The 72,089-nt window shown below is 40.1% G+C and overlaps 3 protein-coding genes and 2 non-coding genes across 5 annotated transcripts; 1 reads left to right on the plus strand and 4 right to left on the minus strand.

The window, feature by feature from the left end:
- Positions 1–4,079: 4,079 nt before the first annotated feature.
- LOC141620394 (uncharacterized) lies at positions 4,080–4,727 on the minus strand. The gene has a single exon (XM_074437277.1). It carries the CDS (start codon positions 4,725–4,727, stop codon positions 4,080–4,082), a length of 648 nt encoding a protein of 215 aa, XP_074293378.1.
- A 4,506-nt stretch (positions 4,728–9,233) lies between these two features.
- Positions 9,234–10,331, minus strand: LOC141620396 (uncharacterized). Its single transcript, XM_074437278.1, has one exon. It carries the CDS (start codon positions 10,329–10,331, stop codon positions 9,234–9,236), a length of 1,098 nt encoding a protein of 365 aa, XP_074293379.1.
- A 6,550-nt stretch (positions 10,332–16,881) lies between these two features.
- On the minus strand, positions 16,882–16,952 carry TRNAG-CCC (transfer RNA glycine (anticodon CCC)). The gene has a single exon. It is a non-coding gene; the product is annotated as a tRNA-Gly (tRNA).
- Positions 16,953–17,481: 529 nt separating this feature from the next.
- Positions 17,482–24,001, minus strand: LOC141617201 (electron transfer flavoprotein subunit alpha, mitochondrial-like). Its single transcript, XM_074434384.1, has 8 exons — positions 23,742–24,001; positions 22,352–22,534; positions 20,090–20,301; positions 19,567–19,721; positions 19,046–19,204; positions 18,622–18,674; positions 17,919–18,059; positions 17,482–17,678 (listed from the first exon to the last, which is right to left on the minus strand). The coding sequence occupies exons 1-8, from the start codon at positions 23,820–23,822 to the stop codon at positions 17,601–17,603; spliced, it is 1,062 nt and encodes a 353-aa protein (XP_074290485.1). The 5' UTR covers positions 23,823–24,001; the 3' UTR covers positions 17,482–17,600.
- A 22,380-nt stretch (positions 24,002–46,381) lies between these two features.
- On the plus strand, positions 46,382–46,488 carry LOC141624733 (small nucleolar RNA R71). The gene has a single exon (XR_012534538.1). It is a non-coding gene; the product is annotated as a small nucleolar RNA R71 (small nucleolar RNA).
- The last annotated feature ends 25,601 nt before the right edge of the window (positions 46,489–72,089 follow it).

A 72,089-nucleotide genomic window follows, 5' to 3' on the forward strand; every position in this document is an offset into this window, starting at 1 on the left:
CTGTGGATCTTAGTAAGATTGAAGCCGTAATCAAGTGGGAATCACCGAAGAATGTTGCTGAGATTCGGAGTTTCTTAGGCCTTGCTAGTTACTACAGGAGATTCGTGAAAGATTTCTCTACCATAGCACGGCCCATGACATCTTTGATGAGGAAAGAGACCAGATTTGTTTGGGACGAGAGTTGTGAGACGGCGTTTCAGACCTTAAAGGAACGCTTGACCACAGCTCATATCCTAGCTTTGCCAGAGGGATGTGAGAACTTTGAGGTATATACTGATGCTTCGAAGAATGGTCTTGGTTGTGTTTTAATGCAGGCAAGGAAAGTCATCGCTTATGCTTCGAGGCAGCTGAAGCCATATGAGGAGAACTACCCTACTCATGATCTGGAGCTGGGTGCAGTTGTTTTCGCTCTCAAGATTTGGAGGCACTATCTTTATGGAGCAACCTTTAAGGTGTTTTCTGATCATAAGAGCTTAAAGTATATCTATACTCAAAAGGAGCTTAACATGCGACAGAGACGGTGGATGGAGCTTATCGGAGACTATGACATGGAGATCATCTACCACGAGGGTAAGGCTAATGTTGTTGCAGATGCTCTGAGTAGGAAGAGCGTTCATTCGCTATGTACAGCCATGTCCTTGTTAAAGCTGAGGGATGAGATGTCTAGGATGGGGATCTTTATGATAAGGAAGGGAGATACCATCGGGGATTTGACGATCGAGCCAGAGTTGTATGAGAACATCAAGAGGAAGCAGGAGCTTGATCCTAAGATTCAAGAGTGGAAGTCAAGAGTAGAGAGTGGGACGGTTTCCAGGTTTTCTATCCATACAGATGGGAGTGTTCATTTTGATGGGAGATGGTGTGTTCCTGAGGATGCAAAGTTGAGGAGAGTGATCTTGACGGAGGCTCACTGTACTCCGTATTCAGTTCACCCGGGTGGTGACAAGCTTTACAAAGATCTTAAGAAGACTTTCTGGTGGCCAAACATAAAGAAAGATGTAGCTGAGTTTGTGGCCAGATGTTTGACATGTCAAAGGGTCAAGGGTGAACAAAGGAGACCACAAGGTAAGATACAATCTTTGGAAGTACCTGGGTGGAAATGGGAGTCGATCTCTATGGACTTCATTGTGGGGTTGCCTAGGTCACAGCAAGGTAACAACATGATCTGGGTAATTGTTGATCGGTTAACCAAGTCAGCTCACTTTGTTCCTATGAAAGATACTTGGTCTAAGATGCAGCTGGCACTGGGTTACAGGAGGCATGTGGTTCGGTTATATGGTATACCTAAAGATATCGTTTCTGATCGTGATGCGAGGTTCATATCCAAGTTTTGGCAAGAACTGCAGGAGTTGATGGGCACAACCTTGAAGATGAGTACAGCCTTTCATCCAGTAACTGATGGTCAGACGGAACGAACCATCAAGACCTTAGAGGACATGTTGAGGGCATGCTTTATAGATTTTGGGGGCAGCTAGGAAGACAGGCTTGATCTGATCGAGTTTTCATACAACAACAGTTATCATACAAGCATCGGGATGGCACCTTTTGAGGCTTTGTATGGCCGAAAGTGCCAAAGTCCAGTTTGTTGGGATGATAGTTCTGAGACAGTGGTTTTAGGGCCACAGCTGGTACAGGATATGGTTGAGCAAGTCCAGTTAATTCGGCAAAAGATGAGAGCAGCTCAAGATCGTCAGAAGAGCTATGCCGATTTACACCGCAGGGACATTGAGTTCGCAGTAGGTGACAAGGTCCTTTTGAAAGTGTCACCTATGCGAGGTGTGATGAGATTTGGGAAGAGAGGTAAGCTAAGCCAAAAGTTCATAGGTCCTTATGAGATTTTGGACCGTATAGGCGAGGTAGCCTACAGATTAGCTTTGCCACTAGCTTTGGATAAAGTCCACAATGTTTTCCATGTTTCTCAGCTTCGGAAATATGTGAGTGATCCATCGCATATCCTTGAGATGGAGAACATAGAGTTTGATGAATCCTTGTCCTACGCCGAGATTCCTAAAGAGATTCTTGTTCGCAAGGTTCGTAAGACAAGAAATGGCGAGACGGTCTTACTCAAAGTCCTTTGGTCTAATCATAATGTGGAAGAGGCCACATGGGAACCCGAGGAAGCCATGCGAGAACGTTTTCCTAGTCTTTTTGATTAGGTATGTTTGGTTACGGGGAAGTAACCGTTGTTTTTTTAGGGGGGTAGGATATGGTCGCGGTTGTGTCAGTTGTGTTTTGTCTTAATTTCTTTTGAGTCGGGTTAGTGAGTTTTGTGGTGTCTTGTGTGGTTCTTTGGCGTTGGTAAATGTTTGTTAGTGTAGTCTTTTGCATTTTGTAGTGTCTTATTTTGGGGTGGAGTGTGAACTTCGGGACGAAGTTCTTTTTAAGGGGGGAAGACTGTAATACTACGGATTTTCTTAAGTGACTACTCGACCGAGTAGAGCCTACTCGGCCAAGTAGTGCTATTGGTATGGGCTGTTTCGATTCTGCCGAGGAATACTCGGCCGAGTATAGTGGATACTCGACCGAGTAGAGGATACTCGGCCGAATATACACTTTACTCGACCGAGTATCCGGTCTGGCGAAGCGTATTTTGACGGTTTGATTAAGGAATGTTTAAGGTTACTTTATATCCCGCGTCAGTTTCTAAAACCTCATTTCAAACTTCATCATTTCTACGTTTACCCTAATCACTCCCTAATCACTTCCTAATCATCCCATAGCATTGTTGTGTGTGTAATCTTCGTGGTTCGTGCATATAATTCCTCACTCTACTGTTGGTAAGTTCTATCTCTATGTTATTTGTATTCTTTGGGGTTACTGTATACATATATGGAATTGGGAATATGGGGGATTGTGCAATGTGTAATTGTGTTATGTGATTATTGTATAGGAGAAGACTTCGTAGAGGAGCCTTTCTGATTGTCCGAGTTTCATTCTACTGTTGATTTCTAAGGTAGGGTTTCCCTACTCAGTTTACTGTTCATTGTTAAGACATGTTGTTTTGTAAATATTGTTATCTGCTGATCATCGAAGTATGAGGGTTGTGGTGACGGTGTTGATGTGGGGGGATGTTGTGACGGCTGTGATGTTGTGTGATTGTGATTGTGGTGGAGTCACTTGCGGGAGTGGCTTCACACCCTAGTTCGTCCTCCGTGGAACCCGCCACGGGAGGGGATGTGCACATTAAGGGACAGGGATTGTTAGTCACTCGTTGATGAGCTGGACTAGGTGGGAGCGGCTGCGGTCACCCACTGGCGGCGAGTATTACCTGTTGCGATGGGTAATCTGGCAGGGCTACACACTTTGGTGTGTAGTCGGTTACTATGTGAGATCGGGAGATTGGAGTTGGAGGATGATCAGCTGGGTATCTCGTCTGTTTGTCTTATATTGTTTGAGTAATACTGACCCCGTTATTGTTGTGGAATCTGCGGTGATCCATTTGGGGATGGTGAGCAGACTTGACAGGTATTGCTAGTGGTGAGCCTGGGGCAGTCATGGGAGCGTTGTCATCACCAATCATAGCATCATCGTTCGAGTCTTAGTCTTGATTTTATTAGTTGTCAGACATTGGAGTTATATTTGTTGAATTAGTTTTTGGATTTTGGTTGATGTAAACTTTAACCCTTTATGGCATTTAATAAATGTGCTCAGTTCAGACGCTTTTGATATGTACTAACCTCGGGAAACCGAGATGGTAACACACTTTCATGGTAGGGTGGTCCTAGTAAGGCACCTTGGTATGAGGGGGTGTTACAGTTATCAGCATAATTCGTCTAAAAATTTTCATGCTCAGCAGCAAAATTTGCTTCTATATTCTTCCCTTTATTATTTTTCTGAGACTGCTTGTAAAGATCAACAAGGTGTTGCGGTGTACGACAAGTATTAATCCAATGTCCTGTACTACCACAACGGTGACATGGATTTTCACCAGTTTTCTTTATCTTATCATGTGGACGATCTTTTGGTTCCCCCTTTCGGTGAGAATACAATCTTTTAAATTTTCCACCTCTACCACCACGAAAATTCTTTCGTCCTCTTCCACGTCCAGGTCCAGGGCCACTACCTCTAGTGTGACTCGATTATTTATTTGTCGCATTCACAGTAGGGAATGGACCAGAAACTGTCGCATTCACTCCTAGGAATGGATCAGTGCCAGTAGGACGGGACTGGTGGTTTTTTAACAGGATTTGATTATTTTGCTCAGCCACCAATAAGCATGATACTAGTTCAGAGTATTTTTTAAATCCTCTCTGAAGATATTGCTGTGAAAGTAGCAATTGTGAACTATGAAAAGTCTGATATATTTTTTCCAACATATCTGCATCAGATATCTTTTCTCCACACAAAGTTAACTGTGAAGCGATTCTGTGCATGGCTGAGTTATACTCAATAACGGATTTGAAATCCTGTAACCTTTGGTGAATCCAGTCAAATTTTGCTTTAGGAAGAATTACTGTTGTAAGATGGTCATACCTTTCTTTCAGATTTTGCCATAAGATCAAAGGATCTTTCACAGTCAAATACTCAAATTTGAGTCCCTCATGGAGATGACGACGAAGTAATATCATGGCCTTAGCCTTATTTTGTTCGGATGTTGTATTCCCCACTTTAATAGCATCACCAAGGGCATAAGACTTAAGATGCATCTCGACATCTAATACCCATTCAGAATAATTACTTCCAGAAATATCCAAGGCCGCAAAATCAAGTTTGGACAAATTCGACATGATTAACTATCAAGAAAATAAAACAAGTTAATTATAATACATGAATTAGAAGAACAAATACTTACACTAAATAAAGATAATTTACGTCAATTTAGCCGTAGTAAATTTTTTTTTTTTTTTTGTACAGAAACATGCAATGAACAAAGTAATAATGGTAGGTTTAGAGGGTTAATTAACAAACAAAAGATAAAAACATGGACAACGCATACACGTGTTATGGTGCATGTAATTGTGCACCAAGTGAGAACACGCATTTGAGATTATGAAGTATATGATTAACATGCTGTGGATTTTTATTTTTATTTTCACGGCTAATAGACAAGGAGACATACCTGCACAACAGCTTAAGAGTATTTGTTGATTATAAAAAAATTAGGTTTAGAGACTCGTGCTGATAACGTGTTATGAATAAAACAGAGTTGTGAGAGAATAGAGAGAGCAGAGAGGTATTCAGCTTTATTCATATGAAGGGTATATATAGTACAAGAGTATATCTTATAATATGGTAATAGAATATATCCTAAAGATACGGTAATATATGGACATCCATATAATATCTCTAGATATTTCGTAACAGTACTCCCCCTTGGATGTCCATCATCGGAGAAAATGCCTCGTTAAAACCTCTACTAGAAAAACCCTATGGGACAAAAATCTAATAAAGGAAGAAGAGTACAATAATCTCCGTAATATGCACTAAGTGTTGCCTCGTTAAAAACCTTGCCTGGAAAACCCAGTGGGACAAAACCATGGCTAAGGGAAAAAGAGTGCATCGCGTATTTACTCCCCCTCATTAAAACATCGCTTGACATCCTTGAGACGACGTAGCCCAAGTTGATTGATTAGCTTCTCAAATGTCTTGCTCGGAAGTGCCTTGGTAAAAATGTCTGCGAGATTTTCACTAGAGCGGATTTGTTGAACACTAATGACACCATCTTTTTGAAGATCATGAGTAAAAAAGAATTTCGGCAAAATGTGCTTCGTTCTATCACCCTTGATGAATGCTGCCTTGAGTTGAGCGATGCACGCAGTATTATCTTCATGTAAAATAGTTGGTGGCTTATTTCTTGGAGATAGATCGCATGATCCTTCAATATGATGAATAACTGATCTCAACCATATACATTCTCGACTAGCTTCATGAATTGCTAACAACTCGGCATGATTTGAAGAAGTGGCGGCAATAGTTTGCTTCACGGAGCGCCATGAGATAGGATTATTACCATATGTAAAGACATAGCCAGTTTGCGAGCGACCATTATGTGGGTCAGAAATATAACCTGCATCTGCAAAACCAACTAACTCTGTTTTGTATTTATTAGAATAATATAAACCCATATCAGACGTACCTCGAAGATAACGGAGTAAATGTTTGACTCCATTCCAATACCTTTGAGTTGGAGAAGAGCTATATCTTGCTAAGAGATTTACTGAAAAGATATGTCGGGTCGAGTATGACTAGCAAGATACATCAATGCTCCAATTGCACTCAAGTATGGTACTTCAGGACCAAGGACTTTCTCATTTGCTTCACGAGGTCGAAACGGGTCATTCTTCACATCAAGTGTTCTTACAACCATAGGAGTATTCAACGGATGTGATTTATCCATTTTAAACTGTTTTAGCACTTTATCAATATAGGTCCCTTGATGTAACAAAATTCCATTGTCAAGATGTTCAATTTGCAGACCAAGACAAAATTTTGTCTTTCCTAAATCTTTCATCTCAAATTCTTTCTTCAAACATTCGACGGCTTTTTTAATTTCTTCAGAAGTTCCAACAATATTAAGATCATCAACATAAACAGCAATAATCACAAATCCGGATTTTGACCTCTTTATGAATAGACACGGACAAATAGGGTCATTTTTATAATCTTCTTTTAACAAATATTCACTAAGACGGTTATACCACATACGCCCGGACTGTTTCAAACCATACAAAGATTTGTTTAGCTTGATTGAATATTGCTCTCTTGGACTTGATTTTAATGTGTCGGGAAGCTTAAAACCTTCAGGGAGTTTCATGTATATATCATTATCAAGTGAGCCATATAAATAAGTCAGAACAACGTCCATAAGACGTAAATCAAGTCCTTCCCTTATAGCCAGACTAATCAGATATCGAAAAGTAGTTACATCCATTACAGGAGAATATGTCTCTTCATAATCAATACCAGGTCTTTGTGAAAAACCTTGTGCAACTAAACGAGCCTTATATCTGACTATCTCGCCTTTTTCATTTCTTTTTCGCACACACCCATTTGTAGCCTACTCGGCTTTACTCCACTGGTGTGCGAATTCATCGCCCAAACACTTCTCGTTTAGCCAGTGATTTTAATTCTGCTTCAATAGCATCTTTCCATTTAGGCCAATCAATTCTATGTCTGCACTGATCAACAGAATTTGGTTCATGATCCTCATTTTCATGCATTATATCAAGCGCTACAATAAATGCAAAACATCATCATCGACGTCGATTTTGTTTCGGTTCCATGTTTTTCTAGACATGACATAATTTATCGAGATCTCTTCACAATTTTTATTTTCAGGTACCTGAATCTCTTCTAGATTAATATTATCAGTCATGTCTCCAAACTTTTCAAGGGGCTTTTCAAAAGCTATCTTATCCTCAACATTGCCATTATCAACTTTTGCTCCTTTTTGTTTTCGAGGATTTTTATCTTTGGAACCAATTGGTCTACCACGCTTCATGCGTGCTTTAGACTCATTTGCAATTGAAAGTCCTTCAGGGACATTAATTTTAGCTGGAGCATTTACAGCTGATATATGAGATTTTATCACTCCTTTTGGATCAGTGAAGGCATTTGGCAGTTGGTTTGCTAACCGTTGTAAATGAATTATCCTTTGAACTTCAATTTCACATTCTTTAGTACGAGGATCTAAATGAGATAATGATAATTCATGCCAACTTATCTCTTTTACCAGTTGCTTATTTTCTCCCCCTAACGTTGGGAAAAGTGATTCATCAAAATGACAATCAGCAAAACGGGCCGTAAATAAATCTCCTGTAGATGGCTCTAAAAATTTAATAATTGATGGAGATTCGAACCCAACATATATTCCCAACCTTCTTTGAGGTCACATCTTTGTACGTTGTGGTGGACTAATTGGAACATATACACCACAACCAAAAATTTTTAGATGAGAAACATTTGGTTCGTGACCAGAAACCAACTTTAGGGGAGATGATTTATGATAACTTGTTGGCCAGATGCGAATTAGTGCTGCTGCATGTAAAACAGCATGCCCCCATGCCGAAATAGGCAATTTAGACCTCATAAGCATTGGTCTCGCAATTAATTGAATGCGTTTTATTAATGACTCAGCAAGACCATTTTGAGTGTGAACATGTGCTACAGGATGTTCAACACTTATCCCAATAGACATACAATAATCATCAAAAGTTTGTGAACTAAATTCACCAGCGTTGTCAAAACGGATAGTCTTAATGGGATAATCTGGATAATGAGCTCTTAATCTTATCAATTGAGCTAGTAATCTTGCAAACGCTAGGTTGCGAGTTGATAACAAGGATACGTGTGACCATCTAGTTGATGCATCAATTAATACCATAAAGTATCGAAACGGTCCACTTGGTGGATGTATAGTTCCACAAATATCACCTTGTAGCCTTTCCAGAAATGTAAGGGATTCATTCCCTATCTTTGTAGGTGATGGCCTAATAATCAATTTGCCTTGTGAACAAGCGGCGCATAAAAACTCACTAGTTTGAAGAATCTTATGATTCTCTAATAAATGTCCACGTGAATTTTCAATGATTTTTCGCATCATTAATGATCCGGAATGGCCAAACCGGTCATGCCAAACAATAAACTTGTTTTTATCTGTAAACTTTTGGTTTACTAGTGCATGAGATTCAACTGCACAAATTTTCATATAATACAAGCCAGAAGATAACGCTTGTAGTTTTTCCAACACACTTTTCTTGTTCAAATTTGAACGTGTGATATATAGGTATTCAACCCCATTTTCATTTGTTGTCTCAACATGAAATCCATTTCTACGGATATGATTAAAACTCAGCAAATTTCTTTTTGACTTAGGAGAGTACAAAGCCTCCTGTATTTCAATATTTGTTCCATTAGGCAACAAAATATTAGCTCTTTCGGAGCCTTCAATTAATTTTGTACTACCAACAATTGTACAAACATTTGTCTTTTCCTCTTTGAGACAAATAAAATACTTCTTATTTTTAAGAATTGTGTGCGTTGTTTCACTATCCGCGAGACATACATCTTCATGTGTAGCTCCCATAATAATCTTCATAAAATAAATTATATATAATAAGTTACATTTTCCTACAATAAATAGTTAAATTCAGAATTCATTTATTATAAATAAAATTATTGGTAATATCCATTAAATAAACTTAACACTCATGCTTGATAATAAAATTCGAAAACAAAGTACGACTAGTAGCTAAATTGAATGAAAATAAATAACTTAAGTAATACAAATAAATTTAGTCCAATTTCGGGACACTTCCATCGCCAATCAAAGGGCCAACTTCTCCATTAGGATCAAAGGTCATGAAATCTGAGATGTCCAAATCTATAAATTTGCCAGATACGAAAGGTAGATTGTTATCACCATCAGCATAATTCGTCTCAAACTTTTCATGCTCAGCAGCAAAATTTGCTTCTATATTCTTCCCTTTATTATTTTTCTGAGACTGCTTGTAAAGATCAACAAGATGTTGCGGCGTACGACAAGTATTAATCCAATTTCCTATACTACCACAACTGTGACATGGATTTTCACCAGTTTTCTTTATCTTATCATGTGGACGATCTTTTGGTTCCCCCTTTCGGTGAGAATACGGTCTTTTAAATTTTCCACCTCTACCACCACGAAAATTGTTTCGTCCTCTTCCACGTCCACGTCCAGGGCCACTACCTCTAGTATGGCTCGAATATTTATTTGTCGCATTCACTGTAGGGAATGGACCAGAAACTGTCGCATTCACTTCTGGGAATGGATCAGTGTCAGTAGGACGGGATTGGTGGTTTTTTAACAGGATTTGATTATTTTGCTCAGCCACCAATAAGCATGAGACTAGTTCAGAGTATTTTTTAAATCCTCTCTGACGATATTGCTGTGAAAGTAGCAATTGTGAAATATGAAAAGTCTGATATGTTTTTTCTAACATATCTGCATCAGATATCTCTTCTCCACACAAAGTTAACTGTGAAGCGATTCTGTGCATGGCTGAGTTATACTCAATAACGGATTTGAAATCCTGTAACCTTAGGTGAATCCAGTCAAATTTTGCTTTAGGAAGAATTACTGTTGTAAGATGGTCATACCTTTCTTTCAGATTTTGCCATAAGATCAAAGGATCTTTCACAGTCAAATACTCAAATTTGAGTCCCTCATGGAGATGACGACGAAGTAATATCATGGCCTTAGCCTTATTTTGTTCGGATGTTGTATTCCCCACTTTAATAGCATCACCAAGGGCATAAGACTTAAGATGCATCTCGGCATCTAATACCCATTCAGAATAATTACTTCCAGAAATATCCAAGGCCGCAAAATCAAGTTTGGACAAATTCGACATGATTAACTATCAAGAAAATAAAACAAGTTAATTATAATACATGAATTAGAAGAACAAATACGTACACTAAATAAAGATAATTTACGTCAATTTAGCCGTAGTAATTTTTTTTTTTTTTTTTTGTATAGAAACATGCAATGAACAAAGTAATAATGGTAGGTTTAGAGGGTTAATTAACAAACAAAAGATAAAAACATGGACAACGCATACACGTGTTATGGTGCATGTAATTGTGCACCAAGTGAGAACACGCATTTGAGATTATGAAGTATATGATTAACATGCTGTGGATTTTTATTTTTATTTTCACGGCTAATAGACAAGGAGACATACCTACACAACAGGTTAAGAGTATTTGTTGATTATAAAAAATTTAGGTTTAGAGACTCGTGCTGATAACGTGTTATGAATAAAAGAGAGTTGTGAGAGAATAGAGAGAGCAGAGAGAGCAGAGAGAGCATAGAGGTATTCAACTTTATTCATATGAAGGGTATATATAGTACAAGAGTATATCTTATAATATGGTAATAGAATATATCCTAAAGATACAGTAATATATGGACATCCATATAATATCTCTAGATATTTCGTAACAGTACTCCCCCTTGGATGTCCATCATCGGAGAAAATGCCTCGTTAAAACCTCTACTAGAAAAACCCTATGGGACAAAAATCTAATACAGGAAGAAGATTACAATAATCTCCGTAATACGCAGTAAGTGTTGCCTCGTTAAAAACCTTGCCTGGAAAATCCAGTGGGACAAAACCATGGCTAAGGGAAAAAGAGTGCAACGCGTATTTACTCCTCCTCATTAAAACATCGCTTGACATCCTTGAGACGACGTAGACCAAGTTGATTGATTAGCTTCTCAAATGTCTTGCTCGGAAGTGCCTTGGTAAAAATGTCTGCGAGATTTTCACTAGAGCGGATTTGTTGAACACTAATGACACCATCTTTTTTAAGATCATGAGTAAAAAAGAATTTCGGCAAAATGTGCTTCGTTCTATCACCCTTGATGAATGCTGCCTTGAGTTGAGCGATGCACGCAGTATTATCTTCATGTAAAATAGTTGGTGGCTTATTTCTTGGAGATAGATCGCATGATCCTTCAATATGATGAATAACTGATCTCAACCATATACATTCTCGACTAGCTTCATGAATTGCTAACAACTCGGCATGATTTGAAGAAGTGGCGGCTATAGTTTGCTTCACGGAGCGCCATGAGATAGGAGTATTACCATATGTAAACACATAGCCAGTTTGCGAGTGAACATTATGTGGGTCAGAAATATAACCTGCATCTGCAAAACCAACTAACTCTGTTTTGTATTTATTAGAATAATATAAACCCATATCAGACGTACCTCGAAGATAACGAAGTAAATGTTTGACTCCATTCCAATGCCTTTGAGTTGGAGAAGAGCTATATCTTGCTAAGAGATTTACTGAAAAGATATGTCGGGTCGAGTATGACTAGCAAGATACATCAAAGCTCCAATTGCACTCAAGTATGGTACTTCAGGACCAAGGACTTTCTCATTTGCTTCACGAGGTCAAAACGGGTCATTCTTCACATCAAGTGTTCTTACAACCATAGGAGTATTCAACGGATGTGCTTTATCCATTTTAAACTATTTTAGCACTTTATCAATATAGGTCCCTTGATGTAACAAAATTCCATTGTCAAGATGTTCAATTTGCAGACCAAGACAAAATTTTGTCTTTCCTAAATCTTTCATCTGAAATTTTTTCTTCAAACATTCGACGGCTTTTGTAATTTCTTCAGAAGTTCCAACAATATTAAGATCATCAACATAAACAGCAATAATCACAAATCCGGATTTTGACCTCTTTATGAATAGACACGGACAAATAGGGTCATTTTTATAACCTTCTTTTAACAAATATTCACTAAGACGGTTATACCACATACGCCCTGACTGTTTCAAACCATACAAAGATTTGTTTAGCTTGATTGAATATTGCTCTCTTGGACTTGATTTTAATGTGTCGGGAAGCTTAAAACCTTCAGGGAGTTTCATGTATATATCATCAAGTGAGCCATATAAATAAGTTGTAACAACGTCCATAAGACGTAAATCAAGTCCTTCCCTTATAGCCAGACTAATCAGATATCAAAAAGTAGTTGCATCCATTATAGGAGAATATGTCTCTTCATAATCAATACCAGGTCTTTGTGAAAAACCTTGTGCAACTAAACGAACCTTATATCTGACTATCTCGCCTTTTTCATTTCTTTTTCGCACAAACACCCATTTGTAGCCTACTGGCTTTACTCCACTGGGTGTGCGAACTACTGGCCCAAACACTTCTCGTTTAGCCAGTGATTTTAATTCTGCTTCAATAGAATCTTTCCATTTAGGCCAATCAATTCTATGTCTGCACTGATCAACAGACTTTGGTTCATGATCCTCATTTTCATGTATTATATCAAGCGCTACATTAAATGCAAAAACATCATCATCGACGACGATTTTGTTTCGGTTCCATGTTTTTCTAGACATGACATAATTTATCGAGATCTCTTCACAATTTTTATTTTCAGGTACCTGAATCTCTTCTAGATTAATATTATCAGTCATGTCTCCAAGCTTTTCAAGGGGTTTTTCAAAAGCTATCTTATCCTGAACATTGCCATTATCAACATTTGCTCCTTTTTGTTTTCGAGGATTTTTATCTTTGGAACCAATTGGTCTACCACGCTTCATGCGTGCTTTAGACTCATTTGCAATTGAAAGTCCTTCAGGGACATTAATTTTAGCTGGAGCATTTACAGCTGATATATGAGATTTTATCACTCCTTTTGGATCAGTGAAGGCATTTGGCAGTTGGTTTGCTAACCATTGTAAATGAATTATCCTTTGAACTTCAAGTTCACATTCTTTAGTACGAGGATCTAAATGAGATAATGATAATTCATGCCAACTTATCTCTTTTACCAGTTGCTTATTTTCTCCCCCTAACGTTGGGAAAAGTGATTCATCAAAATGACAATCAGCAAAACGGGCCGTAAATAAATCACCTGTAGATGGCTCTAAAAATTTAATAATTGATGGAGATTCGAACCCAACATATATTCCCAACCTTCTTTGAGGTCCCATTTTTGTACGTTGTGGTGGACTAATTGGAACATATACACCACAACCAAAAATTCTTAGATGAGAAACTTTTGGTTCGTGACCAGAAACCAACTTTAGGGGAGATGATTTATGATAACTTGTTGGCCTGATGCGAATTAGTGCTGCTGCATGTAAAACAACATGCCCCCATGCCGAAATAGGCAATTTAGACCTCATAAGCATTGGTCTCGCAATTAATTGAATGCGTTTTATTAATGACTCAGCAAGACCATTTTGAGTGGGAACATGTGCTACAGGATGTTCAACACTTATCCCAATAGACATACAATAATCATCAAAAGTTTGTGAACTAAATTCACCAGCGTTGTCAAAACGGATAGTCTTAATGGGATAATCTGGATAGTGAGCTCTTAATCTTATCAATTGAGCTAGTAATCTTGCAAACGCTAGGTTGCGAGTTGATAACAAGGATACGTGTGACCATCTAGTTGATGCATCAATTAATACCATAAAGTATCGAAATGGTCCACTTGGTGGATGTATAGGTCCACAAATATCACCTTGTATCCTTTCCAGAAATGTAAGGGATTCATTCCATATCTTTGTAGGTGATGGCCTAATAATCAATTTGCCTTGTGAACAAGCGGCGCATGAAAACTCACTAGTTTGAAGAATCTTATGATTCTTTAATAAATGTCCACATGAATTTTCAATGATTTTTCGCATCATTAATGATCCGGGATGGCCAAACTGGTCATGCCAAACAATAAACTTGTTTTTATCTGTAAACTTTTGGTTTACTAGTGCATGAGATTCAACTACACAAATTTTCTTATAATACAAGCCAGAAGATATGCTTGTAGTTTTTCCAACACACTTTTCTTGTTCAAATTTGAACGTGTGATATATAGGTATTCAACCCCATTTTTATTTGCTGTCTCAACATGAAATTCATTTCTACGGATATCATTAAAACTCAGCAAATTTCTTTTTGACTTAGGAGAGTACAATGCCTCCTGTATTTCAATATTTGTTCCATTAGGCAACAAAATATTAGCTCTTTCGGAGCCGTCAATTAATTTTGTACTACCAGCAATTGTACAAACATTTGTCTTTTGCTCTTTCAGACAAATAAAGTACTTCTTATTTTTAAGAATTGTGTGCGTAGTTGTACTATCCGCGAGGCATACATCTTCATGTGTTGCTCCCATAATAATCTTCATAAGATAAATTACATGTAATAAGGTACATGTCTAAAAAATAAAAATAAAAATAATAGTGTTCATTCAATGTGTAGTATCCATTACTAGAAAGGGAATGCAAAGGTAATTCAACATGTATTAGTGTTCATTCATATGCATGAAATACATTATCAAAAAATTTGTAACAAATACGTATGTAACAAAAGTGGTATTCATTGCTAAGGATAAGGTCTGATAATTGTATGGCTTGCTAACGTTAATTGTGAATATAGACTTGTCATCTCAATAATATACGCATACAGACTCGTGCTAACTGTGGAGAGAATATACACATAAAGACTCGTTTTAACTGTGGAGACTTGTCATTAAAAAAAATACGTAGTACGTAGCTAATCAAGGTACAACTTAAGTTGTTAATCATACAGGAGGAAAGATAGTGCGTGGTACGTAATTAATATAATTGTGATTACAAATAGTACGTAAAGCAAACATTATAATTAAATTCAGAATTCATTTATTATAAATAAAATTATTGGTAATATCCATTAAATAAACTTAACACTCATGCTTGATAATAAAATTCGAAAACAAAGTACGACTAGTAGCTAAATTGAATGAAAATAAATAACTTGAGTAATACAAATAAATTTAGTCCAATTTCGGGACACTTCCATCGCCAATCAAAGGGCCAACTTCTCCATTAGGATCAAAGGTCATGAAATCTGAGATGTCCAAATCCATAAATTTGCCAGATACGAAAGGCAGATTGTTATCAGCATCAGCATAATTCGTCTCAAAATTTTCATGCTCAGCAGCAAAATTTGCTTCTATATTCTTCCCTTTATTATTTTTCTGAGACTGCTTGTAAAGATCAACAAGATGTTGTGGCGTACGACAAGTATTAATCCAATGTCATGTACTACCACAACGGTGACATGGATTTTCACCAGTTTTCTTTATCTTATCATGTGGACGATCTTTTGGTTCCCCCTTTCGGTGAGAATACGATCTTTTAAATTTTCCACCTCTACCACCACGAAAATTGTTTCGTCCTCTTCCACGTCCACGTCCAGGGCCACTACCTCTAGTGTGACCCGATATTTATTTGTCGCATTCACTGTAGGGAATGGACCAGAAACTGTCGCATTCACTTCTGGGAATGGATCAGTGCCAGTAGGACGGGACTGGTGGTATTTTAACAGGATTTGATTATTTTGCTCAGCCACCAATAAGCATGAGACTAGTTCAGAGTATTTTTTAAATCCTCTCTGACGATATTGCTGTGAAAGTAGCAATTGTGAACTATGAAAAGTCTGATATGTTTTTTCCAACATATCTGCATCAGATATCTTTTCTCCACACAAAGTTAATCGTGAAGCGATTCGTGCATGGTGAGTTATACTCAATAACGGATTTGAAATCTGTAACCTTAGGTGAATCCAGTCAAATTTTGCTTTAGGAAGAATTTCTTTGTTGTAAGATGGTCATACCTTTCTTTGATTTTGTCATAAGATCAAAGGATCTTTCACGAGTCAAATACTCAAATTTGAGTCCCTCATGGAGATGACGATTTAAGTAATATCATGGCCTTAGCCTTATTTTGTTCGGATGTTGTATTCCCCACTTTAATAGCATCACCAAGGGCATAAGACTTAAGATGCATCTCGGCATCTAATACCCATTCAGAATAATTACTTCCAGAAATATCCAAGGCCGCAAAATCAAGTTTGGACAAATTCGACATGATTAACTATCAAGAAAATAAAACAAGTTAATTATAATACATGAATTAGAAGAACAAATACGTACACTAAATAAAGATAATTTACGTCAATTTAGCCGTAGTAATTTTTTTTTTTTTTTTTTTTTGTATAGAAACATGCAATGAACAAAGTAATAATGGTAGGTTTAGAGGGTTAATTAACAAACAAAAGATAAAAACATGGACAACGCATACACGTGTTATGGTGCATGTAATTGTGCACCAAGTGAGAACACGCATTTTGAGATTATGAAGTATATGATTAACATGCTGTGGATTTAGAGACTATTCATATAAAGGGTATATATAGTACAAGAGTATATCTTATAATATGGTAATAGAATATATTTTAAAGATACGGTAATATATGGACATCCATATAATATCTCTAGATATTTCGTAACATAATTCCGTTTTAGTATAATGGGGATGGGAGTTGAATCAAAAATTCAAACTTGTTAGTTAAAAAGGAAAAGTTAAATGCGCATCCGGGGAATCGAACCCCGGTCAGTACCGTGGGAGGGTACTATGATACCACTACACTAGATGCGCTTGGTTGACTAAGATTCCTCAATTTCTTTGTAATTATAAAAAGAATAGTAGGAATTCTCTTACAGGCTCCCTCTTCATTTATGATTTAAATGATACGATAGACATTTATGATCCGACTAATCTGGTTTCTCAATCCCACGCCCCATGGTATATAATTATTTTTCGCAAGTTCCTTCGAGAGTTTGAAAATATATAGCAGAAAAGGTTTTACCGCAGTAATCATGTAAACGATAAGCCGCATTTATGAAGGTTTTACCCCAGTAATCATGTGAATAATAAGCCACATTTACGAAACCACTGTTACTTTTGTATTATACTAGTGTGAATGTCTTGTTTGTCCTAATACGCCTAAGAAAAGAATTCAAAGATGAGAGGATTTCGAGATTTGTTATGTTGGTAAACCCTGTTGAATAACAAATATTCTGCATGTGTGAAGAATTTAGATTTGATATGAAAAATCAAGCATCCGGCACTGTGTAGCTCTCAGTCTCTCACTAATGTAACATACAATGCTACAGCAATTCTGCAATTGTTAAACAAAGGGTACACAGCTTGTCATCTTTTCATTAATTTCACTTTGCAATAACATTATTCAGGATTAATCATATACAATGAGAGACCAAGTTATCATGTCCATTATGTTATTGTTCATTTTTTCTCAGGAAGCTTCTCCAGCAACTCTGGTATGATCTCAAAAAGGTCCCCAACCAGTCCGTAATCGGCCACCTGCAATATCAGCAAACAAATGCCAAAGTTATTATTCCATCTAACTGTTATTGTCCAGCAACTCTGATACACTCTGATATCTATTGGGAATTAGGGGTTCAATGGTTTAACGAATCGATATTTCTCAAAAGCAGGGGAGTGTTGTTAATTTGTCATCTAGGAAGAAGGGTCATACACATATTTGCTTTTACTATACCCTGTGCGGAAAAACGGACGCAAATTTGGGGCAGAAGGCATTACCTGAAAGATAGGCGCATCTGCATCCTTATTTACAGCAACAATGACTTTGGAATCTCTCATGCCTGCTATGTGTTGTATTGCTCCGGAGACACCAAAAGCCATATATAATTCTGGCGCAACGATCTTTCCTGTTTGCCCAACCTGATAGAAAAATGACAGAAATAGAGCCTAAAGATGACCTGTAGATAGCTTACAATAGGCCAAAAACTGTATAATGACTATAATCTAAAAAGGAAACATTGATGTGCAAGTGATCTGAGCTTCTAAAGCCGTTGAGGGGTCAGGGGTTGTACATCACACACATTACTCATGACGTAATTTTGAACCTCATTGGCAAAAGAAACTGCCCTTTTGGCTCCCTTTGAACCGGAAAAAGAAACAGAAATTTTGATGTTATATTTTGAACATCTCCATCAGAACCGAGTCAAAATGCTACATCGAAATACTGACTTATATCTTGCTTCACTGCATATAGGAAAATAAGTGGTTGCAAATGAAGTTAAAGGATCACAGACAAAGCTAGTGGTAACTCTGAAGTACTTCAATTTCTATTGGTGGTAAGGTTTTGAGGTCTACAACTAAGTGGATGCTACCGTGTTAGCTTTGCCACTCTTCGCATACACAACACCATTCAATAGGTAGAGATATCACATGATACCACATGCTCCTATTATAAAGTAATATAATAGACACATCATCTAACCTGTAATTCGTTGGGAATGAATCCAGCATCAACAGCAGCACGTGTTGCTCCAACTATGTAAAAGCAAAAAAGGAACGTGTTATATTACGAACTCAGAAGGAATTAATAGAATATGAATAATATTCACATTCTATTAGAAATATCAACAGTGGATAAGTGCAACATGAGGCATTCAGTGCTACAAGAAACACAACGTCCACTTCCACTGGTATTTTCTTAAACAATAAAGTGTTAAAAATATGATAACTTACAAAAAAGTAGTTTAAATAAATAAAAAATGACAAATTTACACGATATCTCAGATCTCTACATATATTAGGAGAAATTAATTGTCAAAATTGAAAATGATTGACCAACAAAGTTGACTGCGGATAATGAATTTGGAATGATGGTAGTATAATTATGCAAAAACATAGAAAGGCACCTGCTGCACCAAGTTTCTCAGCAAGCACCTCTATCATTTTAAAATTCTCAGCACTTTTCAGACCCCGTCCTCCAGTCACTACAATGCGGGCATTTCCAAGATCTGGGCGCTCCGTATCTTGGGAGCTTTGCTTGACATATCGTGATTTATCTAAAACATCTGCAAATGAGGCACTAAACTAACTGTTATGGCAAATAAGAGCTCACAGAAAGTACAATCTGGATGTTAAAACTATTGACTTCATTGCTGGGGAAAAAATAATAACAATGAAGAATTTGAATATGCTGAATTGCTGGCTACTTGGCTTGGTGCTTACAGAAAGCATAGTCAGAAGGCTAGACATGCTGACTTTATGCCTGAAAAATGTAGATAAACACTGCAAGTTTGCTCCTTGCTATAAGTAAAAGTCTTCTAATGCACATATAGAAATATACTATAGTCTATAATCGGCCAGACGGACACATCGTCATACTTTAGGCAGAGGGCTGGACATACACTATATAGCATGAAAATGCACATACCTTCACTAAAGGTTGAGAGATCGACCTGATGAATGGGAGCAGCATTAGCCCTCGCTCCTGATGTAATAGGAAAGGAGGTAGAACGGACCGTCAACATGCATGGAGACTCCCCAGTGTATCTCACTGTACAAAGAGCATTTCCAGCGTAAATAGGCCTGCACAAGAATGCTTATATAAAACAAATATGCTTTGTGATGACAATTTACCACTCTGTCAGACAAGGATTACCTATTTTTATACAAATACATAATAATCAATACGCTATATGCACTTAACAGAACATTATACATAGATTTAAGCAAACACCATGATACAAGTAACCGCAAAGTGATCCACGATTTGCTGAGGGGTTGAGCGAAAACGGTAACCCGGTCAAGGCAAAAGGCAGCAACATCTACTACTAAACAGATTAGGCAACCAAATTTGATGCGCATATTTGGTAGACCACTGAAGAAGCCAAAACCTGAATCTTATTCTCTAATTGTGAGGGATGGGTGGAAATGAGAGGAAGAAGGAGAAGCACCTCACAAATTGATGAGACCCAGATATCGCAGTTACATCTGTGATAGGAGACACATCTAAAAGTGCAGCCGCACGTGGCAATAAATTCTTCCCAAATGAACCCGAAGCAGCAAGAATATGTGAGTATCCACCTGTCTTCTGAACTGATTCAAGTAGTTTTGCCCAAGCTTCAGCCAATGGATATTTTAATTTATCTGATTCAGCCACAAGTACCTGAAAGAAGTATGACATTAGCGGCACGATATGGGGCATACACATTTTTCTTCACTCACGCCCCACCCCCTTTCTTTTCCAATAAGCTTGAAGAGAACATCCTGAATGAACTAAGAGTATTCATGCCCAGCAAGTAGTCAAATAAATTATCTGCTAGAGTGCTAGTTGCTTGGTTTCAAAAACTTTAAAACCTGACAGCACCATAGCTGACAATAATTATACTATAGTGATAATGATAATACCACTATAAGAAATTCATATAGCATCCATATAAAATTCTAACGTTGTGGATACTACTACCTAGGACATAGGAAGGCAGAATATTCTTCTTTTTTTCAAGATCTTAGGTTAAGGATAAGGGAAGTTAAATCATCAAATCAGTGGCGGACCTTGAGAAAGAATTTAAGATGCGCTGAACAAATTTTTAAGAAATTGAAAGTAAGTCAACATAAATATTAGTTTCTCTATTTCATATTGTCATTTATACATTAACATAAATAACTTGATCGCTGAAAAGAGATATGAAAGATTGCACCCGCGATGAGATGTTTGAGAAGAAATTACATTGGACGGTATCACGGTAAGTCGTCCGAGCTCAGCCGTTTTAATGTTATACAAAAATTAGTGTCAATAATTCAATATACACAACACCAATATTATATATCATATAGACAGAGTCAAATAATTTTATGTAAATACAAATCAATATCGCAGTACATACTTGTTTAGAAAATTTTCTTGAATATCAACATCATAAAAAACACTTCTTTAAAACATTAACAATCCTACATGGTTCAAGTAAATAGTAACAATAACAAGACCATAATCAAAAAAAATATTTTTTGATATTCTCCAATGGAAAAATGGGATTCAAGAGCAACATATCATATTTGTTTAGGTCCATTATTTCCTTCTTCACTACAGAGTAAAACCAAAGAAAAAGATCACCCCCAGGAATCCAGCCTCAGCAGATAGCCAAACAGGGAGTATACTTGGATGTTTTTGACAGGTCAAGGGGACTAGACATTAATAAAAACGGACCTTTTTTTTAGGAGTAAGATACTCCGTATATAATATTAAAGGGACACCAAGGGGTGACAGTGTGACACCCATGTACAAAAGATATCAAGGAGATGGCTCCCCTCTACAAAAAGACCGAACGGCCATATACAAAATGACACCTTAAATGTGACTCCCTTATACAAAATGAGAGGTGGATAATTACTCACAAAGACACAAACTACAGAATTTGGAGGTTAAGGCATGGGGACAGGGGGTCCGGCCCGGCCCGGCCCGGGCAAAGGGAAATCTGACATTGCTTCAAAACAGGTTATTTGACGAATATATTAGATTGAAATTTTAATTCAAATAAGCCCGTGGCTCTTCTAACCAACATCAAGTCTACAAAAAGTTCCTAATGTATGTCATTTTTGTAAATGTACCAAAAGTGAAGTAGCAAGTTGCAGAGACTGGTCAGCCAAAAAACTGCTAAACCCCTGAAAGAAAGATTTTGGTGAAGTGTGTGTAGTAACCGCTAACACTGATAATAGACACTAGTTTCCTTAAAAAGGAAAGTCGACCTTAAGGGCTTGAACTACAGCGTCCCAGGCAACATCAAGCTAACTGTGCATTTACATAGACGGAACTCATAAACATATGAGTTCAACCAAACCCTGGAAAAGTTATTCAAAGAAACAGCAACCTTTCAGAAATCAGTAAGGGACTTTCCAATAAATACACCAAGGAAGATGACAATTCAAAATATGTTCTCTCTCAAATCTCTGTCAATTCCTTTGAATCGATTTTTCCATCTTGTATTTGTATATGCAATTTTTACACTAGAATTACCCGAACACAAATGTCTTACAGCAGAAATACTTTTTTAGAGACAAGTGTACAACTATTAAACAAAAAGCAAACTTATAAAATAGATTTCACTCTGGAAACAAAAAAAAGCAAAAGACAATAAAGTCTTCATTGGATACAGTAGATTACTATCTACATCACAGATGCAGACATAATCAAAGCAGTGAACTAAATTTGTGAATACCTGACTAACGGAAGGATGACATGAGGCAGCGTGTGTAGCAGCTTCTTGAAGAGAAGGGCCAGACCCAGCCAACAACACCGAGATTGTATTATCCTCACTTAATGACTTTGCAGCCTCTACTGAACTAATAGATGATGACTTTATGTGACCGCTTTCATGTTCCGCCAAGACCAGTGTGCTAATCTATTTTGTATAGAGAAGATTATAGTCAACAACGGTGTCTAAGCAAAGTATATATTGAAATAAGGATTTATTGGACTTGGATATAGAGCATTTATTTCATCTCGTAAACTACGGGAAATCTCCACATATAAATTTGACCACATTAGGTCAGAAAGTACAGAGAAATCAGAGATGAAAGCATGACTTGGGCACTTGAGCTCTTGCAATAAATTAGTATAGCATTATTACAATAAATCTGTACAGCATAGGAATGGGGAAAAAAAAGTTATTGAAATAAATAGTTAGTGCGAGGATACTACATTTAAGACAAGAAGCAAAAATGGGGCAGAGATAGAGGAGGCTGGCATCACTCAATTGCATTAGAGGCAAACATTCCACTGATTCCAGCCTAAAAGCTGACTGATACACAGAAGAGTGTTACAAGCCGCAATAAAGAGCCGTGTTCATCAGACTCATTAGTGATCATTACAAAAGTGTGATAAACCTGATTTATGAAGAAACTTTAAAAATACAATGACTGTCACATATGAAAAAGAACCAGCTATCCATAATCCATCCTAGCATGGCCAAAATGTCGATTGTTCATATTGATTTCCATTTCCAATTTTCCCATGTCCAAGACACATAGTATATGTAACATCATTGAACAAAAATATTTTAATTCACTTCCCTCTCAATCAGCAGTCAAAATGTCGTTATTTTACTCAGCCAAACTCTATTCATATTTCCCCAACCAGATTTCAAGTCTAACAAACCCGGTAGCTTCAAATTAAAGTAGTAATGTAAGTCTGTAACATTTTACTCACAAGTGAAAAACAGAAATTCATAAGACCCAAAATGTAACTCACTACCAACCAAACTTGTAATTCTTTGGACACAATTTTCCACGGCTCCTTGCCGATCTTAATTGAGAACGATGCCATCACAATACATTCAATTCGAGGTTAGAAGCTTGGAACATGCATTTCTACAACCTTACAACTTAATAGCATAAATGTATACAAAAAAGACAGCCCGTTTCTTGTCCAAGAGAGATCAACAAGGGCAGTGATACAGATGAACTAGAGAAACGGTTGGATTGAAAACAGCAAAGACGACAACAAACGATAGAGTAATTAAGAAAATGAGTAATTAAGAATCAGAAAAGCAGGATTAAGTAGCAAAGATTGGGGTGCAATAACTAATAATCATAATGATAAATACTTACAAATCGTGAAGTAGAAATGTGATGGAGAGAAAACCAAGGTTTGTGAGGTTGGATATTTCTAAAGATGGCACCCATTGCCATGGTTTTCCAGAAGAGAATGCGTTGCTAATTGCTACGGAAATCGGGAGATTTAAGAAACAAAGGAAATAGAGCAGTAGATTTGGTAGTTTCAGTTGATCACGCATATGGAGTATGATCTCAATTCTCACACGATTAATTTGTAGTTAGCCGTGAGCTAAGTAAACACCATGTCATTAACCTTATCTTGTGTTTTAGGCAAAATCTTGTTTAAGACGGAATTATCCGTTTAACTTTAAGACAATCAAATAGTATGCTAAATGAGCGGGTGTTTGGTAAACGCATTTTGTCCGATTTTTAGCATATTCAAGGGTTTTATCATGTTTGACCAATCAATATGCTAATTTTAGTGTTCGGTAAAAAGCATATTGAAACAACATATTTGGGGTCAATATGCTATTTGTAGATACCCGTATCCTCGATATTGGAATTTACAGAAATCCCGCCACACCCGATGATGATAGGACGACATGTATTCACTAGTTGTCATTGCCATTATTTGGAGTTCGTTTTACGATATAGAATGGGCGTCGTCGATGAAGTGTTTTATTAATGATATTTAATTTAAACGTTTTAATTCTTATTTAATTTAAATGATGTTTAAATTAAAAGTTTTAACTCATTTTATTTATTTAATTTGAATTTATTTTCTCAAGTTTATATTATTGAAAATAAAATAAATAGTTGATTTGAAAAATCATTTTATGAGTGTTTTTGATTTGAAAAATCATTTATTTTAATGTGTTGTTTGATTTGAAAAAATGATTTCGAAAATTGAAAACTCGTTTTGATCACACGTTTTGGAGCTCGATTATAGCTCGGTTTTTGAGCCCGTTATCTTTACGAATTAGCACGAATCTCGAGTATGCTAACCAACCTAGGCTTCAACCCATCCAATCCCAGTTCGAACCCCCATACCTACGTCCCTAATTCCCATCCAAAAAACAACTCACACAAACACCCCAACCCGTGTTAGCTCCTTCCCTCTTCCAACCCGTTTTGTGTGCTTCAAGCTTGACCCAAACCCGCCACAACCAACCCAATTCCTGCTCCACATTATCCACAACAACCCAGCACCTAGCCCACCATGAAACCCTTCCACAAACCCGTCCCAAACACTCCACAAACAACCCGCAAATAACACGGTCTCAGCCCCTGTTTTGCGTGCTCAACCCCGAGTCCAAAACCCGCTTCAAACACCACTTAAACCCGTGCCCATTAACTCTAACTCATACCCTTGTATCCTACCCATATTACCCTAGCTTAACCACCAAGCAAACCCCTCATACAAACCCTAAAACCCCACGAAATAGTTGATGGACAGCAGCTATGCCAAATAGAACCCGTCTGCCTCTCCCCCCTTAAACCCTACTTTAACTCCCTATAAATACCTCCTCTCTACCATAAATCCATTGCTCTAAGCTCTCCACATATCCTAATACCATTAACAAGCATCAAACTCCATAAACAAACCCTAGTTGCCCCTCAAAACTCTCGACAAAACCGAGACAACCAAACTGAGAAACAGTTTGTGTCTCTCTCGAAATACCATTCGTTCTCCCTTCAAATCTCCATTAAAACTCGAGTTTCTTGCTCCTAATTAAATATATAACATCCATATACATCTTAGACAAAGATTCACGAGCCAAGTCGACTTCGAGAGCACACAAATCCCCTCGAAAGACAGAGTGTCATACACTCTATTTTCGCGGCTTTTCTTGTCTGTCCAGTTCTGTTTGTGCTCGTTTTCGTGCCCAACACCTCAGAACGAGCGTGGTTTGTTTTAATATCTATGTCCTAATCTCTTTCTAGTTTTCAAAACATCTTTCAAATCAAATTTTCATTGAAAAACGAGTGAGAAATTGCAGGTTGAAAACCTTGTTCAGATTTACCAAAAAAACGTGTTGTTGTTTTGTTGCTTCGTCGACGACGGCCCCTCGAGATAAAATATATGATCGATTACAACCCAAGACAGTATCAATGATACATGTAGGTTGAAGGTGCAATAAAATCTCTCCTTTCTCCCTTTTAATTCCGTCTTTTAATTATGTTTATTACATCGTATTATTATCGTATAAATTGTTAATTATGAAATAATTAGTATAGATACGAGTATGAGTTAAAGTGCCAATTTGAATACCCGTGTTGACTTGAGTTGGGGAAATAAAGCCGCTAGATTGGTCAGTCGTTTCCCCTTCTCATATACATATCCTCGTATTCGGATTCGGACAGAACTAAATCAACTAATTTGTGTTAATAAACGATGTTTATTGTATCTTGTTGTTGTTGAATGAAGGAGAACGAGATTAGTAGTGTGGATGTGCCGATAGAGGCCTTTGTGTGTTGGATTTGTCTTCTGTTAGGATAAGAATTATTCTATGTTCATCGCGTGACGAATTTAACATGTTTAATTGATTTAATTGATTTAATCTTGTTTAAATTAGATTGATTTGAGCATGATGATTGAATTTATGAATTACACTGTCTTAATTTGTTAAAGCTTATGTCTTTGATTATTAAAGCATGTTAATTTGATTATCTTAGCATGTTTTATTTAATTAATTCACATGTTTGTTGATTATTAACATGTTTTGTCGTAATTATGAAATAATTATATCAAGAATTGATTGTTTGTGTAATCCCTTCACATGTTTTGAACTTATGACTAGAATAGTTGCTTTAATATTTATTCATATGTCTTATTCACATGCTAGTTTAATTAATTAGAATTCAATTGATTAGGCTTGTTTAAATCGCATGAATTAGAACTATTTGTGTTGATTTGCATTGATATGTGTGCCATGAGCCTAGGATGAGTGGCACGGCTTTCTAGATCTGGAATTGGTCTATTATTGTTTTGTTTAGTATGTTTCACATGTTAGATTTGCATGTTTAGTTTAATTGTTTTGGTTCAAGAATTAATTGAGCTATTAGCATGTTTAATCAAGCATTGGCATGTTTATTTGATTTATCGATTTGTGCTATGAATAATATGAGAATCATGATTATTGAAGGCTGCTTTGATATGAATTTTAGTCTCTTTTGTTTGTTCTAATCGTATTCTAATTGTTTATGACATATTCAATTAAACTGATTGCTTGTTTGCTTTGTTCCACATCATATGATTTTGATTACTGCATCTCACTTGAATGAAACCCGACTTGACCTAGATTAGGCCTTGTATGACCCATATTCGACCGTGACTAGCCGTGAGATGCCTCGGCCTTCGTGCCATATATTGTTGTTTGGACCGTGTGTGTATCACGTGTGTGTCGTGTGTCGGGGCTTGTTTGTTTGGTTTTGTTGCAATTGTTTTGTAATCTAACGACTAATGTTCGCTATTCTATCTTATGCTAAGAGTAAGATACTTCTTTCCATTATCCCTTTGTTTGTTTTCTTGCTAGAACAGCTAAATGAACTTCATATGCTAAAACAACTTTGACAAAGTTAGTTTAATTCATGCATTAAACGACATAGAAATTGTTGTCACATGCTAGGATTTATAAAACGATGTTTGCATATCTTATATCGTAGTAGCTACGACCTTGTTTGAAATCTGATACTTGACTTAGTAGAGGCCGTCATTGACGGGCGGGGTTAGGTGTCCTTATGGGCTTCCTAACACGTACTCTCACTCCTTACTCAAGATCTATGGTTTGTGGATCCGTCTAAATACCATTGGATTACGAGAGTCATTCAAATCGAGTGATATATGGTACAAGTCTTTATCTTTAATCACTCGTAGTCGATTGGCTTTATGCTTTTTGATGAAAGGTGTAAAGTTGACTTGAACGATTCCAAGTTCCCATAAAACTTGGTGGCGACTCTAATTTGTCTTAGTTCGATTCGAAAGAACCTCGAGTCGATAATGAGGGGTAATATCCGTATAAGACCCTTTAAATTTAGGACTATAACGTAAATTTAACATGTGAAATATGGTCATAAACGAAATACAACAATGAAACGATAAAGATTAAGAATCAACCTCGGGTCCTTTGATGCACGGCGTAAAGAACAGAAATCAACAGAGATTTCCTCCTAATTGTTGCACCCAAGACCGTCTGAGACTATGCCCTTGTGCTAGAAATGCTTTCTAATTGACTTGTAATATAGAGAAAGCTCTTGTGAGGTTTTACGATGTGAGATCTAGGAATTTCAGAGAAAGTTGCACTGAAACCCTAATTGTTTTTCACTAATGATTATTAGGTTAAGCAAGAGGAGAAGCTCTCCTTTTGTTCTCCTAATCTCGGCAAAACCGAGAGGGGCCTTGGGAAGTGGGCTTCCACTTCCTTTTAGAATTAGCTCATGGTCCGGTTCGTAAATCGCTAAAATGTATATGACGCGGTTTTGTTATAAATCGTCATCGGTTATCGGTTATTAAAGCATCAACTAATAACACGGATTAGTTGAAACATTAATACATGTCCGACAAAGACGATATTGTATAATTATATTCAATATACATTTAATTAAATATAAAACGCTTATATTCAATTTACGAATTAATCGCTTAATTCGCCTTAGCCATTATTATTTAATCCGTATTAAATAACATATCTCAACATCACATTTTGACTTATTATTAGTCAAATAACTCGGACTAATTGGTTAGTCAATTTTGGCATCTACATGACAGTATTTTCATACCGTCACATCTCTCAAACGTATCCTATAGGTGTGACTTTTAGGGACCGTTGATCACCGCCATCAGTATGACAATAACGTCAAACTTATCTAGCAAGCCAACCGTTATTGATAAACGTGGATCAACCGATAATAATACCAAAAGTATGCCCTTTGATCCTTTTAGAGGTTTATAAGTCCTTGCACTAATTGTTAAGGACACCAACCCCAACAAGCTCCCACTTGTCCGTACAAGTGTATGTGCAATGACGTTATCCGCACTAAGTGGAGGACACAAGCTCCAACAAACTCCCACTTGTCCGTACAAGTGTATGTGCGATAACCGATTCTCATATTCATTTAAAATTTCTCCCACTCAATGTAAAACAATTTGCAGATCTGGATCCACAAAGGTCGTATTTTACAATCGATCCGTATCTAGAGTGGTTTCCCCGACTAGAGAGTAACTTAACCGATAAAACGAATCCGTATCCGAGCATGGCCATGCATTTCGATTCTGACTCCTCGAGTGGCCCCGAGAAATATCGAGTACGATAAAGGCTGAATATTTCCTTCAACTCGAACTCCTTCCGATCTAAGCACAAAGCATGAAATGACCGAGAAAAAAATCTACTTGGCCCCCTGTTACGGATGACCGTGAGAAAGAAACCAAAGTCACCCAAAATCTGCCTTAGTCTCAAGAGACAGTCGATAGTCAAAAGAATCGACTCTTAGGATCACCATGGAAGTCCTATCCACGACCGGGCACCGAATGTTATAAAACATTTAGGACTCCACGTCGATGTCACAATTGTGTCCTACGAAATATCCGTATAAATCGCCCTCGTGATTGGTCAACCTTTTGACTCATGGCTCGTTGAACCCACCATCAACCAACGTCACAAAATAATTGTCAGAGTTATCAGCTCATGTGGGCAATTAAGGACTGAAAAATATAATGTTCGTTCAGTTCACTTTGTGGTGTTCAAAAATTGTCGTACAATTCCACATGAAAAACAAAATATATAAATATCAAAACGATGATGTTGTATAGAGTAAAAAGGGAATGAATCTGATCCATAAAGGAGTACTACAACTTAGGAACACGTTTAATTCCCATGGAATTGACGTGCCCTTCATGCTTATCTTGTCGTAGTGGTTTAGTGAGAGGATCTGCTATGTTATCATCTGTAGCAATCTTTTCTATCACTACTTCCTTTTGCTCCACGTAATCCCGGATTAGATGAGCTTTCCGTTGTACATGTCTAGACTTGTTGCTAGACTTTGGCTCCTTAGCTTGGAAGATGGCACCACTATTGTCGCAATAGATGGTGATCGGGTCATTCGAACTAGGCACTACAGATAGCCCATGTAAGAATTGACGCATCCATATCGCTTCCTTTGTAGCTTCAGACGCGGCATAGTACTCGAACTCGTCGTAGAATCTCTGTAACAGTTTGTTTCGAACTCTTCCGGTGATTGCAGCGCCATTAAGAGTAAAAACGAATCCAGACCGAGATTTCGAGTCATCTCGATCCGTTTGGAAGCTAGCATCTGCGAACCGGTTGCGCATAGCTTTTGTTCGCCTCCATAAGTCAATGCCCAATCTTTAGTCCTCCGTAGGTACTTAAGAATGTTCTTGACATCCAGCCAATGTGGTTCACCCGGATCTTTGTTGGAATCGACTTGTCATACTCAATGCATATGCCACGTCTGGACGTGTGCATATCATGGCATACATGATTGATCCTATAGCCGAGGCATAAGGAATCCGTGTCATGCGCTCTTTCTCTTCCGGTGTCTCTGGTGACTGAGACTTGCTCAAATGCACCCCTGGAGCCATGGGAAGAAACCCCTTCTTGGAGTTAGTCATCTTTGAATCTCTCTAGGACTTTGTCTATGTAAGACTCTCGATCGAGAGATAGCATCCGTCGTGATCTATCTCGATAGATACGGATGCCCAGAATTCTTTGTGCCTCTCCCAGATCTTTCATCTGGAAATGGTTTTTCAACCATACTTTCACCGAAGTTAAGAGAGGTATGTCATTCCTAATCAGGAGTATGTCATCGACATACAATATTAGGAAGACAATCTTGCTCCCACTCGACTTGATATAAAGACATGGTTCCTCGACCGATCGAGTAAATCCATTTTCTTTAATCACTTGGTCGAAGCGATGATTCCAACTCCGAGATGCTTGCTTAAGTCCATAAATGGAACGCTTAAGTTTGCATACTTTATTAGGATGTTGTGGATCGATGAAACCTTCGGGTTGTACCATGTACAACTCTTCCTCCAAAAAACCGTTTAAGAAGGCGGTTTTCACATCCATTTGCCAAATTTCATAGTCATGAAAAGCGGCGATCGCTAAGATAATCCGAATGGAACGCAGCATGACTACGGGTGCAAAAATTTCATCGTAGTGCAAACCTGGCACTTGGGTGAAACCTTTAGCAACTAGTCGTGCTTTATAGATATCTTGTTGACCTTCCACAGAATGCTTTATCTTGTAAAGCCATTTGCATTGAAGGGGACGAACCTTAGCAGGTAAGTCAACAAGATCCCATACGTTGTTCTCATACATAGAGTCCATCTCGGATTGCATGGCCTCAAACCATAGCTTCGAGTCAGAACTGGTCATGGCACCTTTATAGGTTGCGGGTTCACTACTCGTTAAGAGTAGAACGTCATCTATGTCATGTTCCTCGACCATACCAATGTATCTGTCCGGAGGAATAGAGACTCTTCCCGACCTCCTAGGTTCCTCAGGAATGTTAACGCAAGGGATTGAAGGAATAGGTTCCTCCAATAGTTGCTCGGTACTTGGTTCTGGAATCTCCGACAGTTCGAAGGTTCTATCACTCTTTGCATTCTCGAGAAATTCCTTCTCTAAGAATGTCGCACTAGCCGCAACAAAAACACGTTGTTCGGTTGGCGAATAAAAGTAATGACCAAGCGTTCCTTTAGGATAACCTATAAAGTACGTCTTGACCGCTCGCGGGCCGAGCTTATCCTCGTGTCTCCACTTGACATAAGCCTCGCAGCCCCAAACCCGTATAAAGGACAAGTTAGGGACCGTTCCCTTCCATAGTTCATATGAAGTCTTGTCATGACTTTAGACGGACTTGGTTAAGTATTAGAGCAAATGTGACGAAGAGCGTAACCCCACAATGAGTCGGGCAACACGGTGTGACTCATCATGGATCGAACCATGTCAAGTAGTGTTCGATTTCTCCGTTCGGACACACCATTCAACTGAGGTGTTCAGGTGGAGTTAAGCGTAAGGCAATCCCACAGTCTTTAAGGTGTTGATCAAACTCGTGAGAAAGATACTCGCCACCACGATCCGAACGTAGTGTTTTAATCTTTCTGCCCAATAGGTTTTGTACCCTATTCTGGTATTCTTTGAATTTCTCAAAGGATTCACTTTTATGTTTCATTAAGTAGACATAGCCATATCTACTTAAATCATCCGTGAAAGTGATGAAATACCTATAGCCTTCTCGTGCGGTGATTGACATAGGACCACATACATCCGTGTGTATGAGTCCTAATAGGTCAGCCGCGCGCATTCCAACACCTTTGAAGGAAATCCGAGTCATCTTACCGATGAGACATGATTCACACGTGCCATATGATTGAAAATCAAAGGCCGAGATAGCTCCATTCTTGATGAGCTGTTTAACGCGTTTCTCATTAATGTGTCCCATACGGCAGTGCCATAGATACGTTTGATCTTTGTCACCAACCTTTAACTTTTTATTCATTACGTGTAATATTTCGGTGTTCTGATCTAAAACATAAATTCCGTTCATGGAGACTGCCTTGCCATAAATCATATCGTGTAAAGAGAAAATGCAAGTATTATTCTCTATTACAAATGAAAATCCAAGTTTGTCAAGTGCAGAAACTGAAATAATGTTCTTAGAAAGACTGGGTACATAATAGCAGTCATATAATGACAACTCAAATCCGCTAGGAAGCTGGATCACATATGTCCCCTTTGAGACGGCAGCCACTCGTGCTCCATTCCCGACACGCAGGTCCACCTCACCCTTTACGAGGGGTTCGATGTTTCGGAGCCCCGGCACATGATTACACAGATGAGAACCACAACCAGTATCAAGTACCCAAGTTCCGTAACTTGCGTGGTTAATCTCAATCATATGAATAAAAGTAGAAGAGGATGAAGACATACCAACAGGTTTAACACGACCTGCCTTTAAGTCCTCATGATAAACAGGACATGTACGCCTCCAATGCCCAGTCTTGTGGCAATGATGGCACTCCATGTTTTCATTCTTGCTCTTTGTCGTGCCTGATGAGGTGCTCGACTCACCAGGCCCACTCTTACCTGAACCCGACTTCTTGAACTTGAACCGGTTTACCTCGCTAGGTTTGCTCGAGCTTTGCCCTTACCTTTCCCCTTGTTTGTCACAACGAGAACATCCTGTTTCAGCTCCCACTTTGAACTTCATGTCCTTCTCGGTCTGTACGAGAAGGGAGTGGGAGTTCATGGGGGTTTTCTTCAAATCATTCATATAGTAATTCGCTCTAAATTGCGAAAAACCATCGTGGAGTGAATGAAGCATGCGGTCGATAACAATGTTCTCGCTGATGTTACAATCAAAGGTCTCCAGCTTCTCGACATTCTCAATCATGCTGAGAATGTGTGGGCTAACAGGTTGGCCCTTCTGGAGTCTCGCATCAAAGAAGCGAGTGGTATGCTCATAGGTCACGATTTTCGGTGCTTTCGAGAATTCCTTGGTGAGCGTGGTGAAAATCTTGTTCGCACCATGGGCTATGAAGCGTTTATGCAAATTGGGTTCCATTGCAAAAATGAGTACGTTTTTAATCGTACCCGCTTCCCATACTGAAGTCATTAAACTTGGTGATTTCAAAGCAGCTCTAGCCGTGGGACCTGGGGTTTGCGGGATGGGCTCTAATAGATATTTGAGCTTCCCGTCGCCAGCGGGCAGCATTCCGTAATGCCGCCTCCCGGTCCGCGAAGTTTGATCCATCATTCTTGATCGAGTAGACCGATTCATCCGATTCATGAAGATCCGGCCGGGACTCACGGTCCAATGTGGCACTTGGCATTGGGTTATCAGTAGAACCAGCCATTTGTTATTAGCAGTTTAAAAGTTCGTGATCTACACTGAAAAAGAAAGAAAACCAAAAACGAAATAAGCAACTCATCGAGGTGATTTAAGTCTATTTAAAAAAAATATTTTAACGTGTAGACTCGCACACTTGCATAATTGATCTCCCTCAAGAAAGATACAAGTGATCCCAAGACTCAATTTCTGTAAATTGATAAGCCAACTGTTTAGCTAATTCTTCCGGAAGAACTCTTGGTCGATAGATTTCCGTAAATCCTATCTATAGTCCACCATAGTCACAGGATCGTACGAGTGACCATAGTGTTGAGATAAAATAGGTCAATCGGTTCCAACTTACCCGACGTAGAAGGGGTCATATTATGCCTACCGACGAAGAAGGGACTCATTGGAGTTTGACCTATAAAGACCGTTCTCAATTTTTGTTTATACGAGGAAGATCCCATCAACTAAATTATAATTCATATTAAGTGAACGAATAACTAGCTTCTGCGTGAATGAATTAATTTAGGTGATGGCTTAGCATAGATCGTGTGACATGAGAATGTCAATGAAAACTAACTCGTGACCTCTATATGTGTCAGTTTTCATGCAATAAATAGGTGGTTTGGTTTTTAGGCGGAATATGATGCATATAATCGTTACGAAAAATAAATAAAAGAATGCAATACGTAAATAAAATTCCTAGTGTGGCCTATCCTAATAAAAGAACATAAAACAACTTTGGAATCCACCGTTGGACCCGAGAAGCTTGTCTTGATGTTCCATCTTGATCCATGTAGCGGGAGTGAGCATCCGGTCTCCATCTTTGGTCTTCTCAAAAATTACAATTTAAAATTACAAATATAAACCTATTTACATTCTAATTAAAACTGTAATTACAAGTGAAAAATCCAAAACGGAGATACGAGATCTCAAAATACAACCAAGACCGTGTTCCATCATTACGGTAACACGTTCTACTAAGGCCACACTAAGTTACAACTGATTGTAAAAATAAATACGTAATAAAAGGCATTCAAAAGCATTCAAAATTAACGATAAATAAATGCATCAACTAAAAACAAATTCATTCGTGACATAATTCCGTAATTATGTTAAATTTATCCAAACCACCTTTTAATGATTAAAATTCATGTGATAAAACCGCTTCTATCAATTTAATTTTAATCTAATACGATCCGATTACTTTAAATACGCTTTAAAATAACTTAATGGTACGTGTGTGAACCGTTTCACAATCATAGCGAGTGTACAATATCCGTATAAAGTACATATTAAGGCCAAAAGAAAATTTAAAGCAAAAAGAATAAATTTTCAAAGCTGCCAAAACCAAATCCCTCGATCCAGGGACATTAGTGCTCGATCGAGGAACAAAAAGGGCTCGATCGATGAACTGCAAGTCGATCGAGAGGATGGCCAAACAGAAAGTGCTCGATCGACTAAACTGGTGGTCGATCGAGTACTTTTATCACAAATCGCCGATCGAGTACGAGGACAACTCGATCGATCAGTGGGGTTTTGAAAGTGGTCGATCGAGTACAACAAGGACTCGATCGAGTAAAAACAAGACAGAAAAAAACCACTCGATCGATTGAAAACTTGCTCGATCGAGTACAAAAATCTCTGGAAATGCAAAACCCTCGTGAAACAGTTTGTCAAAACAAAAACTTATTGCAATTTTAATCAAAAACGCATAAGAACAATTTTGCAAACTGACAAAACTTGACATATTGTTATAATCTCCGTATAAAACAACAATATGCACAAAAACAAATCGAAAATAAGATGATACAACCGTGTAAAACATGTCACGGTTTCAAAAAAAATTTCAGCCGTGTATACATGGCACGGTTTTCGAGACAAAAACAACCGTTTCAAAATCGTTTTATGAAAAATCACAATGAAAATTTACGTCGCCTCGCTCTGATACCACTTGAGGGGTAATATCCGTATAAGACCCTTTAAATTTAGGACTATAACGTAAATTTAACATGTGAAATATGGTCATAAACGAAATACAACAATGAAACGATAAAGATTAAGAATCAACCTCGGGTCCTTTGATGCACGGCGTAAAGAAGTAAATCAACAGAGATTTCCTCCTAATTGTTGCACCCAAGACCGTCTGAGACTATGCCCTTGTGCTAGAAATGCTTTCTAATTGACTTGCAATATAGAGAAAGCTCTTGTGAGGTTTTACGATGTGAGATCTAGGAATTTCAGAGAAAGTTGCACTGAAACCCTAATTGTTTTTCACTAATGATTATTAGGTTAAGCAAGAGGAGAAGCTCTCCTTTTGTTCTCCTAATCTCGGCAAAACCGAGAGGGGCCTTGGGAAGTGGGCTTCCACTTCCTTTTAGAATTAGCTCATGGTCCGGTTCGTAAATCGCTAAAATGTATATGACGCGGTTTTGTTATAAATCGTCATCGGTTATCGGTTATTAAAGCATCAACTAATAACACGGATTAGTTGAAACATTAATACATGTCCGACAAAGACGATATTGTATAATTATATTCAATATACATTTAATTAAATATAAAACGCTTATATTCAATTTACGAATTAACTGCTTAATTCGCCTTAGCCATTATTATTTAATCCGTATTAAATAACATATCTCAACATCACATTTTGACTTATTATTAGTCAAATAACTCGGACTAACTGGTTAGTCAATTTTGGCATCTACATGACAGTATTTTCATACCGTCACATCTCTCAAACGTATCCTATAGGTGTGACTTTTAGGGACCAGTTGATCACCGCCATCTGTATGACAATAACGTCAAACTTATCTAGCAAGTCAACCGTTATTGATAAACGTGGATCAACTGATAATAATACCAAAAGTATGCCCTTTGATCCTTTTAGAGATTTATAAGTCCTTGCACTAACTGTTAAGGACACCAACCCCAACAGATAATGCCCCCTGTGGATCCCGCGGACGCAGCTCCCGCGGGCGTTGTCCGCAGTTTGGCGACTCCGCTAGGGAAAAGAGGAATAGTTACACTTTGTCTATAGGGTCTTTTCCTCCAAGGTGAAACTTGAAAAGAAAGTATTGGAAAGTAAAACATTACTCGTAGTGCTATGATTCATGCATAAACCCTTAAGGACTTTTCCCAGGCCGTCCCAGCGCTTCTTTGTGACGCGTGGCTGGCGACGTCCCACTATGCTAGGTGCTCGCACTTTGCTTGCTTCCACTCTGCCTATTCGTGGTTCTTGGGGGTGAGTGCGCTCTTCTAGGTACTCTACCTAAAGACCCTTTGTAATACTACGGTTTTTCCTAAATCTGGTACTCGGCCGAATAGGGCTTACTCGGCCGAGTAGGTGTTTCGTGTGTTTCTGGACAGTTTACTGTCTAGGAATACTCGGCCGAGTATGGGAATACTCGACCGAGTAGAGGATACTCGGCCGAGTATACTCTATACTCGACCGAGTATCCGGTCTGACAGGGTTTATTTCCGCGGTTAAATTTAGAAAGGATTAGAATTATTTAAGACACGTTAATCAGTTTCTAATCACTTTTACAAAACCTAAACAATACAATGTAACTCTAATCCTATCCAAATCTCTCTCAAGTGCGTGAATTGTTAGCAAGTCTTCTTCATCATTCATTGTATCGTTGGTGTCGGTAAGTCCTTGATTTCATTAATTCCATTGATTGATCTTTTAGGGTTTGCCCTAATTTGTGATTTGGAGGAAAATGGTTTTTGCATATGGCAATTGGAGTTTATGTGATTGTTGTTAGGTGAGGAATTTGTAGAGGAGCCTTTCTAGCTTGCGTATTTGTCTCATTGCAGTTGTGCTAAGGTAGGGTTTCCCTACTCGGTTTACTGTTTAATTGATTTAAGATTGTGTTGTAATTGTTTGTACGATTGATGTTGTGATTATCTGCTGATTGTTGATTTGGAGTTGGGTGTTGGAGTTGTGATGGTTGATGGTGATGTTCGCGAGGTGCGTCCTCGGCTGAATGGAGTCACTTGCGGGAGTGGCTTCACGCCCTAGTTTTGCCCTCTGTGGAACCCGCCACAGGAGGGGATGTGCACATTAATGGACAGGGTTATTCGCTCGTTGATGAGCGGGGGCTTAGGTGGGAACGGCTGCGGTCCCCCACTGGCAGGGCTACACACTTTAGTGTGTAGTTAGTTACATGTGTGATTGGAGTTGGAGGTGGAGGATGATCAGCTGCTTGTCTTTTCGTACTTGTCTTATTTTGATTATGCAGTAAACTGGCCCCGTTGTTGTTTTATAAAATCTGTGGTGATCCATTCGGGGATGGTGAGCAGATTGTGACAGGTGATGATGTCTGCTAGCTATGGGGACGAGATGGGGAGTCATCACGCGAGTCTAGTTGCCCCTGTCATGAGTTTATTATTCAGTTGTAGTCGTTGAACTTTAGTAACACTTGTTTTGGTTTGGATTTTGGAATATGTAACCATTTAACTATTCATACTTTAATTATTGTGTTTTGGATTGGTAACTTTGATATACTAACCTCGGGCAACCAAGTTGGTGACGGTCTCTCATGCTAAGGTGGTCCTGGTAAGGCACCTTGGTATGTGGGGTGTCACAAAGTGGTATCAGAGCGACGATTCTGGAACCTAAAACTAATGAACCCAATGAACTTAGGGTGTCTAAATAAAATGAACCCGGGGAGAGTTGTTTGGAGCTACCGCAAAGACTTGGGAGACGTCCCGAAGTCGCATTGAGGCCCTTACGATCTTAAGCCGGTCACATGGGGGAGTCTTGGGAACTGTTGTATGTTGAGTCATGTGTCTGTGGTACTTGTAACTTGAATCTTGTGAAATGGTTGGATGAAATGATGAAACAAGGGGAACATGGTAGTATTTGAAAGGTGCATTGAGAATTTGTCTATGTTAGATCTTGAGCATGAAATATGTTGAGCATGTTAAATGTTTACTATGTGGCTTTCAAAGGGGTAGTTGTGCATATGTATCTATCTTGATAGAAAGGCATGTTTACGTATGATAGTGATAGTTCAGAGCTCGTTTTTGGCATGACTCGGTCGATCAGGGCGGGTACTCGACCGATTAGGGCATACTCGGCCGAGTAACTGGGCACTCGACCGAGTGTTGTTTGTTGTATAACTGGCAGTAGTTACTGGTTGTGATCACTCGACCGAGTATTAGAGCATACTCGACCGAGTGAGGCATACTTGACCAAGTATCGTCCATACTCGACCGAGTATGTTTTCTGTGTTTTGACGTTGGCTACTGGAGTGGAACACTCGACCGAGTATTTGTAATACTCGACAGAGTAGTCCATACTCAATCGAGTATCTCACCATACTCGGCCGAGTACTTCTTTGGCGGAGGGTCATGTTTATTTTGAGCCGTAGGCTATGTGCTTACGTTTCCTTACTTTTATCAGCTCAAAATGCCGCCAAAGAGGTCAGCCGCGTATATCCAAGCATCTGAGATGACCACAGATGAGGTAGCCCGTATGATCGAGCAGCAGGTAACACTCCTAGAGGCTCTTAAGAATGTGAGTAAGGGGGCTGAGAAACCGATGGATGCTACCCACCTGAGCACTATCATTGCCCGCTTCAACCCATCAACTTATGAGGGCACCGGAGAACCTAAGCTGCTTGATAACTGGCACCGTGAGATGGAGAGTCTCCTTGAAGTTGTGAAGCGTCTGCCGGAGTTAGCTGTTGAACAGGTAATGTACTACCTGAGGGGTGAGGCTGCAGTGTGGTGGCAGAACGTGAAAGAAGATGTCAGAGCATACTATAGGGATGAGGGGCTCGGTGTTATACTGTGGTCAGTTCTGAAGAGCGCTATGAGGGAGCAATTCGTGCCGGAACACATCCGTCACAAGTTGAGATCCGAGTTTAATTCTCTCACCATGTCTAATGACATGACAGTTACAGAGTACTATCACCGGTTCCTTGAGTTGTCACGCTACGCAGAAGACATACAACTGGGGCAACGAGGTTTGGCTCTTCGTTTCGAGAAGGGGTTGGCACCCAAGATCATAAATAGGTTACCAGCTGGGGTCATCACCGACCTGAATGATGTGTACTCGAGGGCTGGGCAAGCTGAGAGGTTGGTGGATTTATCCAAGGAGGCTACGGAGAGAACCACCACTGAGAAGAGGAAAGCAGAGAGCGAGAGTGGCAATCAGTCGGGCCAGAAGAAGAGCAACTATGGGCAGTCTAGAGCTTTTTTCTGGAGGAGCTGGGTTTTCGGGGGGGGGGGATGTCGAGCATGGGGTAGAGGTGGTGGTAGGAGTGTTAGTGACAACTCCAACCTTACTTGCTTCAACTGTGGAGGAGTGGGTCACAAGAAGCACGACTGTACCAGTGCCAGGGTTGGAGGGGTTTCAGGAGCTTATCAGGGGAGTTTTTCTGAGGCTCCGAGTTAGAGTTTTGCTAGCAACAGGCCGTCTGGGTCTTGGGGTAACCTTGGAGGACAGAACAACAACAATGGCGGCTTCAACCGCAACAGTGGAGAATCCTATCAGCGCCCGAACAACATTGTGACACAGAACTCGGCAGCTAAGCCGACTACTTCAAACACCTCGGTTCAGGGTGGAGGTCAGAAAAGCAGCGGGAAGCTCTTCATGATGGGCAAGCAGGAAGCTTAGAATGATGCTCAAGGTACCTTTATTATTCATAGTACACCGTCTTTTGTTTTGTTTGACTCAGGGGCAATCCATTATTTTGTGTCTAAAGGTCATGCCTTGTCTATGGGTTTGGGGGAGTTTGAGCTTGTAAAAGATGATGTGTTTATACCTTCTGGAAAGTCGGTGTCCTGTGTTAAGTTGTATATAGATGTGTCCATGGTAATAGGAGGGGTGGACTTATCGGTCAACTTGTTAGAGTTTCCTATGGATGGGTTTGAGGTCATCGTCGGGATGGATTGGTTGGGTAAGTATGATACTAAGATAGATTACCGACAAAAGAAAGTATCTTTAAAGGGTCCCAAGGGTGTCAGGGTGTCTTATAAAGGGTTTGTAGTGAGGTCAAAGTATAAGTTCATCGTTGTAATGACCTTAAAGTCATGTTTGAGGAAGAAGTGTCCCTTGATCCTTTGCCAAGTGAGAGATCGGCGCGCGGAACAGCTGACAGCATCTGATATACACGTGGTTGGAGAGTTTAGTGATGCTTTTCCAGATGAGATACCGGGGTTACCACCTAAGAGAGATATCGACTTCAATGTGGAGCTTTGATAGGCTTATCGCGTACCTATGCAAAGATAATTACCCTAGACAACAAGTTAATGTAGCAATAGTGGTCGAACACAAGGAAACGGGAATTACTTCGTGAATTGCTATGGGTAGATTTTTATCAAGGTCGATTACGATTTGGGTTGGTTTGATTGTTTGGTGATTAATAACAATAATGATGTAAATTATATAATAAAAGAGAGTCTAAGGGGTTCGGGTCACTCATGCAAAAGTAAACATATGATCATGATAAATTCGGTACTAATAACATTGTCAATTGCTTAGGCTTAAAGATACCCACCTTGCGGCATTAGCATCAACCATAGACCGGGTCCTAGAGAAACTCTCGTCCATAACTAGGTCGTCCTACTATACATGCTTAGTCTAATTCAATTTCGTGCCTCTCGAATTATAGAATGAATGAACAAACTTAATCATTTGAATAAGGCCTTAAACAAAGATTAAACGTAACAAAGCAAGCATGTGATAGAAGCAATATGAACAATATTATTATTAACTTATTCTATCATGTTTTTATATTAAATTTATGCATGGCTCCCCTAGCCCTTAGACTAAGAGATTTAGCTACTCTTATTAAGATGTAAGTTGTAAACTATATTAAGAGAAGTGATAAACATGATTGTATGATCTAAACAAATTAGGTGATATAACATGTAAAGGAAATTATGCTAATGAATTGAGACTAATAATAAACTAAATAGCAATGTAAAATGTAAACTAGAAATAGAAATACCTTAATAGAAATAACTTGTATGGAAGAAACAAATAGAACTAAATGCTTGAAATCGAATTAAGAACCAAATGTTTAAGAACTACAAGATTAACTAATTTGTAAACTAATATGAAAACTATCGAGAGAAATATAATGCTTAAGGCTTTGAAGAACTAAAATGAGACGTAAAAATTGGATGCCCAAGACCTTGGAACACCTCTCCTATTTATAGGAGAGGAGAAGGAAACGTAAGTTTCCTAAATGCATGCGGCCCCGATCGGGGTTAGGTGGCCCCGATCGGGGTCGTGTGTTTCCGGGTATTTTCTCTTAATTTCTCACTTAATTGTTTGAGGAATCCTAAGTGCGTGATTAATGACCCTTAATGCACCCGGGTAAATGCTTCATCTAACATCTTTAGAGCTCCCAAAAAGCATCCTAAGCATGTTGGAATCTTATGCTTTCCACCTTGACTTGGATTTGAGCATTAGGCTTTGACTTTGATTGTTGGCAACATTTGCATTACTCATATTAATCCATCAATTTCTCCATGCAAAACCCAATCCAATGCTCCATGCTTAGTCCAACACTTGGTCTTGATTAGCTTAGTGAACTTGGTGTATAAAATGATAGGAAAAAGCCTCTAAATGCTTAGATTCGTACAAAACCGTAACAAACACAACAATACACCTAGGACAACAAATATTAGCTTATGACACTATGATAAGTGCTAAATATCAAATAAAATGGAGCTAGTATTGGGGATGAAAGTATACAAAATATGCACTTATCAAAATCCCCCAAGCTAAACCCTTGCTTGTCCTCAAGCAAGAAACCAAATCCCAACAATTGCACTATCCAAACAAGCTATGCAAAATGATTTAAAAACCCGAATCAACATGGGCAAAGGACAAAGCATAACATGGATGAGATTTACATGACGGCATAGCATGGAAAACTTGAAATGAACCATTAAGCTCTTGCATGATCTTTTGACTTTTGGACTCTTACGGGGCACTCAACTCCTTTTATGTGAAAGGACAATTTTGTGAATAAACACTCAACTATCCTCGACTTATAATAATGTGCCCGCAATCTAATATGGTAATCAATCAAAACTAGTAAGCCAAAACAATCAAATGCAAGCATGATAAAGAAGCCAAATGGGTAGGAAGAAGGCAATAAACATGGGTAAGAAGGGGGAACAAATGAATTATGGTAATGTGGAGCTAAGTCAAGCTAGCAACTACCAAACTGTAAAGGTGCTCAATCCCAAGTCCAACCCAATTTTGCAATTCAAATCATGAGAAAATCCTCCAAAATGTATGAATAATGCTTGAGAATTTCTCACATCTTTTCTTCTTCTCTTTTTTCCTTTTCAATGCATACTTCTTTTTTCATTTTCATGCTTTTTCTCATTCATTCATTTTTTTCCATCTTCATTTTTTTCATTTTCTTTCATTTTCCAATTTCATCACTTCAACTTTTTCATTTTTTTTCTCTTCTTTTTTCTTTCTTGAGCATTAAGACCAAGCTCACATGATATTCAAACTTTGAAACAAATCCCAATTGAGCACCCAAACAAGACCAAACAAGCTACTAGCTCAACAAGGTAGGCAAGTTATAATGTAGCTAGGGAAAATTGTTTGTGAAGGGGTCAAGAAGGCAATTATATTCATGTGAATGGCTCCAAAATGCTATAACAAATGAATGCATGCTTACCAAGAGATGACATGAAAATCATACTTGTGCGTATTGATGAAACACACATCATAAGGAGACACCTACACTCACCTAAGAGAGACCGGATATGGATGCACCGGTCAAAAGAGGCTCTACCTTACCATTTTGTAGCTTGCCAAAAGTCAAGATCAAGCCTATTTGGTTCATTTTACATCTCTCACCTACTATGTCAAGACATCCCCATGTAGCTAATATCCCAACATGAAAGAATAAATCATTAGCAATAAGCCATTATTAGTATAAGCAAAAAGGAAAGTAGGCTACAAGCAAGCACAAAGCAAAAATTTCTCTCAAAAATTTTCAAATTTTTCAAAAATTCTACACTACATGCTAACTACACTATATGCAAATGCAATATCTCCCCCCAAGCTAAACATCACATTGTCCTCAATGTGCCAACAATTCATAATACCCAATCAAACCATAAAAATGGCTCAAAGCACAAACAAGAAGGACTAGAGGTTATGTTTAATGGGATGCAAGATCTAAACTAAAATGCAAAGCAGTTAAAACTTACTCGATTTGCCAATCTCCCCCAAGCTAGCATGAATTCGGGGGGATATAGATGTTTCTTTGTGATCTTTAGTGAAGAAATGTGAAGAAACGAGAGAGAAAGGAGGAAATGAGTACCGTCGGGTATGCTTGAATGATAGAAAGAAATCTATCTTTTTTTTACCCGTAAAAAGAAAAGGCCAGAAAGTCACAGAACCACGACCCCGATCGGGGCCACCAACCCCGATCGGGGTTGACCTCCTCTTCGGCTTTTTGACTTTTTCCGCGTTTGTTTTAATTCCTCCTCGTTTCTCGAAAACCACGTCCCCGAACGGGGATCTTGCATGGGGCTGCGTGCCATATTCACTTCTAAACCTCCTTTCTTCATTTTCACCTAAAAATCACAAAAAGAAACATCGTCAAGTCGAACATTTTATTACTAATCTACAAAAAACAATAAATTGCAGAAAATTAAAAACAAAAAGAAATAAAAGCAATAAAAAGCTTGGGTTGCCTTCCAAGAAGTGCTGGTTTAACGTCCCGCACGACGTAAGAAGCTATTTGATTCAAGTTTGGTACTTGAGCTTGCCACCAACTGAGCTCCATTTCATAGCTAACTTTGCATTCCGCAACCATTTGAAATTGTTCAAATAAAATTTCCTTTTCCTCTTGGCACTCCTAGCATTAGTGCCTTTAGCATCGTCACCTACAAAACAAACAACACCTATATCGTCCTCTAACGGATCCATTAGTGAGGATCCAAGCATAGTAGAGGCATAAGAAGAGTCCACAGTGCTAAATAAATAACAAGACTCTTGTAACATTGGGCTTCTAATGGTGTTGTTTTTGCTAAAGGAAACCCGGTCATCACCCACTTCCAACGTCAACCTCCCATTTTTCACATCAATTAACGCACCCGCGGTGCGTAAAAATGGCCTACCCAATATAATTGGGGTTTGTGAGTCTTCGGGCATATCGAGTATGAGGAAGTCAACGGGTATGAAAAACTTACCAACTTTAACGGGAACATCTTCTAAGACACCTAGAGGTCGCTTTAAAGAACGGTCCGCCATTTGCAATGTAATACTTGTGCATTTTAAAGCACCCATGTTAAGTTTTTCACAAAGGGAATAGGGCATGACACTTACACTAGCACCTAGGTCACAAAGGGCCTTATCAATGGTATATTTGCCTATAGTGCAAGGAATGGAATAGCTACCGGGGTCCTTAAGTTTCGGGGGAGACTTGTTTTGTAAGAGTGCACTACACTCTTCGGTGAAAGCAATGGTCTCAACCTCATTGAAGGATCACTTCTTTGAGAGGATTTCCTTCATAAACTTTGCATAAGAAGGGAATTGGGTAAGCAATTCCATAAATGGGACGGTGACTTGCAAATTCTTACAAACTTCCAAAAATTTAGCAAACTTACCTTCCTCCTTGTGCTTTGCTAGACGATGGGGAAATGGTACTTGAACAACTTCCTTGGGAGGAGCATACTCCACATCTTTCTCATTTTCATTGTCATTGGGAACACTCACCTTTGTTGGAACGGCATCACTCTCCTTAGCATTAGGAGAGACTTCTTCAACAATCACCTTGTCATCATCTACGGGCATAGGAGACCCAACATCTTTGGCATCAAGCTTGCTCTTCCTCTTTAGCATCAACAATCGATGAGGAAATGGTACACGATCTCTAACAATAGGCTCTTCACTAGCCTTCTTTTTGTCATTTCCCCCAAGCTTAGCCTTTTTAACAACCACCTCATCATTCAAAGTCATGGATGGCCCATCATAGCTTGAACCACTTCTCAAGGAAATAGAATTAACAGTTTCATGTGGTTGCTCACCTTGGGGAGGTAGTTGACCGTTCTTCCTTTGAGAGCTAGAGGCGGCTAATTGAGCCACTTGTTGTTCCAACATCTTGACCGCGGCACTATGAGCTTGATCATTTTTTTGAATTTGAGTCAATAATTCCCTTTGCATTTGGATTATCATGCCCTCGAGCTTACCAACTCCTTGATTGTTTTGTTGGCCATTTTGTGGTGGATTTTGTTGGTAATTGTTTTGTGGGGGCCTTCGTTGATTTTGATAACCCGGCGGAGGGATATACTTTTGTTGTTGAGGAACATAGGCATTTTGTTGTGGTGGGGGTTGATGGTTAAGCACATTATTGCTATTGTAAGACAAGTTCGGATGGAATTTTGAATTCGGGTTATAAGTGTTGGAAAATGTACCCGGTGGATATGAACTTTGTCTAAAAGCTTGAAAAGCATTTACCTCTTCCATAGGAGCTCGGCAATGAGCGGCATAATGACCCGCACCTCCACATCCATCACAAACGATGATTTGGCTTGTTGTAGACACAACATTGAGTTGTTGGATGAAATCTTTAGCATCTCTCTCCGCCAATTGTTGTTGGAGTAAGGCAATTTGAGCTAGCAAAACAGAGTTGTTGGAGGATTCTTCTTTACCTTTGGATGGCACAACTCGGGAATTGACATATTGGGCATCATGGACCGCCATAGATTCGATCGTAGCATGAGCAAGGTCGGTGTCAATTTGATCAAACCGCCCATTGTTGGCGGAACCAAGAATCCTTCGGGACTCGGCACAACATCCATTGTAGAATGTTATTGCTAGAAACCAATCATCTAACCCATGATGTGGGGATTGCCTTTGAAGTTCTTTGTACCTCTCCCAAGCTTCATATAAGCTCTCAAGAGCTTGTTGACGGAATCCGGTGATTTGGCTCCTCAAAGTTTGAGTTTTCTCCGGTGGAAAAAACTTTTGGTAAAAAGCAAGAGCCAATGTCTCCCAATTGGTGATTCCCAAGGTGGTGCGGTCAAGGCTATTGATCCAAAGCTTGGCCTTGTCCTTCAAAGAGAAAGGAAAAAGTATTTCCCTTATTTGGGCTTGGGTGACGCCCGTTTGGCGGATCATGGAGCAATAGTCACAAAAATTTTGCACATGCAAATTGGGATCCTCCAAAGGACTTCCTCCAAATTGCTTTCTCTCCACGAGGCTAATGAAAGCCGGCTTGATCTCGAATTCCAGCGCGGTGATTTGAGTGGTTGTGATTCCGGCCGGAAGCATGGTCGCGGTGGGCTTTGAGTGATCGGAAAGTTTCGCCATCTTTTTGGTAGTAGATGGTGATGGTGGTGGAGTTGATGAACAAGAAACCTCCTCCTCTTCAAGAACCTCTAGATCGTCTAAGTAAGACTTTCTAGCACTTTCAACTTGTATGGGAGAAGTGGCTTCTTTCACTTCCTTCCAAAAACGTCGTCTTCTCCTAAAGGTTTTTTCGGGCTCGGAATCCGATGAAAGGAATTCTCCACTACGAGAGGACCTGGGCATAAGACAAAAATTTCTAGGAAAATGATAAGTAACGGTCTCAAGGAACAAGTGTTCCCCAAGACAAAATAAAACAAGATAAAAATCGACAATTCAAAATGTAATAAAACCGTTTCCCCGGCAACGGCGCCAAAATTTGATAGGCTTATCGCGTACCTATGCAAAGATAATTACCCTAGACAACAAGTTAATGTAGCAATAGGGGTCGAACACAAGGAAACGGGAATTACTTCGTGAATTGCTATGGGTAGATTTTTATCAAGGCCGATTACGATTTAGGTTGGTTTGATTGTTTGGTGATTAATAACAATAATGATGTAAATTATATAATAAAAGAGAGTCTAAGGGGTTCGGGTCACTCATGCAAAAGTAAACATATGATCATGATAAATTCGGTACTAATAACATTGTCAATTGCTTAGGCTTAAAGATACCCACCTTGCGGCATTAGCATCAACCATAGACCGGGTCCTAGAGAAACTCTCGTCCATGACTAGGTCATCCTACTATACATGCTTAGTCTAATTCAATTCCGTGCCTCTCGACTTATAGAATGAATGAACAAACTTAATCATTTGAATAAGGCCTTAAACAAAGATTAAACGTAACAAAGCAAGCAAGTGATAGAAGCAATATGAACAATATTATTATTAACTTATTCTATCATGTTTTTATATTAAATTTATGCATGGCTCCCCTAGCCCTTAGACTAAGAGATTTAGCTACTCATATTAAGATGTAAGTTGTAAACTATATTAAGAGAAGTGATAAACATGATTGTATGATCTAAACAAATTAGGTGATATAACATGTAAAGGAAATTATGCTAATGAATTGAGACTAATAATAAACTAAATAGCAATGTAAAATGTAAACTAGAAATAGAAATACCTTAATAGAAATAACTTGTATGGAAGAAACAAATAGAACTAAATGCTTGAAATGGAATTAAGAACCAAATGTTTAAGAACTACAAGATTAACTAATTTGTAAACTAATATGAAAACTATCGAGAGAAATATAATGCTTAAGGCTTTGAAGAACTAAAATGAGACGTAAAAATTGGATGCCCAAGACCTTGGAACACCTCTCCTATTTATAGGAGAGGAGAAGGAAACGTAAGTTTCCTAAATGCATGCGGCCCCGATCGGGGTTAGGTGGCCCCGATCGGGGTCGTGTGTTTCCGGGTATTTTCTCTTAATTCTTCACTTAATTGTTTGAGGAATCCTAAGTGCGTGATTAATGACCCTTAATGCACCCGGGTAAATGCTCCATCTAACATCTTTAGAGCTCCCAAAAAGCATCCTAAGCATGTTGGAATCTTATGCTTTCCACCTTGACTTGGATTTGAACATTGGGCTTTGACTTTGATTGTTGGCAACATTTGCATTACTCATATTAATCCATCAATTTCTCCATGTAAAGCCCAATCCAATGCTCCATGCTTAGTCCAACACTTGGTCTTGATTAGCTTAGTGAACTTGGTGTATAAAATGATAGGAAAAAGCCTCTAAATGCTTAGATTCCTACAAAACCGTAACAAACACAACAATACACCTAGGACAACAAATATTAGCTTATGACACTATGATAAGTGCTAAATATCAAATAAAATGGAGCTAATATTGGGGATGAAAGTATACAAAATATGAACTTATCAAGCTTAAACCGGGGACAAGTCCTATATCCAAAGCACCATACCGTATGGCACTTAAAGAACTGGAAGAGTTAAAGAAACAACTACATGATGTGTTAGATAAGGGGTATTTCCGGCCTAGTGTGTCACCATGGGGAGCACCGGTGTTGTTTGTGAAAAAGAAAGATGGGAGCATAAGACTATGCATCGACTACCGAGAGCTGAATCGTGTCACGGTGAAGGACATGTATCCTTTACCAAGGATTGATGATCTTTTTTACCAGCTGGGTGGCGCAGGTGTGTTCTCTAAGATCGATTTGAGGTCGGGTTATCACCAGTTGAGGATAGCAGATGAGGATATTCCTAAGACAGCTTTCTGGTCTCGTTATGGTCACTATGAGTATGTAGTGATGCCTTTTGGGTTGACGAATGCACCAACAGCTTTCATGGATCTTATGAACCGGGTTTTTAGTCCGTTATTGGACAGGTTTGTGGTCGTCTTCATTGATGACATCTTAGTCTACTCTAAGACTAAGGAGGAGCACCTGAGATTAGTTTTGCAGACGTTGCGAGATAACCAACTATATGCCAAGTTATCCAAGTGCGAGTTTTGGCTAGAGGAAGTGGCTTTTCTAGGCCATGTGATATCTAAAAAGGGTGTGTTGGTGGATACCTAACAATATTGAGGCAGTGACCAAGTGGGAATCACCGAAAAATGTTGCTGAGATTCGGAGTTTCTTGGGTCTAGCTGGTTACTACATGAGGTTCGTGAAAGACTTTTCTACGATCGCGAGGCCTATGACAGCTTTAATGAGGAAAGAGACCAGATTTCTGTGGGATGAGAGTTGTGAAAAGGCGTTCCAGATCTTAAAAGAGCGTTTGACCACAACTCCTATCCTAGCCTTACCTGAGGGAAGTGAGAACGTTGAAGTATATATCGATGCTTCAAACAATGGGTTGGGATGTGTTTTGATGCAAGATGGGAAGGTTATAGCTTATGCGTCGAGGCAGCTGAAGCCGTATGAGGAGAACTACCCTACTCATGATTTGGAACTGGGTGCGGTTGTTTTTGCTCTTAAGATTTGGAGGCCTTATCTTTATGGGGCAACCTTTAAGGTGTTTTCAGATCATAAGAGTCTGAAATATATCTACACTCAGAAAGAGCTTAACATGCGACGGAGACGATGGATGGAGCTGATTGGGGACTATGACATGTAGATCATCTATCCCGAGGGTAAGGCTAATGTTGTTGTTGATGCCTTGAGTAGGAAGAGTGTCTATTCGCTATGTACAACTATGTCTTTGCTGAAGCTGCGGGATGAGATGATCAAGATGGGGATCCACATGATTCGGAAAGGGGATACCGTTGGGGATTTGACGATCGAGCCAGATTTGTATGAGGATATCAAGAGAAAATAAGAGCTTGATCCTAAGATCCAAGAATGGAAGTCAAGAGTGGAGAGTGGCACAGATTCCAGGTTTTCTATCCACACAGATGGGAGTGTTCGGTTTGATGGGAGATGGTGTGTCCCTGATGATGCAGACTTGAGGAGAGTAATCATGACAGAGGTTCATTGCACTCCTTATTCCGTTCACCCAGGAGGTGACAAGTTTTATAAGGACCTCAAGAAAACTTTTTGATGGCCTAACATGAAGAAGGATGTGTCCGAGTTCGTGGCTAGGTGTCTGACATGCCAGTGAGTAAAGGGTGAGCAACTAAGACTACAAGGTAAGATTCAGTCACTTGAGGTACCCGAGTGGAAATGGGAGTCGATCTCTATGGACTTTATCGTAGGGTTACCAAAGACACAACAAGGTAACAATATGATTTGGGTGATCGTCGATCGGTTAACAAAGTCAGCTCACTTCATTCCGATGAAGGATACTTGGACTAAGATACAGCTAGCCTTGGGTCACAGGAAGCATGTGGTTCGGTTACATGGTGTGCCTAAAGATATAGTGTCGGATCGAGATGCGAGGTTTATATCACGGTTTTGGCAAGAGTTGCAGGATTTGATGGTTACGACCTTAAAGATGAGTACAACTTTTCACCCTGCCACAGATGGTCAGACTGAGAGGACTATCAAGACTTTGGAGGACATGTTGAGGGCGTGTGCCATGGAGTTCGGTGGAAGTTGGGAAGATAGGCTGGATTTGATCGAGTTCTCTTATAACAACAGCTATCATACCAGTATCGGGATGACACCATTCGAGGCTCTGTATAGCAGGAAGTGTAGGAGTCTAGTTTGTTGGGACGACAGTGCTGAGACAATGGTTTTAGGACCACAGATGGTGCAGGATATGATTGAGCAAGTTCGATTGATTTGTCAAAAGATGAAGGCAGCTCAGGATCGCCAAAAGAGTTATGCAGATTTGCACCGCAGAGACATCGAGTTCGCAGTGGGTGACAAAGTCCTTTTGAAAGTGTCCCCAATGCGAGGGGTGATGAGGTTTGGAAAGAAAGTTAAGTTAAGTCAGAAGTTTATCGGTCCATATGAGATTTTGGATCGTGTAGGTGAGGTGGCTTACAGGTTAGCTTTACCACCAGCTTTGGATCTGGTCCACAACGTGTTTCATATTTCACAACTCTGGAAGTGTATGAGTGATCCATCACATATGCCTGAGGTTGAGAACATCGAACTGGATGAGTTCTTATCTTATGCGGAGGTCCCTAAGGAGATCTTAGACCGCAAAGTATGCAAGACAAGGAATGGTGAGACCGTTTTACTTAAGGTGCTTTGGTCTAATCATAATGTGGAAGAGGCCACATGGGAACTAGAGGAGGCTATGAGAGAGCGTTTTCCCCACCTTTTTGATCAGGTATGTATGGTTACGGGGACGTAACCGTTGTCTTTTTAGGGGGGGTAGGAGATGGTCGCATGCTTGTTTTTGAGTTAGTTTAAGTTGGTTTAGTTACGTTTTGAGTTGGTTTAGCTATGTTGTGTCATCTGGTCGGTTGTGTTAGGTGTTTTGTTTATGTAGTGGGAGTTGTTTGGCTGTTGTTGGTCTTGTTTTGTGTGTATAGTGTGAATTTCGGGGACGAAGTTCTTTTTAAGGAAGGAAGACTGTAATACTACGGTTTTCTTAAGTCTGGTACTCGGTCGAATAGGGCTTACTCGGCCGAGTAGGTGTTCTGTGTATTTCTGGACAGTTTATTGTCTAGGAATACTCGGCCGAGTATGGGAATACTCGACCGAGTAGAGAATACTCGGCCGAGTATACTCTATACTCGATCGAGTATCCGGTCTGACGGAGTTTATTTCCGTGGTTTGATTTAGAAAGGATTAGAGTTATTTATGACGCGTTAATCAGTTTCTATTCACTTTTACATAACCTAAACAATATAACGTAACTCTAATCCTCTCCAAATCTCTCTCAAGTGCGTGGATTGTTAGCAAGTCTTCTTCATCATTCATTGTATCATTGGTGTCGGTAAGTCCTTGATTTCATTAATTCCATTGATTGATCTTTTAGGGTTTGCCCTAATTTGTGATTTGGGGGAAAAGGGTTTTTGCATATGGTAATTGGAGTTTATGTTATTGTTGTTAGGTGAGGAATTCGTAGAGGAGCCTTTCTAGCTTGCGTATTTGTCTCATTGCAGTTGTGCTAAGGTAGGGTTTCTGATAACACTCCATTTTACGTGTTTTTGACTCATATTTTATCTCTTATTTTATCTAATTAATAACTCGAGCTAGCTTTATCGACTCATTTGTGTGTTAAATCATACATTAATCGATTATTTTTAAATAAAGTTATTTCATGTTATTTCTTGGAATCTTGGTACTGCTTCTATTATTTTATCGTATAGGTACCGAGATACTTGATAACAAGTGATAAAGTGGATCAAGACGGGTCAAATAGCCAAAGAAATGAGACGAGTGAAACTACAGTCAACCTTTTGTCAATTAATGAGAAGATAGCATTTGGGCCGCCTATTTCTCGCACTTCCTTTGTTGTTGGGGTCGTGCTAAAGATCGTCGACACTTTTACTAATTATCGTCGACAATTAACACATCTTTCCAATATTGCCCCACATTCACCCCATTTGTCTCTCTCTAATCTTTCTAAAACAAAAAAGATGGTTTTTTGGAAAAAAAAAATCGTAATTTAATTTACGAACTTTTCGATTAAAACGGTTTTAAACATATCGACTAATGACGGTAACAACGATCAAGCTAGTAACGATGTTCAAGAGATATGTTTACGTTTCAAGTTTATGATTTGACGAACGGATTAGCGATTATCGATCCACGCATCCAAAACTAATTTAAGATGGAAATTAATAATTTTTTTTTAAAAAAAAAAATTGTTGAAAAGGGGCCTGGATGAAGAAATTTTTCGTCCAGACCAAGGTCCGGACAAAGAAATTTTTCGTCCAGACCATGGTCCAAACAAAAATATTTTTCGTCCAGACCCAGGTCCAGACGAAAAATATTTTCCTCCAGACCCAGGTCCAGACGAAAATATGTTCGTCCGGAATTTTTTTTTTTTTTAAAAAAAATTTTGGATGGTGGTTGAAGTCGTGGTATGCAGGGGAGGTGAAGGATGGTGATGCGGGTGTAGTTGATGAAGTGTGCAGCTCGTTCGAATGCAGGGTTTTGCTGCTGCTGCTGTGACGATTTGCAGGGATGAATGAATCATCAATGGTGATGTTAAAAAATGGTTGAGCAGAGGAGTGATGGTAGAAATGAGTGGTTTATGGTGAATGATGAAGGCAAATACGGGGAGGTTGATGGTTATGGTGAATTGTTGATGGCTGGTTGTAGCTGATAGCTTGGCTAATGTTGGTGAATTGTTAATTGATGGTGAGTGGATACGAATGAAGATGAAGATGAAGGAGCAGGGAAGTTATGAAGGAGGTGTTGATTAATGGAGAGGTCAAAGTCAATCTTTGGTGCGGTAATCGATAATCGCTAATCCGTTCTAACAATAACGATTCTATTTTAAACTACCTAAATCTACTAACTAATTACAAATTTTTTAAAAATTAAACTAGTTTAGATTAATTGTCGTCGATTCCTTGAATTTGCTAACGGAATTGAAGCGGTGGTGGCGGAAATATCGTACTTGAAAAAAATGTTAATATATGGGAGTTTAGAGTGAGGGGTAGATTAGGAAAGTCATTACAAATTGTCGACGATAATTAGTAATGTGTCGACGATCTTTAGCAGGCAGGTTGTTGTTTACGTGTATTGGGCTGCCATTTTGATAGCAAAGACTTGACAAATTAATGAAGGGCCTTTTTGATATTTCCACATGTGGCTTTGAGTGAAGTTTCACAATTTCAAACAAAAAGAGAGCTAGACAATTTCAGAAGGGGGACATAATTTAGAAGAAGCCGTCATTTTTGGGGATTTCTGGGTTGGCTGGGCAGCAGAGGCAACGAAACAGAGGGGATTGTAGGAGTAGTAGTTAGGTTTAGATCTAGTTTTTTTTTCCAAAAAAATAAAACACTCATCTTCTTTTTATTGTTGTTAGCTTAGATTTGTAGTTAATCTCTACAATTTATGACTTTTGTACGAGGATCCATCATTTCATTCCATTAATTACAAGTTGGGTATAATTCTTTCTCCCTTCTTATTTTATAGTCTTGTTTCAAGTATCTAGTTTAATTAATTTGTACTTATTTATTTAAAGTTTTAATCTTTCTTATGTTAATTATGTTTATTCCATGTTTAATGTTAATGGGTAGTTTGATTAGTTTAGTTTTATTTATGATTAGTGAGTAGTTTTATTACTAGGGTTCGATTAATCCATAACATGCCAAGTTTACATAATTAAATCCCATTTTGATTAATTAGTTGTTGGGTAATTAGTTTGGGTTAATTAAAGGATTTGACTTGTAATATTTTATTTGGGATTGTTGTTGACTTTTGACCCTTGACCGTCAACGGGAGTTGGCTAGGTTGGGAGTCGGCTCACCTCACTTAAACTAGTTGCCAACTTGAGTTGAACCCGGGAGGGAGAACTTGAGAAGGGTGTCTTTAATTTTCGGTTTGAAATCGACCCTTGGGAGAGGGAGTGGGATGACCGGAAAGATAACGTGGGTTTATTGACCTTAACTTAGAATAAGGGAGTCCGAGTCACGAACCCGGGAGGGAGGTGAGTCGGGATTACTAGTGTCCTACTATGAGCCCGGGAGGGAGTTAGTAGGTGAATTAGAGGCGTTTCCCCCTAACTATTACCCAATGACTTGTTAACGGGATTTATGAGTGTAAACATGGTGTGTTGGAGGAGAAATCGGACCCTAACCTTTCCTTTATTGTTTAAGAGTTAAGACCATTGTTATTTCGATTACTTGCTTTCTTATTTTAGCTGTCGTAGTTAGTTATTAATTAATTAGTTTAAAACCAATTTCTTGATCCGCGTAGCTAACTTATAATTTAAGACAAAACTAGTACTCAATACTTGATCTCCTTGTGGTTCGACCTCGACTACCCTTACTAGTTGAGAATTTGTTTGATTGGGTACGACGACCTCTACCTGTTATCAGTTTCCCTACTCGGTTTACTGTTTAATTGATTTAAGATTGTGTTGTAATTGTTTGTACGATTGATATTGTGATTATCTGCTGATTGTTGATTTGGAGTTGGGTGTTGGAGTTGTGATGTTTGATGGTGATGTGCGGGAGTGGCTTCACACCCTAGTTTTGCCCTCTTTGGAACCCGCCACAGGAGGGGATGTGCACATTAGTGGACAGGGTTATAAGCTCGTTGATGAGCGGGGGCTTAGGTGCGAATGGCTGTGGTCCCCCACTGGCAGGGCTACACACTTTAGTGTGTAGTCAGTTACATGTGTGATTGGAGTTGGAGGTGGAGGATGATCAGCTGCTTGTCTTTTCGTACTTGTCTTATTTTGATTATGAAGTAAACTGACCCCGTTGTTGTTTTATAAAATATGTGGTGATACATTCGGGGATGGTGAGCAGATTATGACAGGTGATGATGTCTGCTAGCTATGGGGACGAGATGGGGAGTCATCACGCAAGTCTAGTTGCCATTGTCATGAGTTTATTATTCAGTTGTAGTCGTTCAACTTTAGTAACACTTGTTTTGGTTTGGATTTTGGAATATGTAACCATTTAACTATTCATACTTTAATTATCGTGTTTTGGATTCGTAACTTTGATATACTAACCTCGGGCAACCGAGATGGTGACGGTCTCTCATGCTATGGTGGTCCTGGTATGTGGGGGTGTCACACCCTTGCCCTACAAGACCCGAAAGGATGGAGGGTATAGACCTTCTTATAGAAGACTTGCCGAGACTTAGAAATGTCTAGGAGCATACATCCTTATAACATGAGAATGACAATGTGCAAATGTGAATTTCCGAGTCTTTTCTTTTCGAAAATTTTCCATGTCAATTTCAAAGCCGAACCTTTGAACAACTCACTTTCAAAATAGCATGGTTTTAAAAACCCGGAATGCTGCCCAAATAGGACTAGATTTTTTCAGCCCAAAATGAGCTTTTATAGCCGGCATGCTGCCTATTTCAAATCTCATTTTCAAGTGAATCCCTTGTTTTTCAAAATCAATCCAAAATGCCTCTCGAACCTTAACCAAGCATGAAATGCGTCGAGTCGTGTCCAGGTCCTGACCGTGTTTGGCTAGGCGTGTTTTGTCCCAAGTGTCTAGAACACAGACCTTTTTGGGTCACCCAAGCTCACCTCTTAGATTTCGAGTCATGTTGGTCGACCATTTGGTCTAGGATAGTCCACAGAAACGTCCAAGTTAGGCCATTTTGGACGTTTCATATGAACCTAAGGGCTATGTTGATTCAATCATGAGTTTATTCACACCAAGTCTATGTCAAGTTGGGTCTAAGACCAAAGTCATGAGTCTTTATGTCAAGGACCCTCCACAAATGAACTAGACTTGTTCATTTCAAGGTTTCAGTCGAGCCATGATCCATGTAGGGTAGAAAACCCAAGTCACATGTCATTCACACATTTGACCCCTCACATATGGACTATGTGGTTCATTTCCCAGGTCTGAGTTTGTCGTCAAGTTAATAATTCAAATCGGTTTTCAAGTCAATGTTTACTTGGACCTAAGACCGTTTTGTCCATTTTCGAGTCCGAGTTATGTGATCAAGTGCCTTCAATTCATGTCAAGTTAAGTTAGGTCGAAGACCCGAACCATTTCGATTGAACCTTCCACAAAAGAACCACCATGTTCATTTCAAGTCCATCCATGTCACGTCGAGGTCCATTTGGGTCGAAGACTCAAATCCAATACCAATTGCATTATATCCTTCACAAATGAACCACAATGTTCATTTTCAAGTCAAATCTGGTCCAGTCCATTTAAATCTCGAGTCGATAAATAGAGTGAAACCTCTGCCAGCTATAAATAGCGTCAAAGCTCTATCAATTCCTGAACCCAAGTCACATAGTTTCTTCCCAAAGTCAAGCCGAGTTGTGAAAGTCGGCCAATTTTCAAACTGAGCATTTGAGTCAACTCTTGAAAACAGAAAAGTTCAAAACCGAGTTTGATAATTACAAGTTGTAATTTACATTCGAGTCTTAGTCCAAGTCGAGTCTACGGTCTGCTTTCCTACAGTCGTGTCAAACTTTTTTTTCCGTATCAATGAAATTGATCCAGCTTCCACTTTCATTTCAGTCATCAAACCAAATCATTTCAAAATGCACAACGCACTCGAAGCGTGCCCTTGGGTAGAAACATGTATTCCGTTGTAAATGGTAGGGTACTTTAGGATCCCGTGTTTGTTTTCTTTACCTATTCCATGTCTGGCGGTATAAAACCTCCATCAGAAGTAGTGCTTATGATAAGCTCTTAGATGATTCTATGACAAACCCGGACTAGCTTCTGGTTTCCCATATCGATGACGGAAGGCAAGCCCATTCCCCACAAAATCATCCTATCTCGAAGAGAGAAGAGACCAACCCGTTTTAATAAGGAATTGTTAGTTCTGACCAAATTCAGTTGGTGAAGCCTAATTTTCAAGGTGTATCCATTTGTGTGGACAGCGGGCCACCCACGGGGGCGCTTGGGAGGAAAAGAGGAACAAGCGTTTGCATTTTTTTATGGAGTCGCCACCAATTTTTATGGGAAATTGGAACCGTTCGAATACCTCGTGTCATGTCAAGACACAAAGTAGTGACATGAACACTTTGCAATCGTTACCCTTAGCATTCTATGTCTAGAATGACTCTCGTGGATGCCAATGAACACGGGTGTTCACAGATATCTGGAGTAAGGGGTGAAGGTACGTATTAGGAAGCTCTTTTGATCGAACACCTAATCCCGCCCGCCTCGATAGCGGCCTCTACTAATGATTAGGAAAGTTATTCGTACTTGATATATTGTCGATTATATGCATGCAATGCAACATCCAAGTTTTAATCCTAGCATGTGAGAATTAATACTAAGTCGGTTGACATGTAATTAGCAAACAATTAAGGTCGAAGTAGGATTTAATGCTCATTTACATGTGAAAACATACAAGCAATAAAAGAAATACAATAATTATGAATTACGATAATGAAAATTACAATAATTACAACGGAATAGGCGATTTATGTCGAAAATACCTTTAAAACGGATAATTTGAGAAAAAGAGATAAAAGAAAGAATCAAATAAATTAACGAACAAGAATTAGCGTGATATTACGGTTAATAGTTGATTAATACGTAAACTAATTAAACTAGGTCAAGGCAGAAACGGAGTTCAGGGACAGAACTCAGCCAGGAACAGGCGCAGCAGAGCTGCGTCCTTTGGAATAGGCGCAGCAGACGCTGCGTCTGTTCCTTGGCTCGCCCCGCCGTGAAGCCGTAATTGCAAGCCGTTAATGTTAATTGGTGAATTTAATGATCGATTAATGATATTTACTCAGATGAAAGTGATTAGCATGTTATTTAACATATGAATGGGTCGTGAAAACAGTAAAACATGAATAAGACGTAATTAAACGATTTAACATAAGATGGATTAATGATAGAAGTGAAAAAATATTAACAAACTAAACAAATTAAATTAATTAATTGAGTTAGATACGGTGGATTAATGACAAATATATGATAGATATGACAAATAACAGATGAAAACTATATCAAAGACGAATTCCAGAAACTCAATATTGATGAATTGAATCTTTACAACCCGGAATTGAATTTAATGACGAAAACCCGCAAATATCGGATTATAAGGGATTTAAGTCGGATTTGTGACGATTAAAACATGTTAATGATGAATAATAAATATACATATGAATTATATGCTATCGTGATGAAGAATTAACAAACAAACGAAACAAAAGAAAGAAACTTTGACGAATAACAGAGGACGAACGAAGAAGAAAGGAAGCAGGAACTGCAGCAGCCTCACGAAGAGGCGCAGCAGGAACTGCGCTTCTTCGAAGAGGCGCAGCGATTCTTTGCGTCCTTTCTCGACGGTTATCATCGGAAACCGTAAAAAGAGGTTTTAAAGCACGGTTTAGAAATCGGTTTTAATGGTATTTTCGACATAAACCTTACAATTGATGATACAATAAAATACAATAAATAAAAAGAAGGATTACACCTCGGACTTACATGTTGTGAAACGAGAAGGACTAAGATATCGATTAGTGATGCTCGACGCGAATGCAAAGAAAGTGCCCTCGTAAGAGGAAAACGATTAAGTTAATTAAGTTGATTGAGGTGGAGTTGGTCAAATTGGTCGGTCATGCAAACGGGGAGGCCGGTACTCAGAAGGATCCGAGCTTACGTGGTCGAATGTTCAAGCACGTAGACGCCAAAAAGTAAGAACAAAGTCTAGAATGCAAAGGGAGAAGAGAAGGGCGGACACTCGCGTGAGAAATATGAGGAGCGAAGGCTCCTATTTATACTAATCACGTGAAGGAATTAGGGTTTCGGAGAGTCTTTGGAAGTGAATCTCGGAAAGATATGAAAAAGATACGATAAATACGCGGAAAAGGGCCTGGGAAGAGGCGCAGCAGCCACTGCGTTTCTTGGAAGAGGCGCAGCACCTGCTGCGTCTGTTCCCAAGGGGTTCCCTCCTGCGGAAGAAAAATTTCCGTGTTTGAGTTATGGTAGGACGGAAATAATTCGGTTTTCCTTAATATCTTATGTGAATATTACGGGAAATTGTTTGCTAAAAGATAAAATTTATGAAATATGGAATAGAAATATCCGGAACATTCCAACATTCGACTCGGGATTTAACGGTTATCGAAAATGGAGACGGTTTTAGGCCCGGACTCGAATGTACTCTAATTATCTGTCAAAACGACCGTATCGGGACGTAGATGACAACTAAGAGGTAGATATTAATATTTGAGCAATCACTTGACGATAATCTTATTTAATCGTCACAAATCGTTCGCGTACCAAACATGCGGCCCAATCATCACCGGGTGGTTTGCGAGAGGTGCAGAAATGAGGTATCTACAGAGCCCCCACTTTGACTGAGGCTTGGACAAGGCGAAATTCAAAGTATAGCCATCAGGTCAATCGAAGATTACAACCTGACGACGCGAGGCGGTTCAAGGGGGTCTGAACCAAGGACCTGTCGTCGGGAACATTTTAGAGTCTGTCGACTATCGGGGAGGGTCATTTAAAGTCCATTAGACTACGTAAGGAGGCTCGCCAGCCATAAGAAGAGATCATACCTGAGACTTCTTCTCGAGATGCTTCCGGAGTTGCGTAGGAGCTAAGGTTAAGCGTAGGAGCTAAGGTATGGGGCCCTAAAAGAAAGCATTGACGGGAAGGAGGCCAAATATAAGTTCAACTTAAGGGTAACTAAAGCTTGGGTATAGGAACTCTATTGGTTTGGGAACTTCTGGAGAACGATACCTTCGTCGAACTCCGCGGGGAAACACGAAATATTGTGGGTAGCAGGACACAAAGCGGGAGTCGCGAGAGAAAACGCTGGGTAGTCTTCGAGAAATAATTGCGAGTAGCAGACACAAAGTGGAACCGCCGAGGGGAATTCTGCTTAGGTAGATTGTTAATCCTCACGTCTTGAGAGGGACAGTACGTCCGCTTACTCTCGCTGGAGACATGATTGGGAGTTATTCTTCTTGTCATGAGAGGGAAAGTGTATCCGCTTACTCTCGCTGGAGACATAATGAAGGCGTATCGTATCCTGTGAAGGAATAAATGCTCGTTGTAACAAGCAAAAGGTCTTGGAAGGAACAAATGATGTGCGACACTCTGCTGCTAGCTTGGAAATACGGGCCGGAACGAAAGAAAAAATCGTCAAACGGACCAAAAGAGTAAAATAGCATCGGGGAAGAGGCGCACCAAAGATGGGCCCACAAATAACGAATTCATAACGAATTTTTGAAAATCCGTATGGAGGGAACACAGGGAAGAGGCGCAGCAAGAGCTGCGTCTCTTGGAAGAGGCGCAGCGCCTGCTGCGTCTATTCCCCAAAGCGTTATTTCTGCGTAAAAACGCGATGAATCAGAGGTTTATGTTCATTTGTTCGAAACACAATTCACACCATTTCTCTCTCAAATATTCACCATTTCCGCCAAGGTTTGATCCAAAAGCTTGCATTAATCATGACTAATCGAGGTATGTGTCTCATTCTTGCATTAATCTTCCATATTTGTCCAATTTTGAGCCGAAAAAATTAGGGTTTATGACCCATTTGATCGAAAATTTGGGGCTTTTCCCCCAAATGCATTTGCCTTGTCAAATCGACATTTGAAAAGGATAGTAGGTAGTATTAGGAATATAACCATGTATTTGTCTCGGATTTTTGTTGAGTTTTGAGCCTTTGAGTGAAATTTGAGACGGTTTCACATCTAAACCGTAAATTGCTTCGAAAATAGCCTTAGGATCGCCCATTTGTGATGAAACTTGATATTTGGGATCCTTGAATGATGGGTAAACTTTCTACCATCTCGGAATTTTGGTTTGTGACAGCTTTTTCAGGACACTTTTAGGGCATAATCGCCGTTATAACGAAATGCTGCCGAAATTTCGGCTCGAACCCGAGACTAGGCTTCAAATTAGGCTTGACTTGACCTAGATTACCACATGAGTGATCGGGTAGGTGGGAATATGGCCAAATATGGCAAGAAAAGAGCGATTTCAGGGCTTCCGAAGGCTCGAAAATCCCTTAACCAAGGCTTGTCGTCACGTGACGCGGCCTGAATTTGCTTTAATGTCGCAGGTGATGAGGCTTCTACTTCCGAGAGAGCTCCCATGGAGATAGACGTTGCGACACCGTCGAGGAGGCTTTGGAGCAGCCTTCACCGCGCGTGTGGCCGGCTGGGGACGGGGTCCATGAGGAGGAGGATGCCGTCGAGGAGGAGGAGGCCCCGAGACGGGCCAACGTCGGGCGAGGAGGTCGTCAGTTGAGAGGTGCTCCTGCGTGGGCTGAGACTTGGGAGAGCAGGCACCTGGTGTGGGCTGCAGAGGGTCACCTGTCCTACAGGACAGTGAAGAGTTTGGTAAATAGGAATTCACTACTCATTACTCATCCTCTTTCATTCATTTGTTCAAATTCCTTTCAAATTTTATTCAAAACTAAATATACCTTTTTGTTTCAAATCACAAAAGGAGGCCGGGAACATCAGGTCGTTCTCGGGGAACACGACAGCGATGGAGCACTACGAGCGGCTGTCAGCGGAGGAGCGGGCCATGATCGAGCGTGGAGCGTTTGGTCCTTTGGTTCAGGTCTGGAGGGATATCGCGAAGAGGAAGTTGCGGGCTAACCTTATCCTGGTCCGCGCTTTCTTGGACCGATTCTGGGATACGACTTCCACGTTCCACATGCCTTTCGGTGAGGTGGGAGTCACTCTGGAGGACTACGACATGATTTCTGGTCTGCCGTGCGGGACCGAGGAGGTGGAGTGGCAGAGAGGCGCCATGAGAGCGGACTCGGCCGAGGCGAGGAGATTGATCGGCTGGAACTTGTCGCCAAGGGTTCGATCTGCGGGTTTGATACCCAGTTCCTACGTTCGAGACTACTTTGCGGGGAAGACCCCGGCGTTGGTGATGATTGACGGGAGGGAGACGGCTCCTCCTCCCTGTACAGCTGAGCAGAGGGCTCGTTTGTGGCTCTGGTGGTTTCTGTCTTCGATTTATCTCGGAGACAAGGGCGAGAGGCTGTCGACGAAGCTTCTTCCCTTCCTTTCTGACCTGAGTTCCCTAGGGCGTTGGGACTGGGTCACTGCTGGTTTTGCGGTCCTCATCCGCTTCATGAGGGCCATGGTTCGTCCGGAGTTGATGGAGAAGGGGACTTCTCCTGGTGCTGTCGGACCTTGACTACTGTTGGAGGTATGAACCTTCCTTTAGACCAAAGTAAATTCCTTTTCTTTATCAAATCACAAAAGATTGTCATTGATTATTCTGCTTTACAGGCGTGGGTGTACTCCTACTTCCCGAGCCTCGCGCCCAGGAGGACGGAGCCGCTGGAGAGGGCCTATCCCGTGGTGAGGGATTGGGTGATGTGCCGGACGAAGAGCAAGCGTTCTTCTCACAACGTCTACCGGCGGGACGTGAACGCTCTTCAGCTGAGCAGCGTGAGTATCTCACTTCGTGCTTCTTATATTTGCTTTTAATTGATCATAGGAATGATCCTTTTTATCTTGTCACAGTGGGTGCCCAGACCTTGGGCGAAGTACGCTGGAGCGCCTCCTTTCGTGGCTGAGGCCCTTCGGCTTAGGAGCCCGAGCCGACTACTGTTGAGGACGTCGATGGGTCCTGTGTGGTACTTGGGCGAGCGCTTGGCTCGTCAGTGCTCTCGGGACGTGTTGACGGTTCCCGTCGATCCTCCCAGGACGATGTTTAGGGAGCCTTCTGAGGCTGAGAGGGAGGCGGACTTGGCTGGTGGTGGTGGTGACGCCCTCCTTCTGCCTGACGAGGACTACTCGGCGTTCCTTTACGGGAGGTTGGCGTACTGGCCGGTGGTGGTGAGCATCTTTTATTTTTCCTCTTTATTTGATTTTGAGAATTATGATGAAAGATCATCGATTAACGAGAACCATTTGTCTTTGCGGGAGGTCGAGGCGGCGGGCATCGAGCCTCCAGAGTACCCCGAGACCCTCGAGTACACTGACGCGACCGGGAGGACGACGATCTCCGAGCTGCGTGACTTTGACGTAGCTGTGACGGATGCTGGCCTGGACGATTGGCAACATCTGATTCGGAGGGTGAGCCTCTAACTTGTATGACTTTTGTGTAAGAACACATTTGATTGAGTTTGTTCAATTGTTGAGAATTTCTTTTTGAAAATGCAGGTTGCGCCGTCTCGGTTCGTGGCGTTGTGGAGGGTGGCCAACCGGCTGCGAGCTACTGCCATCGAGGCACTTGTCGGCGGTCGAGGTCGTCAGGTATGAACCTTACGCCTAGTTCCATTTTTGATTTTTGATTTTCCGATTTTGCTTGAATCGATTGACATGAGCCAATTTATTGTTTATAGGGTGACCGTGGGCTGGAGCGAGAGTTGACCCAGTCTCGGGAGGAGACAGCTCGCTTGTTGAGGGAGCTCGAGGTTCGGGACGCCGAGATCGCCGTTCTTGCGGCGAGAGTTGCAGAGTTGGAGGGCGCCCAACTGTAGTTTTGTGTAGCTTTTTTTTGTTGGCCGTATTTTGTACATTTGTACATTTGGACCATCATTTTGAACATTTTTGGACTTTGTTTGGGGCGAGAGCCCCCAGTTTATTGTACATTTCCTTTGTTTGGTGTATATACGACGACCTGAGTGCCTTTGCTGCTGGGTTGTGTTGCTCGTATCTGCAGGTTAATTTTGAACAGGTTTGGTAGATGACGGTTTATGCCGTCATGCTGCCGAAATTTACATAGAAAACACGCAAAGCATACATTTATATATACATATGGCCTTGATTAGCGCAAAATGAGTGACTCAAAAGAATGCAAAAATGCAAAAATTTTGCCGGAAATGACCGGACGGTAGGGAGGGTTACCCCCAAAAAAAAGAAAAAAAATAGAAATCTATAAGTTAGAAATGTAGAAATGAAATTAAGAAATTGAGATTAATATAGAAATGTTGAGATTCGGTAAAAGAAATGAATTAAATGAGAAATATTAAAAACGAAAATTATTCTCTAAAATGATGAATTAAAATGAAAATTACTTCCTAAAATGAAAATATACAAATGTGATAAAATGGGAAAATGCCGATGTCGCCTTGAAATGCATGCCCGCGAAACATGGAAACCTAAAACATGGTAATCTTTTCGTATTTACCAAAATAATAACCTGTAGAAATAGGAAATTATCCGTCATGTAATTAGAAAAGATCCAACGCGGAAAATCACAGAAGTGAAGCTGAGGAAGAGGCGCAGCATGAGCTGCGTCCCTTTGAAGAGGCGCAGCAGGTGCTGCGCCTGTTCCCAAGGCGTTCTGTCCTGACGGATTTTTGGAAACAGAAATTAGTACAAATAGAAGCGTCGATGGAGCTTTTATTCACATAATTCTTCCGTCTCTTCTTCGTCTATTTACATAAAATTCTCAAAAGAAATTTTTCATCATGAATACTTTGGAGATCCGCTTGAAGGAATGGACCAACGAATTTTCGAATATGGAGAAGCATGATATGGGTGCTTATAATTTTGGGTCTTTGTTGAGTTTAAAACTCATCAAGGTTGTTAAACCTTTCTTGGATGCTTGTCTTGACTATTGGGACCCGAATTACCATGTTTTTGCGTTCCCTGGAGGTGATATTTGCCCATTTCTTAAGAAATTGCTGCTATTGGTGGATGGGACCCCGAACATTTGCCTGCCATTCCTTCTACTTCGCAAGGGTACAAGAGCAAATTTAGAGACTTGCTTGGATTGACTAGGCTTGAGGTGGACCGTCTAGTTACCTCGAAAGGCGTGAGAATGTTGGACTTCATAGATCGATTCATCAACAGAGCTGACCCCACCATTTCCCTTGTTGCTAGGCGGAGGGCATTTGGCTTTTGCTTGTTGCATGTGTATGTCTTCCAAGGGCATGTTGATGAAGACTTGAGAGGTGATCCCCGTCTTTTGGGCCTTGCTGAGCAGATGGAGCTGCGCAGGAGCCCAGCTTGCTTATGCTTAGGGGAGATTATTTTGGGTTTGGATAGTAGGAAATCCAACCGCGATCTACCGTTCTTGGGAAGTCCCGTCCTTCTGCAGGTAAAAGACGTTTTTTTTTTTTTTTTTTTTTTTTTTTTTTTTTTTTTTTTTTTTTTTTTTTGATGTCTAATACCTGCTTTTTGGTAGGTTTGGCTTATGGAACGACTCCGATTGATCGAGCCCCCAGTTCATGTGCTTTCCTATCATGCCCGCTCGATTACGATGAGGACGAGGTTGTACATGGTGGACTTCACTCGGGTATGTGATTATTGGAAGAACAAGCTGAAGAGCGACGATGGCCCGTTGATTAGGTGGGTCGTACCGTGGTGGCACCTCAAATCTGTCACTGGAGTGTCTTCTTTGGATCCCACTAGGTTCGTGCGCATTCCTGGATTGGAGTTTATGGTGTGTATCTTCCCGGAAAGACTGATGAGACAAGTTGGGCTGAAACAGACGATCCCGAGGCTTGACACCGTCCCGCAGACTGCTACGGCGTTTACTACAGAGAGCCGACGAGAGTGGGCTATTAAATGGGCCCAAAGAAACATGTGGTTCTTGAATTTCTCTGCCAATGCCTTGTGGGTGTCGGATTCATATCTGAGATGGAGAAAGGCCACTACTCCGGAAGAGCGCGAGAGACTGAGGAAACGCGAGCCTGTTGACTACAAGGTGCGCGAGGGAGAGAAAGAGAAGGAGAAGCATCTGACAGAGGGAGAAGAAGAAGCCGGGTTTCAAGTTGTTCATCCTTCAAAGAAACCAAAGACTACTCCTGTCGCGGAAATGGTGATTGGCAAGAATGGAAAGGCTAGGCCTCGAGAAAGACCGTTGGTAATTAGGTCTGAAGTGGCGCAAGAGCGCCCGGCTCGAGGTCGTGACAAGAAATATGATAAGAATGACAAGGGCAAGGGGAAGATGGAGGAATAGCCCGAATCTTTATTTATTATTTGATTATTATTATTATTATTTATTGTTGTTGTAATAAAAAAAGGTGGGGTTTTTAGAATCCTAGCCTATTCTATTTTTATTATGTAGCGTACTATTATTATCAGAAAAGGAATGAAATAAAAAGGTTAAGTGGTTATGAAACCGTTGTGATTTTCTATTTATTATTCTTGTCGAATTTCAAATGCAATGCAAATGTCCTTCTATTTACATTTTAGATATAACGGGTTGAATCCTGTGAAGGATTGCCTACGTATTCACTTAAAAAAGTGAAATCAAACCCTTGCGCGTAGTTTGAGTAAATGTAAAAGAATAATTGTTCTAAGCAAGAGCTTGTGATGAACGTAGAAAATAAGCATGAGCTTTTGCTTACTCTGAAGGTGCGAATTTAGTTTGTTTGATGATACGAGGATGACAAATTTGTCAAAATGCAAGAGCATAGTGACATTAGCTTATTTCAGCTTGGCCAGGGGCCGTTTATTTAGTGCCACAAGAGCGACACGTGGGGTTACGCGAGGCGCGTTTTCGTTCCTATTCTAGGCATAGTACCGTTTCAATTGGTCAAGGTTTGTTGGGTTTGAAAACTCATTCCCGTCTAGGTCTGTGATCCTAACCGCACCCCCTGGGAGTATGGATTTGACTAGAAATGGTCCGGCCCAATTAGGTTTGAATTTTCCCCGTGTGTCGACAGGTAAAAGAGCTCTAACCGATTTGAGTACTAAGTCTCCTTCTTTGATGTTTCTTGGCCTAACCCTTTTGTTGAAAGCTCGTTTGATACGTGCTTGATATGTTTGGACATTATGTAAGGCGCGTAGCCTACGTTCATCTAGGAGGATGAGTTCTTCATATCTATCCTTCTTCCAATCGGCTTCCGGGATTTGACTTTCTAGTAAAATACGCAAGGATGGTATTTCTAGCTCGACTGGTTGTACAGCTTCCATGCCGTATGTCAAATAGAAAGGAGTAGCCCCAGTGGGCGTCCTGACAGATGTACGATACCCCAACAAAGCAAAGGGTATCTTGCTTGGCCAATCTCTATAGTTGTCAATCATTTTCTTGAGAATTGTGACAACATTCTTGTTTGCCGCCTCTACCGCGCCGTTAGTCTGTGGTCTATAGGGCGAAGAGTGGTGATACTTAATCTTGTATTTGGCTAGCAATTGCTCGGTCTCAGCTTGGAAGTGTGATCCGTTATCACTAATGATCTCATGTGGGCATCCATATTGACAGATGATGTTATTTTGTATGAACTTTGCCACATTTTTAGCTGTAAGACTAGTGTAGGAAGCCGCTTCTACCCATTTGGTGAAATAGTCAATTGCTACTCGAATAAAACAGTGACCTCCTATTTCGGCTGGGGTTATCTTCCCGATTATGTCAATTCCCCATGCAGAAAATGGCTAAGGGGATGTCATTGTATAGAGTAATGAAGGAGGGACATGTTGTACATTCCCGAAGATTTGGCAATTGTGGCAATGTCTTACGTATTTGATGCAATCGTATTTCATTGTGGTCCAATAATACCCCAGACGTGTGATTTTCTTTGCCATCATGGGCCCGCTCATGTGAGGACCGCATTCTCCGTCGTGGACTTCTTCCATCACCTTTCGTGCCTGTGAATGATCAAGGCAACGTAGGACTACACCAAGAGGTGTTCTTTTGTACAATTCTCCTTGCATGAGAACGTATTGGGAAGCTAGTAGGCGTATAGCACGTTGTCCCCTCTTGTCCATATCCGGTGGATAGGTACCATTAAGCTTAAAATTCAGGATTGCTTGGAACCAGGGTTCCTGCGCGATTTCTTCTTCATCGGTGATTTGGTGGACGTAAGCCGGCTCTGACCGTCGTTCGATGCACAAAGGCATTTCCATCATGTGATCCCATATTAATCAGAGATGCAAGTTTCGCAAGAGCGTCTGCAAATTGATTTTCTTCCCGAGGTAGGTGTAGGTAGGTTACGTGATCAAAGAATTGAGCGACTTGGTCTATTCTAGCCTGATAAGGTGCGAGGCTTTCGCTGAGGATTTTCCAAGATCCTGTAACTTGGTTGATGATCAGTGATGAATCCCCATGTACTCGGAGGTTTTTAATGCCTAAACTCACTGCCGCTTGTAGTCCAATGAGACAAGCTTCGTATTTTGCAGCATTGTTTGTCACCTCGAAGTCGAGTTTGACAGCAATTGGTGTGTGCTCGCCTTAAGGAGAAATGAGCAACACTCCTATTCCGAATCCTCTTAAGTTCGATGCTCCATCAAAGTACAGGTCCCAGGAGTCTACATCAGTTTGGAGTATATCCTCGTCTGGAGATGACCAAGTATCTATTGTTTGTGCGTCATTGATAGGATTTTCTGCGAAAAATTCGGCGACGGTGCGACCTTTTATAACTTTCAGTGGCACGTATTTGAGGTCGAATTCTGAGAGCATCAGTGTCCATCTTGCTAGGCGTCCGTTGAGGACGGGCTTCTCGAAGAGGTATTTGACTGGATCCATTTTGGAGTATATTTTGACGGAGTAGCTAAGCATGTAATGGCGTAGCTTCTTCGTTGCCCACACAAGAGCGAGGCATGTCTTTTCGAGTTGGGAGTATTTGCACTCGTACTCCAAGAACTTCTTACTAAGATAGTATATAGCTCTTTCTTCATTTCCTACAGTTTGAGCCAGCATGGCACCCATGGCGTTTGGTTCTTGTGAGATATAAACCAAGAGGTTGATCTCGTTGTGGTGGCATGAGCACTGGTGGTTTAGCCAATATCTCCTTGATTCGGTCGAATGCCTTTTGACAATCATCATCCCACATGGTGTGGTCTGTTTTCTTGAGTTTCTTGAAAATAGGCTCACAAATCATTGTAAGTTTCGATATGAATCGACTTATGTACTGCACTTTTCCCAGGAATCCTCTGACTTCTTTTTCTGTTTGAGGTTGCGGCATTTCGATCATAGCTTTGATTTTGGAAGGATCTATTTCTATACCTCGTTGGCTAACAACGTATCCCAGGAGTTTGCCAGATGTTACCCCGAATGTGCATTTCTGAGGATTGAGCCTCATGTTGTACTTTCGTAGCCTTGCGAAGAACTTGCGAAGGTTCGCAATATGTCCCTCTCTTTCCTTGGATTTGACAATCATGTTATCTACGTATACCTCAACTTCTTTGTGCATCATGTCATGTAGGAGTGTAGTTGCGGTGCGTTGATATGTAGCTCCGGCGTTGATCAATCCAAACGGCATTACCGTATAACAATAGGTTCTCCATTGGGTGACAAAGGCGGTCTTGTGCATATCTTCCATGGCCATCTTGATTTGATTATATCCCGCATACCCATCCATGAAGGATAGTAATGCGTGGTCTGCAGTATTATCCACTAATATGTCGATGTGAGGTAGAGGGAAGTCATCTTTTGGACTTGCTTTGTTTAAGTCCCTAAAGTCAACACAATCACGGATTCTCACATCCTTTTTGGGTACGGGTACTATGTTAGCTACCCAGTCAGAGTACTTGGAAACTTTGATGAATCCGGCTTTGAATTGCTTGTCAACTTCTTCCTTAATCTTTAGAGCCCATTCTGTTCTCATTCGTCGAAGCTTCTGTTTTACAGGTTTGAAACCTGGCTTAATCGGAATCCTATGTTCGGCGATATCCCTGTCGATCCCTGGCATATCTTTGTAGGACCAAGCGAAAACGTCTTTGAATTCATTTAGGAGGTCTATGAAATCGGCCCTTTCGGTAGAGCTCAAGGTAGTCCCTATCCTAAGTTCTTGGGGTTCTAGTTCGGTTCCTACATTGATGGGTTCGGTGTCCTCTATTACTGGTCCCCCTTCCCCTTCCTGTAGTATTTCTTTGGCTACGTAGGGAGGCATTTCGATCGAGTCTGGGTCTTGGTCATCCTCAGTATCATCGTAAACAGAATTGCACTCAAGATAACACAAAGAGTAAGCAGAACCTGATTTATTCATATTAAAATTTGAGTAAAGTTGAAACAAAGAAGCCAACTGATCCATGGTTAGTGGCGGCAAAGGGACAGTGGTTGGGGCATTTCCCGAACTACTGTGACTACTCGAGGCTAAGCTAGGAGAAACAAAGGGAGTGGGGATGACGACAGGAGTAGACTCTCTAATGACTTCTCTAGACTCCGACTCTAACTCCGACTCCGACTCGAACTCATCGTCTTCTGGTTCTCCTTTGAACATCTCTCCTTCTCCAGTGGTGAGCTTGAAGAGTCTTCCTTGATTTTTGGTCCACTTGCTTGATTTTCTCCATCCTTTATGTTGTCTTGTGTTGGTTTCTGTGATTAACGCGGTGGGGTTAAAGCGATCGTCTTGAAGTATCATGGTAATGATCTCATCCTGCGCGGCCCTAACGAATCGATCTTCTCCAAACAATAGGCTAACAGCTTGTTCGTCTAAGCAAGGTGCTTGACGGGTTTTGACGGTAGGAACCGTTTCTGGAGGGATAAAGTAGCAATCGTGAAAGATCTCGATTCCAGCTAGCTTCCTCTCGAGATAATGCCAAGGTTCAGGAAATCCGTGAAAGAGTTCTAGACTTCCTTCTTGAACAAAGTACCCATTTAAAGTAGGGAGATAGGGTCGCATTTGGACTCCTACGTGCTTACGGTTTTGGACTTGGGCAAGCATTTCGAGAACCTCCTTTTTTGTGGGTTTGTACCCTAGTCCAAGTGGTATCCTTCCTTGTATGGTGCGAAGGTGTTTCTTCGAGTAGGGTTTAAAGGCATTCCAGGGAAGTATCCCTGGGTTTTGAGTATGTGGTTGACCACCAAGTTGGAGTAGGGATTGTAGTATAAGAGTGCCAACTCGCTTTCTATGACACTTACACTTTGGAAGCTCCCAAGTTCGTACACGGGATCCGTAAGGACTTGATTGTTTGACTGTTTTTCGATTATTGCCTTGATGGGTGACGAAGTGACCGTCACTACTTTGCCATTTAGTGGGATCTTGATCTTTTGATGAAGGGTGGATGTTACCGCTTTGGAAGCGTGAATCCACGGCCTTCCCAGAAGTATGTTGAAGGAAGCTTCGATGTCCACTATTTGGAAGTTAACCTTTCGTTCGATTGGCCCTGTGGCTATGGTTAGGTTAACAAGTCCTACCACCTTTCGTCGGGTACCGTCATATGCACGCACACCTTGATTGGTAGGGGTCCAATCCGACTCTTTCATGTCTAGCTTGTATGCCGTTTTGAGGGGTATGACGTTGACTGCAGAGCCATCATCCACCAAGGTCATTGGCATATTCTTCTTTAGACAAATGACAGTGATGTATAGAGCAAGGTTGTGACTAGTGCCAGACTGAAAGATCAGCCTTTGTCTTCTGTAATTGCTTGAGCAAATGATCAGTGGAGTCTTCTTCGTTGTCACTTGGTGTGATGACGTTGG

Source organism: Silene latifolia, chromosome X (assembly GCF_048544455.1).
Source record: "Silene latifolia isolate original U9 population chromosome X, ASM4854445v1, whole genome shotgun sequence".
Classification (NCBI taxonomy): Eukaryota; Viridiplantae; Streptophyta; class Magnoliopsida; order Caryophyllales; family Caryophyllaceae; genus Silene; species Silene latifolia.

Coding starts and splice junctions, on each gene's coding strand:
- LOC141620394 (XM_074437277.1), bottom strand. CDS start 4,727: ATGTCGAATTTGTCCAAACTTGATTTTGCGGCCTTGGATATTTCTGGA.
- LOC141620396 (XM_074437278.1), bottom strand. CDS start 10,331: ATGTCGAATTTGTCCAAACTTGATTTTGCGGCCTTGGATATTTCTGGA.
- LOC141617201 (XM_074434384.1), bottom strand. CDS start 23,822: ATGGCAATGGGTGCCATCTTTAGAAATATCCAACCTCACAAACCTTGG. Junction 19,722..20,089: donor GGGTCTCATCAATTTGTGAG/GTGCTTCTCCTT, acceptor ATTCTTGTGCAG/GCCTATTTACGCTGGAAATG. Junction 18,675..19,045: donor TGAGAAACTTGGTGCAGCAG/GTGCCTTTCTAT, acceptor GCTTTTACATAG/TTGGAGCAACACGTGCTGCT.